Source organism: Littorina saxatilis, linkage group LG1, assembly GCF_037325665.1.
Source record: "Littorina saxatilis isolate snail1 linkage group LG1, US_GU_Lsax_2.0, whole genome shotgun sequence".
Classification (NCBI taxonomy): domain Eukaryota; kingdom Metazoa; phylum Mollusca; class Gastropoda; order Littorinimorpha; family Littorinidae; genus Littorina; species Littorina saxatilis.
In genome coordinates, this window is record NC_090245.1 from 46,299,094 (window position 1) to 46,360,411 (window position 61,318).

Sequence of the window (61,318 nt, forward strand, 5' to 3'; positions counted from 1 at the left end):
TCAAATGCGCGTAGCAAAATGTGCGTGTTGTATCTTCTTTTTTCTCTGGCGGTACCGACAATATCGTTATTGAAACAATCCCGGTGCACTAAGAGATTTATAGAGCAAATCTCGAAAATAATTATTGAACTCAGCATTCTCGATTTGCTCTACAAATCCCTTAGTGCACTGGGATGTCTCAATAACTTAAATTTTGGAACATTTATTATGCGTTATTTCTAATATGCTGACTGTTAGCAAATGATAACTGACATGTCGAGAAAAAAGATATCAAGCATGAGCCTTTTAGGCGAATGCTGATATCGTTTGTGAGACATGTCTGTTATTGTTTAAACAGTATTTTATTCGTAAACAGACACATGATAATATAACAACATCATTAAGAAGGAGCACAACAAGTTTAAAACTTATGATAAGTGCTCACATAAACATGCCTGAAATTTCATGGCGGAATATGATCAATGCGACACATTTTTTGAAAAAAGAGAAAAAAAGAAGAAAAAAAAAGGGAAAAAAAAGGGAGAAAAACAACAAGGAAAACTTAGTTTGAATTATCGAACACAATCTGTGTCAATACCGAAAACGAAAACAAATACGAGAACGAAAGACACAACAAAATATCAAAAAGTAGATGGGCCCCAAGTAATATATTTAAAAAACCCAAAAATAACACCACCAACAACATCGAACTAAGGTGTCCCAAAGCGGTTTGATTTCTCAATATAGCTTTGGACAACAACAAAAATAGCACTATTTTCAAATATGGAAATGTTTGAATCACCTGTCAGGAGTGTGTCAATATTAACAAATTCTGGAGCTAATGTACCGATTGTTGTGGTTCTTGCATCATTAAACATCAAGTCTGTTATCATTTGCTAACAGTTAGAATATTAGAAATAACGGTTTTATTACCGTTCAATTCGACCAAAAGAAATTTCGAAGCGACCCCGCGAATTAGTCTAGACAGAACAGCCGCAATGGGAACTCAAGAGCGCTCCTACCTGATTATGCCTGTCAGTGTCAGTCAAAGAATTCTCGTGACCTGGGTCAGCCAATCAGAGTAACACACCTGACGTGATGAATATTCACAGGTCAAATGCATTTTACACACAACAACCTCAAGATAAACCATGTTGAACATGCGTTTCGGTTGCTTCGCCTTTTCTTGTTGAACAGAGAGCAACAGATTTAGAACCGACTCCAGACGGATGGGAAATGACGCAAAGATACATTTGAGGTAAAGCGAGTGACGCAATTTCACTTGATTTTTCAGAACTTAGATCATTTAGATTTCAAGTGAGCGGGTCGGCATTGCACACTCAGAGGATTGGCGGTGCCTTGCTGTTCCGTAAAGCAACCACCAACAAAACTCGCTTTTCGGTGTGTGTTTTTTAGATAAAGAGAGAATTATCTGACAGCATTTGAAGTGTCATTCTTTATAATAAATCAGGCTGATATTGTTGATTTAAATTTTTATTTTGTCTTGTTAATTTTTAGCTTGATAAACAAAAAGGGTCCCTGCCTGAACGTTATAACATTTAGAGGGTCACCTAGAATCCGTCCTGATTGGTCAAAAAGCCATATGGGACACGGAATTGGTAATAAATAGCGCTTCCTCACAGCTCGAAGCGCTTTATAAGTTCAATCAAACAACAGCACGATATAATCATACAATTAATACAATTTTCATTAACAATGTCTCAAATAAAAAGAAAAATACTCATCAAAGAGCACACATGTATGCATGCATAGTAATACCAATAAACAAATAGTTTAACAGTAAATCAACTCTTCTCTTGAAACATGTCTTGATGAAATCACTAGATCTAAGTTGTGCACGTACCTCCAATGCGATAATTATTCATCCGATTAAAAGGTGTGGTGATTATTACAAGACAGAAACATAAGCTGTCCTTAACAAGTACAACTGTCAGCTGGCTCAACTCAGGTGCAAAGAGTTAATGAACCTAGATTATTGGGTGTTACTGTTATTCAGGATATAAAATGACAAACGCACGACGCACCCCCCCCCCCCCCCCTCAGTTTTGTCAAAAATAAGGTATTACGCAGATTTTGAAGCACTAAAGATTTGTTGTAATTCCTCATGTGAACTTTGCTTCAAAATAGCTACAACAATGTTCATTTTAAAAGACTCAACTCCCCAGCATCGCCGCGCTGCAAAACTTAGTCTGCATAAGTCGAACAGGTACCCAAATGATAAAATAAAGTTCCTTAAAGGCATATGTACGCGCTCCCGTGTTTACAAAGTGTAGTTTGCCCATAATCGATGTCAAACGCACCATAAGACCATGTAATGACGATATGTCGCCATGCGCGGACCATATACATGCATTACAGCTTGTTTTAGAGTCTCAAAAACTTTGGATGTAAACAAAGACGCGGAGTTATTTCCCTTGCGTCAACGCTACCTCTGTTGGCAAATCTATAAATAGGACGATCCAGATCAAAATGAAAATTAACATATCTCAACATTGAAGGGGTCCTAGACCACAATATTTTGCAGGGAACTTAATTTAGCATGTCTCCAGCTGTTGGTAAAGCAATTAGCGTGTATAGTCATCGAGTACATATGGCTTTAAAGGAATAATCGTGGACAAAAAAATTATGGGTTTCAATCGACCCATACGCTACACAGTTCAGGTTGGGGATTTTAATTACAATGTTTATCACCACACATCAGGAATACCTTAAAATAAATATCTAAGTGCTCGGTTATTCAAATTCAAAACGGCTCTGCTTATGACTGTGATCTTTGGAGAATGCGATTTCTCCAAGCACTGTTTTGGGGTTATTTTGGTTTTGTTGTTGATTTCTTTTTAGATAATAAAGTTAAAGTTAATGTGATTTGATTTGATTTGATTTGATTTGATTTGATTTGATTTGATTTGATTTGATTTAATTAATGTTGGATGTGCATTATTTTATTACATGTTTCTCTCTGTTCCTTTCACAGAGTTGGCGCCCAAGGGTGTGCGAGTTAACTCAGTGAAGTACGTCTCTCTCTCTCTCTCTCTCTCTCTCTCTCTCTCTCTCTCTCTCTCTGTCTCTGTCTCTCTCTGTCTCTCTCTGTCTCTCTCTCTGTCTCTCTATCTCTCTCTCTCTCTCTCTCTCTATCTCTCTCTCTCTCTCTCTCTGTCTCTCTCTCTCTGTCTGTATGTCACTTAAAGTCGTTTTGTGTCTTAATACCAAACAGAATATAAAAGTATGGTACTTGCAAGATATGACCTCATGTGCGTTTGAAGGGCTATCGTTGACAGTGTCTGTCACGGTTCGCTGTTATACTCAGCGTATTGCCAAATCATGTCCCAATATTGGCCAAGCGGTCACAAGAGGACGTTCAAATCCAATAGTCACAAAATGTCTAGTCATTTGTTAGTGTGTCAAGAGATACTGAGGGTTTTTGTCTGATACACTTAGAAGTGTTTTTATGTACGATTATGCTTTTGATTGTTGTCTTTGTGTTATGAGTAATGCGATGTCGTGCCAAAAGACAAATGTTCATGTTTTTGTACAATGAAAATGGACATTAAAGTATTCTTATCTTATGTTTTCTTATGTTATGTTGTTATGTTATGTTATGTTTTTATGTTATGTTATGTTATGTTTTGTTATGTTATGTTATCTATTCGGTCATGTACCTTTCAGCCCCGGGCTCTGTCGCACGGAGATCCTGCAGGGGTTCGGCTTTGACAACGACCAGATCAAAACGGTGAGCTGACGTTGGGACTTTTTCACGGGGGATAACCGGCTATACAGTGGTAAGCTGGTGTACGGTGAGTAACACTCGATTCGGCCTGCATTTTCCCGTTTTAGCACAAAGTTGTTGATTTCTCTCTGGATTAAAGGTGACCTACTGCATCTGCGATGACTAACTTTGTTTCGAAATGCATAATATGTTGAAGAAGGATTTGCGTTTTCCCATATTTAAATGTTAAAACGAGAAATCGTGGTGACGAAGCACCGGAAATGGCTGCTCGGTGGGTTTTAAATGTAGAAATACGCTTGTTTTTACAAAACCAGCTCGTATTCAGCTTCGGTACGGGAGTCTTAGTGACAAAGGAATCATACTCGATGCAAAGGAGTGCTATTGTCGGGTTGGAATCATTCGTTAGAGCGTGCAGGCGAGAGGCGGTCAAATATGCGAGATTATCGTACACCGGGTTGAAGACCGTCGCGAATGGGGCCGCAGACGCATAATCCGGTTTGATGCATAATTTTCTGTTAAACTAGACTTTTAGAACATTCTCAGTCTCTGTCTCTCTCTGTCTCTCTCTGTCTCTCTCTGTCTCTCTCTCTCTCTCTCTCTCTCTCTCTCTCTCTCTCTCTCTCTCTCTCTCTCAGCAGTCTCTCTCTGTACGTCACTAAATAGTCGTCGGTTGCTAAAATGCCCCCCCCCCCCCTACCCCCTCCTCCCCACCCCTCCCGACTAACCTTCAATACATGTATAATGTTGAATAGGAGTGGCTGTCATCTGTTAGCCAGTCAGCAATACTTTGAGGGGGAAAGGAGGCATATGGTTAGGCCTAAAAAAAAAATAGGTGTGGTTACGGTAACCCGACCTACCCTATTTTTAGGGGCCGATCCTATAACTTTTTATTACATTTGTCAAAAAAAAAAAAAAAAAAAAAAAAACGAGTACAAAAAACGCAATGAAAGCGAAAGCGCCCGTGTCGCACACTGTCAAGTACCGTACTTTCCGGGTCATAAGGCGCGACTTTTTTCCTCGAGTTCGACCCCTGCGTCTTGTATAACGAAGCGCCTAATCCGTGTTTGAAATACGAAAAAAATCAAAGAGACCGCTTGAGTACCAGTCAAACAACTTGTGATAATGCATGTTTCAGCTACTAGGTACTGCCCTGCCTTTTATCTGGCCGCACACACAGATTTCCACTCTGTTAAACTCGGTCACTGACCGGTCACTGACCCCGATGCAGGAAGTGTTTCCTCTCTCAGATATGACAGGGGAACCACCTCTTATGGCAAAAACTGGGTCATTGACCCCTGGGAAGAAGGTCTGTCTTTCAACAAGGCCACCCAGCTATCACAATGCCTTTGGTCACTGACCCCGATGCAGGAAGTGTTTCCTCTCTCAGACAGGGGAACCACCTCTCATGGCAAAAACTGGGTCATTTTGGTGCGCCCTATTGGCCCCCTGCGTCCAATGGGTGACTGGATTACAATTTTTTTTTAAAAAGAAGGGGGTGCGTCTTAGATAACAAAGTGCCTTGTCACCGGGAAAGTACGGTAGGTTTAATTTGTACACATTAGAAAAAAAAGTTTTAAAAAAAAAAGTGATTGCCTACCTACCTACCCTATTTTTTTTTGGCTATGTTACCGTAACCACACCTATTTTTTTTTTTTGGCCTTAGGAGGAAGTCGTCCTTAGCGGATTATGACTTTATTCAGTCAACGAAGTCATTCGGCGCTCAGTGTTTTCTGGGTAAAAAGAAGAATAAGTGTTTCCCAATAATGCCGCGGAAAAATATGTAAACATTTGCTTTCGAAAACCTTTGCTGCGGAAAAAAACTATGCTTCTGCGGATGATGACATTAATTCAAAAATGCTGCAGATAAACCGTTTTTTGGCTCACGTAAGTGTAGCCTATGCGATGCTAACTTTTGTCTGTCTGTGCGTGCGTGCGTATGTATGTATGTCTGTGGTAGAAAATTTAACATTAGAAGACGTCACAACATTTGAAGACGTCACATTATGACGTAAGAGGGTTAGACGTCACGCGAAGGAATTACTGAAAGTCTCGGTCATTTTATTTTGAGCGGGCCGAGACTAGTTGGCAGTCGTGTCCCTGTAAGTAGGTAGAGGTTACATGCCGAGTCTCAGTGATTATCAAAAATAATGGTCGAAGTTCGCGGATCATGAAAAATGCGAGCTTCAGCGAGCTTTTTCATGACCGCGAACTGAGACCATTATTTTTGATAATCACTGAGACGAGGTATGTAACCTCTTTATTCCTCCTTTCTTCAGTTATTGAAAGAAAAGAGGAGTTTTTGTGCGAAAGTTTGATCGAATCATATTCACCCAACCAGTCTACCTGCGCAGGCGATCGATTAATGCGCGGTTGTATAGTTCCGTGCAAATCATTCAATTTTGTTAACATTTCTTGTCAGTTTCCATGTTTTGAACTAAAATCAAGTACACAGTTATGTTGTCATTCTGCTGTGGCAGTAAAGGCAGATAGTGTGTGTTCTGTTCATGTTTTGGTATCGCTCAGGAAATGTTCTTTCCTCGAATGTGACTAGGAGACGAAGTTTTACACCCGTGCTCCAACGTTAAAAACTGTATGAAGTTCAGTTTTTAACGTTGGAGCACGGGTGTAAAACTTCGTATGAAGTTCAGTTTTCTGGGGCGAAATAGTGTATGAAACAGCTGTGATCTGTTTATAAAATGAAATATTGTTGAAAACTGACCGTCGGATTGCAGTCTTGTCGATGCAGCCGAAATCTGGAAGGGGAACTACTCGTGTCGCTAGACAAAGTATGAGAGTTACTTTTCCTTGGAATCTTGCTAGCGATAAACGATTGTGCACGGCAGATCTGAATTCAGAAAACAACCAAACTCATGGATTTTATATTGAGATTCATGTGTTCAAGCCTGTAGTTGCTGGTTTAAATGCGGTATGGTTGTATTGTTTGCTCCAGAAATGTATATTTTGTACATTAGATTTAGAGTGTTCTGAACTTTTGAGTCGCAAAAAGTAGATCTACAATGTGTACAGTCTCTACCCATGAGCTATCGAGGATTCAGGCCCGTTGTTGGGTAAGTGATTTTGGTTGTTGGGTAAGTTACCAAAAAATAACTAGCCCTACAAGTTTACAGAGAGAAAGAAGCAGAGGGGGGAATAAGCTAATGCAGACAGAAAGATCTAGATCTAGTGTCTCGCTTTCTTGCACAGTTTCACCTATGCTTACTGTGTGTGTGTGTGTGTGTGTGTGTGTGTGTGTGTGTGTGTGTGTGTGTGTGTGTGTGTGTGTGTGTGTGTGTGTGTGTGTGTGTGACGGAGTAATTGAGTTTGTGTTACTGTTTGTCGATTTCTTACGTGAGCCATGAAGGCTTCGCCTCTTGTTTTTGGCTCACGTAAGTGTAGCCTATGCGATGCTAACTTTTGTCTGTCTGTGCGTGCGTGCATATGTATGTATGTCTGTGGTAGAAACTTTAACATTTGAAGACGTCACAACATTTGAAGACGTCACATTATGACGTAAGAGGGTTAGACGTCACGCGAAGGAATTACTGAAAGTCTCGGTCATTTTATTTTGAGCGGGCCGAGACTAGTTTCTACATCATTTCTGTGGGGGTTTTCGCAGGAAAACTGAAAAAGTGATAATACCCGTACGCTAAGGAAAATTACATCCTAATGGTTTGCCTCGTTTCCATCTGAAAGTAGTTTTTCCGCAACATAATGTTTACATGTTTTTTCCGCGGATTTATTGGGAATACTAGTTTCTTTCGAATAACCTGTGACAGGTTTTTTTTTACCCAGAAAAACTAACGATCTTGTTAAGTAGCGTTTGTATCCGCCGCCGCCCCCCTCCCCCCCCCCCCCCCCCCCCTCAGGATATAATAGCTTGCTCCACAGTGCCCCAATCAGAAGCGAGAATAATTTTTGAAGCTAATCGAAAACGAAGTGGACTACTGCGTCCGTCTATGCAAACTTGATAATGCTGCTGACAGGTAAGTGTGTTACCAGCGTAATTTTGCAACTTTGAACTTCCGACAACGAACTCATTCGGCGCTCCGAAAATTCTCGGTAATTTAGGACGAGTCCATCTCTCAACAGAGAGACAACTCAAGTGATAATGTGCAAGTATAAAAGACCGCGGAAACAGAGACTACATATCCATCCTTTTCGGATTATGACTTCATTCAGCTATTCTGCGGAAAAACAGAAATACAGCAGAAAAACGGGTTTTCAGCAGCATTTCTGAATTATGTTATCATCCGCCGAAGCATCTTTTTCCGCAGCAAAACATTTTACTGCAGTAAAATTGAAATAAATAATGCTGCGGTAAAACGGTGCTGTCCTTTTATTGCAGAAAACCTTCTTACATTTTTTCCGCAGCATTTTGTACTAGCTCATGATAATATTGGATCACGTGAGTTCCCTCTATGTTGAGAGATGGACTCGTACAAAATTACCCGGAAAACACTAGGCGCCGAATGACTTCGTTGCCTGAAAAATGTCATGATCCAGGACAACTACCTCCTAATCGTGTGCCTCCTTTCCCCCAAAGTATTGTGTATTGTTCTATGCTGGCTGGCTAACGGATGACAGCCACACCAATTCAACATTATATTGAAGGTAAAAGTGGGGGGGGGGGGGGGGGGATTAGCAACCGACGACTATTCAGTGACGAAACAGTGAGAGACTGCTGAGAGAGAGAGACAGAAACAGAGACAGACAGACAGACAGACAGACAGGCAGAGACAGAAAGAGGAAGTGAGAGAGAGAGAGAGTGTTCGAATATCTAGTTTAACAGAAAATTATGCATCAAACCGGATTTTGCGTCATTCGCGACGGTCTTCAACCCGGTGTACGATCATCTCGCATATTTGACCGCCTCTCGCCTACACGCTCTAACGAATGATTCCAACCCGACAATAGCACTCCTTTGAATCAAGTATGATTCCTTTGTCACTAAGACTCCCGTACCGAAGCTGAATACGAGCTGGTTTTGTAAAAACAAGCGTATTTCTACATTTGAAACCCACCGAGCAGCCATTTCCGGTGCTTCGTCACCACGATTTCTCGTTTTAACATTTAAATACGGGAAAACGCAAATCCTTCTTCGACATATTATGCATTTCGAAACAAAGTTAGTCATCGCAGATGCAGTAGGTCACCTTTAATCCAGACAGAAATCAACAACTTTGTGCTAAAACGGGAAAATGCAGGCCGAATCGAGTGTTACTCACCGTACACCAGCTTTCCACTGTATAGCCGGTTATCCCCCGTTTTTTTGGACACCGGTGGGGATTTCACATCCACAACATCATCTAGGCTACACATGCACGTGTACTGAATCGTCCATTCCACTCAGTTTCATTGCAGCAATCGTCACGTGTGTCTATCACTTCCAGATTTCTTCTTTTATTTTGTTGGTAGGGCTGGGGCTGTGGGGGTGGGGGTCACTCAGTTAATCACAAACACCAACACCACCCATAAAGGAAAAATCAGAGTAACTTTCGCAACATCGTCCTTTGCAGTTTGTCTTTTAATTGTATGTGTCTATTGCCATTTCTCTCATTTTCTCGTTGAGATTTCCCCATTTTGCTTCATTTCAGTATTATGAAGATTATGCAAAAACCTGCCCTGTTGGGCGCGTTGGTGAACCGGAAGACATAGCCCGCGCAGTCGCATTCCTGGCTTCTGACAACAGCTCCTTCATCACAGGAGAGGTGCTGGTGGTAGATGGAGGGGGGAGATACGCTGCCAAGGACATAAAGAACTGATTCACCAAGCGCACAGTGTCGTCTTGTTTTTCACATTAGACATACGATTGTACTCATTGTCCATACAACACTTACTCTGCATGGAAATCCGTGGCCTGACTGCTGCTGATATATAAACTATCAAAACCTAGAAACTCTATATACTCTCATCCTCTCAGTTCGCCAAAACAAAAGAAATGCTATTTGAATTAGCCTTTCTCACTTGTAACATTGTGACATAGGTCACACACGTGTAAATGTTGTGCCCAGTCCTTGTTTTTGTTTCTGTTATTATTTTAGTTAGCAGGTCTAGTTGAGCACGTATTAAGTATCATGTACCCACTACTAGTCATTGTGCATTTTAGTTAATGGACTGATGATGTTATTTGTATGGAGTCGACGCACGTGCGAGGATATGTATGTGTGGGAGGGGGGGGGGGGGGGGCGGGAGATGGAAGCTTGCTGTATGTTATGTAATGTATATATTGTGTGTGATACGTGGAAATGTGATACTATTTATTTGCATGTATGATACAGGTACAAATGTGATAATTGTAGGCTTATACTAGTGATTACTGTGTGTGATACATGAAATGTGATATGAATGCTGTTTTTATATGTTATACTCTTACTTTCTCCCAAGCGCAAGACAAATTCTTCTATGAAAATTGAAGCCAATAAAATTTGAGTTGAGTTGAGTTGAGTTTAGCGCGATTCTGACGTGGTACCACCTCCTGGCCTCTGACTGGTTTGACATTTTGCAAAGAGCAGTAACATGATGGGTGGTTGTAGTCTTCACCAGTACAGGGCCGGGATTGGGGGCTACTTCGGTGTCGCAGTCAGATCACACCGTAGAAGGAAGCTAAGGCAAATTCAGTATACGTGCGGTCAGGTGGTACGATACGGGCCCTCGAGTCGAAGTGTTGGCGGGCTGGAAGGTAGGATTTTCACTTAGTATTCAATATATACCAGTCATTCATAACTACTATCAATCAGATTATGTTTCTTACGATGCTAACTTATCCCTCCTTCATTCCTACTATGCTCAGTTCTTTGGTTTAGCAAGAAACGTCTATGAAAAATTAGAATCGCATGCTAAGGTCAAAGTGCAATTCTTTCAGGCAGCTTATTGTGCATTCCCTCGATCTATTGTACACTCTGAAACATTTCGGGAGGTTACCAGCTACCCATCTTTGTATTGTGAACAAAAACAAGAATGTGGAGGTCCTTGATCGCATGAAAACAAAATCGTGTGTGGGGTCCCAGTTCTTGCTAAGATCAAAGTGCACATGTCTGTAAATTGCAGAAATGCTAAGGTCAAAGTGTTTTTTCAGATCATAGAGACTGCCCTCCATTTATAGTCTTTAAGGCTATTACATTGAAAATATTGTCATAGAGGCTTCCTTGTAGCCGCAAATTTGTTTGGAGTCCCATACAGTCAAGAGAATTATGTTACAAAATATTCACGGTATGCGAGGTTGTGCTTTTTACAGATGGACAGTCTTTCATTTGAGGTTCTCGACAGCATTCATGAAATCAGTCATGAAGTGGTGGTGGAAGCCGGTGGGGATCAGGAGGAAGTAGAAAAAGTCGACCCAGTGAAACCCATGGCGTCAACCTCTATGTCCCAGGAGGTCGGTGAGGAGGAGCAGCAAGAGGAGGTACTACCAGGACAACCATTGGCCACTTCCACCCCCACAAAAAAATCACATCTGTGCAACACTTGCGGCAAGATGTATGCCAGAAAGTGGGCCCTGGTAGAACATGAGCGTCATTATCACAAGATGGGCGGTGGCTCGAGGTACACATGCCAGTATTGTGACAAGGAGTTCATGGCCCAGTACTCCTTTAAATCGCATATCAATGGGCACGAAGGAAAGAAGCCTTTTTCTTGCTCTACCTGCAACAAGCATTTTCACACAGAGAAAGTACCTTATGCAACATAAGCAAACGCACAAGACATTGACATTGTTTTGCTCATTTTGTTTTAATGGGTTCCAGCACTCCTCATCATTGTCTCAACACAAGAAAGGATGTTGTGCCAGACCATCGCGTTAGATCGGAGTCTCTTTTTTCCATTCGGCCTTTCTTCAGAGATTGGAGATTTTAGCAGCGTTTGTGAAAATTACTTAATTATTCGAAACTCGATGTTGAAAAGTTTTTGAACGAGCTACGAAATATTGATTTGTCTGAGATCGTTAATCTAGAACTTCTGGATGCAGCAGTCGAATCACTAACGGATATACGTACTCATGTCTACTGCTAAGCACTGTATGCCCGTAAAAACAGTTAATAAACGAACGTGATGCCCTATGGATAACCGAGGGAATTAAAAAGTTGATAAAGAAAAAACAAGTAATACACAGCTTAGCAAAACGTTTAGATTCTGAGTGGTGTTGGGCGTTATTTAGACGCATTAGAAATGACGTATTCGAAAAAATTCGTGTAAGGAAAAAGAAATATAATGCTGAACTGGATAATAGAATTATTTCGAAGACAAATTTTGGCAATAAAGATTGGTGGAAACTAGTAAATAATTCTATGACCAAGAAAGGGTCAGACATTCCACCAATTGACAACAATGGAACGATTCACAACTCTGATGAAGAAAAAGTCGAAGTATTCAATGATTTTTTTGTAAGTCAGGCATGTGTTGACGATGAAGATGAACATATTCCTTATGTGACAGAATACCCAAGGTCTGCTCCATAACTTATGATTACTACCGAAATGGTTTCTGATATAAAAATCCCTTGAGCCAAACAAGGCAGTTGGTCCTGATCTTGTCCATAACAAGATTCTTAAAGCAGCCGTTGATGTTGTTTCCGATCCATTATCAAAGCTTTTTAACAGATCGTTAGCTGAAGGTAAGTTTCCAAAGTCTTGGAAAGTGGCACATGTTACCCCAGTTCACAAGAAAGGTGAGCGGTCATTGTGTACAAATTATCGTCCAGTGTCTTTACTTAGCTGCATTGGTAAAGTAATGGAAAAATGTATTCAAATGCATATGTTTACATATTTGACAGATAACAATTTACTGACAGTATCTCACTCAGGGTTTATTCCAGGTGACTCAACTGTTTTTCAACTTCTTGGTATATACGATGATTTGTGTCAATCCTTGGAGAAACAACGAACATTACAAGCAATATTTTTTTTATATTTCCAAAGCTTTCGATAGAGTATGGCACCGTGGTTTGATTTATAAATTGTACGCAATAGGTATAAGAGATAACTTATTAGAATGGTTTACAGATTATTTGTTTGATAGGATGCAAGCTGTAGTTATAAAAGGTTGTACATCAAAATACAGATGTCTTCGGTCTGGTGTCCCTCAAGGGTCAGTTTTGGGACCACTTCTTTTTCTTGTTTTTATTAATGATATTGTTATTGATATAGAATCGGTTATTAAATTGTTTTCCGACGATACGAGCATGTATTTGTCTCTTGACAATACACATGTGCGCACAGCTACTTTAAATTCTGATTTAGAAAAAGTAATGCAATGGGCAAAGAAATGGAAAGTAGATTTTAATCAGTCTAAAACTGAATTGTTGACTGTTTCTAATAAAAGACAACCGAAAACATTGCCCCTTATATTTGGTGAAGCGATATTAACTGAAACTATTGTTCACAAACATTTGGGCGTGTTCCTGCAAAATGATTGTAAATGGAACCATCATGTCCACTCCATTGTTGTTAAAGTGCGTAGTTTAGTTGCGTGTTTGCGTTCGTACAAATACCGACTCAGCCGCAAGGCCTTAGAAATTATGTATAAGTCATTTGTGCTTCTCCATGTGGATTATTCAGATGTTGCATGGGACAATTGCAATGTAATGCTGGCAGCTGAAATGGAGAAGCTGCACCTTGATGCCATAAGAACAATAATCGGGGCTGTCCGAGGCACGAGCCATCAAAAGCTGTATGTCGAATCAGGTTATCTAACATTACAAGAGCGGCGTAGAAGACATAAATTGATTTTATATTGTAAATTAGTAAATGGTATGGTGCCAGCTTATTTGCTTGGTTATCTTCCACCTCTCATTTTGGCAGTGAATCCCTATCACCGACGTAAACCATTTGATAGACAAATTTCACGCTGCAGAACTGAGTTGTATAAACATTCCTATTTCCCTTCTTCTTCAGTCTTATGGAATGAACTTCCTGACAGTGTAAAAATAACAAGTTCTGTTGGATCTTTTAAAAGATTTGTGTCTAGAGATGACCCTGTTACTCCCCCGTTCTATTACTCAAATGATCGAACAGCTGAAATTAATCATTGCAAATTAAGATTAGAGATTAGTGATTTAAATGGAGATTTGTTTAAGAGACATCTGACAAATGACACTTCATGCAGGTGCGGTTTTCATTTCGAAAATTGCAAACACTTTTTATTTGATTGTCCATTATATGAGAATGTCAGAGCGACCACTATCAAGACTTTGTCTGATTATAATGATATTTTTGTTTTCTGTGTTATGCACGGCAACAGCGACAAGTCACTCACTGAAAACAAAGCGATGTTTTATCAGATTCAGAGATTTATTTTAGACAGTAATCGTTTTGGTTAAGATTGAATGAATTGTTATAGTTTGGTTAGAAACTGCATTGTTATGTAGTGGATGCATTCTCTCTTTCTTTCTCTCTCTCTCTCTCTCTCTCTCTCTCTCTCTCTCTCTCTCTCTCTCTTTCTCTTTCTCTTTCTCTCTCTCTCTCTCTCTCTCTCTCTCTCTCTCTCTCTCTCTCTCTCTCTTTTTTTCTTTTCTTTCTTCTCTATTTACATAAGTAATACTCCATTTTGTGTGCTGTTGTTGTTGAAGTACTGCTTTTGTTCTCGTTATTCTTGTTATTGTTGTTTTGATTGGTTTGAATTAAGAATTCACAATATCGTCCGCCAATTCATTATTTTGTCTTTACGAACACATGTATAAGTTTATCTTGTTGTGCTCCTTGGTTAAAACACAATTTGTTCATCATTTCATGGCTTTGTAAATTTATATTTGAAAAATAAAACACTGTTTAAACCAAAACAAAAGAAACAAGAAAGCTGAAGCGTGATGTAAGTCACACTCCTGATCGTGAACTCAGTTTGCCTCACCATCTCCGATCTGGCCACACTTTTACATGGGATAAGACCATCCCTCCACTTAGTCACATACCAAAAATGAAAGCAAACCTGCTTGCTGTGGGGATTTGGGATTTGTTTGATGAATTAATTTCTTTTAAAGAAATCCATTAGCAGCATTTACGACTTTTAAAGAAGTAAATAAACCATCTAAATCACCGCAACCAAGCAGTCATGGTGTTGATTTTGGTTATGTGACCAAGTTGAGGGATTGATTTCTCCCATGTAAAAGCCTGGCAAGATCTTGGTCAACCGTGCCAGTTAGAAGCAATTTTATTTTATGTATGTCTTCAGATGACATATTAGAAAACGTCCAAATGGGATGTCACATTTCTATCTTTTTAGTATCCAAGATTGCGGCTTATTAAAAAATGGAGGCCGTTCCTGGCGTAAATGTTGCACATAACATGGTCAAGTTGCATCTTATTTTAAAGGTATTTTGAAGAGGAATTAGTATTTGACATCATGCGTAGCCTACTGTATTTTGACTACCGTTGATGCTAAAATCATTCAAGCGTGATTAATGCTTTAATCCGCCACTCATTTGTCATTAAAGGCACAGTAAGCCTCCCCGGCGTAAACCATCACAGAGCTCCCCGAGCGTCTACATACAGTACAAGCATACTTCCATTTGAACGCTCACCGAACGGGAACATCCTGGCTGCTTTTTGTCGAGCGTGAGAAATTTTCAAAGAATTTATTTTCGTGGACTTGGTGCTGTGCAACAACGGCGCCTCGTTTTGGTGCTGGACGGCTGTTGTGAATATTCAACTTACCGGAAATCACGCCCGGACAGTAAGCCTCCCGTAAACCATCACAGATACTTTCAGGCTTTTACACACAGTACAAACACCCTTCCATTTGAACGCTCACCAAACGGGAACATCCTAGGTGCCCTACGTAAAGAGCGAGCAATTTTTGACTCACATGCGAAGCAAAAGTGAGTCTATGTACTCACCCGAGTCGTCCGTCCGTCCGTCCGGACGTCCGTCCGTCCGTCCGTCCGTCCGTCCGTCCGGAAAACTTTAACGTTGGATATTTCTTGGACACTATTCAGTCTATCAGTACCAAATTTGGCAAGATGGTGTATGATGACAAGGCCCCAAAAAACATACATAGCATCTTGACCTTGCTTCAAGGTCAAGGTCGCAGGGGCCATAAATGTTGTCTAAAAAACAGCTATTTTTCACATTTTTCACATTTTCTCTGAAGTTTTTGAGATTGAATACCTCACCTATATATGATATATAGGGCAAAGTAAGCCCCATCTTTTGATACCAGTTTGGTTTACCTTGCTTCAAGGTCAAGGTCACAGGAGCTCTTCAAAGTTGGATTGTATACATATTTTGAAGTGACCTTGACCCTGAACTATGGAAGATAACTGTTTTAAACTTAAAAATTATGTGGGGCACATGTTATGCTTTCATCATGAGACACATTTGGTCACATATGATCAAGGTCAAGGTCACTTTGACCCTTATGAAATGTGACCAAAATAAGGTAGTGAACCACTAAAAGTGACCATATCTCATGGTAGAAAGAGCCAAAAAGCACCATTGTATTTCCTATGTCTTGAATTAACAGCTTTGTGTTGCATGACCTTGGATGACCTTGACCTTGGGAAAAATGTGTAAAGCAGTTCTTAGTGTATGATGTCATTGCTAGGTTTAGGTCAAGCATGTGAGTCGTATGGGCTTTGCCCTTCTTGTTAAAGAATTAATTTTGCAGATTGTCAAAAATGAGTTACTTCCCTTGGACCGTGGTGCGTTTTTGTGCTAGACCTAACTTTTAAAATCTAAATAATAAATTGACAGCTTGTTACACAAACATTCTTTAATCATAAAAGAATTCTTTTTTCATCAAGACAAGATCAGTACAATTCGAAGTTTTGAAAGTTTGAAAAAAGACTGAAAAGCCCGGAAGCAGGATCACGCAAGGGTCGTAGCAGACGACGGTTTATGCATATCGCCGTTCCTCTCAACAGTCAAAAGCCATCGCTAGAGTTCTTGTGAACCACAGCCGTTTGTTTCGTGCATAAAAACGTGCTATTGTAGATAAGCTCACATCGAGTCGCATTCAAATGACTGACTGGCGACTACATTGTGAAAAAGGGAAACTGGATCACACGGGTTCACGATGGCTCAGGGGTAAGATAAACCACGCAAAAATAAATTCTTTGAAAATTGTTCGCTCTTTACGGAGGGCACCTAGGATGTTCTCAATCGGTGAGTGTTTAAATGAAAGTGTGTTTGTACTGTGTGTAAAAGCCTGACCGTATCTGTGATGGTTTACGGGAGGCTTACTGTGCCTTTAAAGAGCAAGCAATGGTTACAACAAATGTATTGTTGATAAAGAACGTTTTCAAACACATTGCATATTAAGTATAAATAAGAGAAAGGAAATGAGCATGAGTGCATGATAATCGTTATCAAGATTTCACAAACTAGTAACATTTGTGGCGTGGTGGTAAGACGTCGGCCCCCTAATTGGGAGGTCGTGAGTTCGAATCCCGGTCGCTGCCTCCTGGTGGGTTAAGAGCCGTGAGATTTTTCCGATCTCCCAGGTCAACTTATGCGCAGACCTGCTAGTGACTTAACCCCCTTCGTGTGTACACGCAAACACAAGACCAAGTGCGCACGGAAAAGATCCTGTAATCCATGTCGGAGTTCGGTGGGTTATGGAAACACGAAAATACCCAGCATGCCTACTCAACGTGTTTTTCAAACTCTGCACTGTGCAGTGATGTGTGGACTGAAGAGGAAGGCAAACGATACAACCGCTGTCTGCATTGCCCCCACGTCTCTCATGAACACTTTACTTCAGTGGAAGTCCTTTTAAGACCTCCACAATTCTGATAAAATCAGGTCTTAAAAAGGAGGGAGTCTTAAAATGGAGGTAAACTTACAGAGGTTTTGAACAGAAAATCTGAAAATGCAAGGTCCTTAAAAAGAGGAAGTCTTAAACCGGGGGGTCTAAAACCACTGTATCCACTGTATCCGCAATGCTAAGCCATCGTTTAATTTTATCTTCCTGTACATATCCGACAAAGACTAGAGCACACTTGAACATGAATGTCCTGTCGGTGTGTTTTGTGTACCCGAGACAAATAATCGCATAATTGCAATACAAAAGCGGAATACAATAGAATACAGTACAGTGCAGTACAACACAACGCAACACGATGCAATGCAATAGGGCCTACAATACAATACAAAACTTTATTATCTCAAAGATCAGAAGCGATATCACGTGACAGATAAAGGCGCGTCAGAGATGCCGCGAGGCACGTCAGCAGCAACTGACATAGCAGCGAATCTTGACGTTATCACCTGAGAGTCGGTAAGCAGAAGAAAGCGGGGAAGAGAACTAAAGTGTGTAGATCTAGGTGAGTAATTTCTATTTCCAACACAACTGAGTTTTAACATAGACGGGGAATCGAGACGAGGGTGGTGGCGTATGTGTGTGTGTGTGTGTGTGTGTAGAGCGATTCAGAGAAAACTACTGGACTGACTCTTCATGAAATTTGACATGAGAGTTCCTGGGTATGATATCCCCGGACGTTTTTTTCATGGTTTCAATAAATGTCTTCAATGACGTCATTTCCGGGGTTTTGTGAAAGTTGAGGCAGCACTGTCACGCCCTCATTTTTCAATCAAATTGGTTAAAAGTTTGGTCAAGTAATCTTCGACGAAGCCCGGACTTTGGTATTGCATTTCGGCTTGGAGGCTTAAAAACTAGTTATTTGCTCATTAAAGGTGTCATTAAAATCAAATTTTCACTGACAGATTTAAAAATGATTGCATCGTATTCCTCAATTTCTCCTGAATTCAAAAATATATACATATGTCATGTTTACTCTAAAACTGTGCTCAGAATTACAGAAAATATGTTAACGGTAGGCTTAAGTACTGCGTTTGCACGCTACGCGGAGACGAGCGAGACCCGTCTTGATCTTTGACTGTGGGTAGTCGAGACTATCTTAAATATTATAGTCTCGGCGATGACTGTTTGTTGGAGTTAATCTGTTACTTGATTAACTGTTTTTATATCGCTTCACGCGACTTGTTATTGTCTCTTCCATCTCATCTAGAGCTATCTGGAGACTAGCGTTAAGAGTATATATATAACAAGTCACGTAAGGCGAACATAAAACATTTAGTCAAGCTGTCGAACTCACAGAATGAAACTGAACGCACTGCATTTTTTCAGCAAGACCGTATACTCGTAGCATCGTCAGTCCACCGCTCGTGGCAAAGGCTGTGAAATTGACAAGCCAGAATAGCGCGGTAGTGGTTTCGCTGAGCACGATAGCACGCTATTCTGTATCTCTATTGTTTTTAACTTTCTGAGCTTGTTTCTAATCCAAACATATCATATCTATATGTTTTTGGAATCAGGAACCGACAAGGAATAAGATGAAATTGTTTTCAAATCGATTTCGGAAATTAACATAATTTTCCTATTTTTAATTTTCAGAGCTTGTTTTTAATCCGAATATAACATATTTATATGTTTTTGGAATCAGAAAATGATGAAGAATAAGATGAAATTGTTTTTGGATCGTTTCATAAAATATGTATTTTAATTACAATTTTCAAATTGTTAATGACCAAAGTCATTGATTAATTTTTAAGCCTCCATGCTGTAATGCAATACCAAAGTCCGGCCTTCGTCGAAAATTGCTTGGCCACAATTTCATTCAATTTCATTGAAAAATGAGGGTGTGACAGTGCCGCCTCAACTTTTACAAAAAGCCGGATATGACGTCATCAAAGACATTTATCGAAAACATGAAAAATTGCTCTGGGGATATCATACCCAGGAACTCTCATGTAACATTTCATAAAGATCGGCCCAGTAGTTTTCTCTGAAGCGCTCTACACACACACAGACACACACAGACACAGACACAGACACACACACAGCCACACACACACACACACAGACACACATACACCACAACCCTCGTCTCGATTCCCCCTCCATGTTCGATTCCCCCTCCATGTTAAAACATTTAGTCTTGACTTGACTAAATGTAAAAAGCAACAATATTAGAATAGTAACCCAACCACCACCACCATCACCACCAACAACAACATAAACATAAACATAACCAGCACGCAAGAAAGCCAGAACAAAACTGAAGCCACCGTGGATACTTCACGCAGACAGTCATTTATGTTATGCTATGCTATGTCATGTATCTATTTCCTCGCGTATTAATACCCTGCGTGTTATACCTTGCCCCGAAGTTGAACGAGCGGGCGAGAGAACTGAGAACACCCTGCAACACACTGAGCGTGCGTGTTCCCTTTGCAGCATAACCCGCTTGCACTTCGGTTTGGCGAGTCGAGTTGTCAGCAGCTGGTTGGAAGCATGGATGATTTCAAGGGGAAAGTTATCTTGATCACAGGTATCGACATGTTGTATTTTTCCTGAACAATTCTGAATTTTGTAGCCAATGTACGGCTTATTATTTTGCATATCAGAATATCAGATAGAATTAAAGGTACTGAACTTGTCAAATTCAGGTACACGGAGCCCCTGGGGCTTTTAGTCATACCTCAGGCAGCTATCCGTTAGAAGAACTACCAAGTTTCATTGACTTGCACCCAAAGAGTCAAGAACTGCGATTATTTTTACGAATTAATTTCGTACTCGGACCCGGCTGGTCTTGACCTATTTTTGGATCTAAATTTAGATCAGGTAGATCACCACATCATGCACAAAAAGACACGTCACTACCAAACTATGTCAGACGTCATCATGAGTTTATGTAAAACAAAATGGAGGCCGGAATCACTCAGTTGAATCGAACTCCGACCAAACACCACGTAATAACTAGGTTAAGTTATGCACTCGTGTGAACAAGAAACTGTCGAGCTTCACAGATGTCGTCGTTGGGTAGTTTTGGGTTTGTTTTACTACCATAGGAGGATTTTTGAACTATAAATGCACTCAGCTGCAACAAAAACGCAAAACGAAGGCTGTGAGCTGCACTGTGCCTTTAATGCTTTTACTGAAAGAGGCGTGTTCTTCAGACTTTTTATTCCGCCAAGCATTTTCAAAGCTCAAGAATCTGATCATGCTTTTCCTGAGAGACGTGTTCTTCTTCATTTTCAAAGCTCAAGAAACTGATAATTCTGGAGAGCCCCTTATTTTACGATTTTGCACTTTTTTATTTTCAGCAATGTCCGAAGGAGGGTGGGAATGCTTTCAAGCTTCTATATAATTTCATGATCTCATAATGTGAATGTAGGGGGAGGCTATTATAAGTTTTGTTGCTTGTTTTTTTTTAAGGTTGTTCTTTTGTGAACGTTTATAAGACTTGATATGATCCTTACTTATGTTCGTGTTAATATATCGTACTAACCATAAAACAGAATCGCAAAAATAGATAAACGGACGTAGATAAAGACAAGTCGCGTAAGGCGAAATTACTACATTTAGTCAAGCTGTGGAACTCACAGAATGAAACTGAACGCACTGCATTTTTTCACAATGACCGTAGTCCGCCCCTAGTGCAAAAGGCAGTGAAAGTGACGAGCCTGTTTAACGCGGTAGCGGTTGCGCTGTGCTGCATAGTACGCTTTACTGTACCTCTCTTCGTTTTAACTTTCTGAGCGTGTTTTTAATCCAAACATATCATATCTATATGTTTTTGGAATCAGGAACCGACAAGGAATAAGATTAAATTGTTTTTAAAACAATTTCGGAAATTTAATTTTAATCATAATTTTTATATTTTTAATTTTCAGAGCTTTTTTTAATCCGAATATAACATATTTATATGTTTTTTGAATCAGAAAATGATGAAAAATAAAATAAAAGTAATTTTGGATCGTTTTATAAAAAAAATAATTTTAATTACAACTTTCAGATTTTTAATGACCAAAGTCATCAATTAATTTTTAAGCCTCGATGCTGAAATGCAATACTGAAGTCCGGCCTTCGTCGAAGATTGCTTGGCCACAATTTCAATCAATTTGATTGAAAAATGAAGGTGTGACAGTGCCGCCTCAGCTTTTACAAAAAGCCGGATATGACGTCATAAAAGACATTTATCGAAAAAATGAAAAATTGCTCTGGGGATATCATACCCAGGAACTCTAATGTAAAATTTCATAAAGATCGGTCCAGTAGTTTACTCTGAATCGCTCTACACACACACACACGCACACACACACACACACACACACACACACACACACACACACATACACACACACACACACACATACACACACACACACACACACACACACACACACACACACACACACACACACATACACCACGACCCTCGTCTCGATTCCCCCTCTATGTTAAAACATTTAGTAATGTACAAAGGATCACGTGAATTTTGGAGGAAAGATTGTAAGTGACACTTTGTTCGGTCGGGTACCTATGACCCATTTGTATGTAGTTTCAATATATGGGTCGTTTTGATTTGTTTCCGTTTTATGTGTGAGTGTTTGTATGTTTTTGTCCATTTATGTTTTATCTCTTTGTTGTTTTTGTTGTTGTTGTTGTTGTTGTTGTTGTTTTGTTGTTGTGTTGTTGTTGTTGTTGTTGGATGGAGATTTGTCCGATCTCCCAGGTCAACTTATGTGCAGACCTGCTAGTGCCTTATCCCCCTTTGTGTGTACACGCTAGCACAAGACCATGTGCGTACGGAAAAGATCCTGTAATGCATGTCAGAGTTCGGTGGGTTATAGAAACACGAAAATACCCAGCATCATTCCCCCGAAATCGGCGTATGCTGCCAGAATGGCGGGGTAAAAACGGTCATACACGTAAAAACCCACTCATGCAAAAACATGAGTGAACGTGTGAGTTTCAGCCCATGAACGAAGAAGAAGAAGTTTTGTTCTTTTTCTTGTACAATGTACCCCATATCTCTAAATTCTCTTCACTGCGGCCAGGGTCAAGCGCTGGACTGGGGGCGGGGACCGCTGTCCACTTCGCTGACCGGGGGGCGCGTCTGTCACTGACCGGCAGAGACGAGGCCAAACTGAAGGGTGTGGTCAGCAAATGTGTACAGGCGGGACTGAAGGAAAGCGATGTAAGTCAGAGACAATTCACTTTGTTATAAATAGCCATGTACATAATTATTTTTTGGAATATTCTTTTGTTTTAACTTACTTTTGAGTGCCGTGTCTCTGTTTGTGTTGTTGCCTTGTCATCTTCATGTAATTTATGCGTAAGTGTACGTGAGTGTGCATGAGTTGTTAATGCGAAAGAATGTGTATGGGTGCGCCTTGAGTCGCCGTGTGGTGAGATATGTGCGCGTTATAAATTCTCGTATTATTATTATTATTATTATTATTATTATTATTTTATATACATATATTACTCTTAGCCTATGTTTAAGAACTGTTGATTTGTGTTTGTATTTTTTTCCTATAATTGTAAGGCGCTTAGAACGAAAGTTGGATTTTCGCAAGATAAATATCCGTAATATCGTTCTACATTATGTGTAGTTTTCATTCAATTGAGGCCTCAAGTACGGAGCCAGCAAGGGTTCGCATACACAATTCCAAAACTTCTCTGTCGCCTATGCCTACTTCGTATACGAGGAAGAGCCGCATGTGCATACCAAAGTGACGCCGTTTCTTTTAAGTTGATAGTGTTTAAGCAGGTTTTGTAATTCTTCTATTCTTAAAGATATCGTATTGCCACCACTTTGAAAAAGATTTCTGGTGAATTTAAGCTCAAAACGCAAAGTGACATTCGTTGTGCTGTAATTAAGACACACCTACATTAATAAACTCGAAAATGCTCCGTAGCTATGCTAATCAAATAAAATCAATGTAAATAGGAAAACGATTTCATAATGCAAACTCGTCTGCATAAGAGTCAGTCCCAATTCTGTGAATCGATTTATTCTGTCGGTATTTTCGCCGTAACCAGCAGATGAAACCCGTACGAAGAGACGATGTTCGGAAATAACTCTGTCGGGTTTGTATGGGTTGTGAAAGAGGGAATACTCTAGCTTTCAGTGAGTCAAACTTTCCCACGTGATATCATAGGTCAGTCACGAGCGAGGGCTGTGTCTGAAATATAGATTATATCTCTGTGTCTGAAACTCGTGGACAAGGAGCACGTGTTGAAGGCTTGTCTCACTAAAAGCAAGAGTATTCACTCTTTCGCAACCCGTACAAACCCGACAGAGTTATTTCCAGAGTACGTCTATTCAGGTTCTCCGCAAAGCTTTAATCTATCATGTGGCAAATGTGTGAGATTGTCAGCATCGCTGTCAGGGAAAATATAAAACTAAACTAGGACGAAACAAAAACAAAATCGCTCTTTAGAGAATTTGCAGTTTGCATGTATTACCAAACACAGCGTTTACAATTTTAAATAAATAAACGTTCAAATGTTAATTGTAAGGTATTCCTGATACGACTGATGACATCAGTACAAACCGTCCTGAAACGAACTGTGTAGCTCTTTGAGACTGTTTATTGGCCGGGAGTAGGCTATCCCTAACGTACCAAACATGTGTAAATGTACACCCTTACGCGCCTCATTTAAAGGCACAGTGCAGCTCACAGCCTTCGTTTTGCGTTTTTGTTGCAACTGAGTGCATTTACAGTTCAAAAATCCTCCTATGGTAGTAAAACAAACCCAAAACTACCCAACGACGACATCTGTGAAGCTCGACAGTTTCTTGTTCACGCGAGTGCATATATTAACCTAGTTATTACGTTGGTGTTTGGTCGGAGTTCGATTCAACTGAGTGATTCCGGCCTCCATTTTGTTTTACACAAACTCATGATGACGTCTGACATAGTTTGCTTGTGACGTGTCTTTTTGTGCATGATGTGGTGATCTACCTGATCTAAATTTAGATCCAAAAATAGGCCAAGACCAGCCGGGTCCGAATACGAAATTAATTCGTAAAAAAAATCGCAGTTCTTGACTCTTTGCATTGGGTGCAAGTCAATGCCACTTGGTAGTTCTTCTAACGGATAGCTGCCTGAGGTATAACTAAAAGCCCCAGGGGCTCCGTGCACCTGGATTTGACAAGTTCAGTACCTTTAAGTTCATAGAAAAGTCAAGCTATTTCCGGCTTCATTCATACCTTTATGTGCATACACAAATCCGGAGAAAGAATTCGACCTGTGACGTCGAAGGGCTTGAGCGTGTATATACAGTTTATATAAAATGTAGTCTGCTTATCATAGGTCTCTGAACTTTGCAGCAGCTGGGTTTTTTCAACGAGTGTACTCTTCCACAAAGTATAAACGCAGACGCCTGCTATCAGTCTCATGTTAGGCAATTAGCTGTTAGCAGAGGGGGATGTTTTTGTTAGGGTCTCAGTCTATATCTTTGTGGTGTGAGGGCGTGGGGGGGGGGGGGGGGCAACATTTCGGTGCAAGCACACTTCCCTGACGAGGGTAACGAGAAAGACTGCTGGTGTAACACGAGAAAATTACTCCCACGAGATTTTTACTCCGGAGTAAACATTTCGTACGAAAAAGTTACTCCCTTTACGAAAAAAGCACTCCCCCATTGCACGAGAAAATTACTCCCCAAGACAGGTGAGTTCCGAGTAAACATTTCGTACAAAAATGTTACTCCCCTGACGAATGAATAACGAATAAATTACTTCCCCCCAACACGACCAATTTAACTTCCCATGCCAGGTGTACGACATTTTTACTCCCTTGTCCCCTGTTAGTCTTGGTGGTGGAAGGGGTGGAAGGAGGGTAGCGCAACATTCGTGTGCGCGAGATCACTTTTTGGCATTATCCCTTCGCCCGCATCCCATTATTGCGTACGAGATTTTTTACTGGAAGTGAAAAAAATGGGGAGTAAAAATTTCGTGGAGGGAGTAATTTTTTCGTGCCTTGGGGAGTTCTTTTCTCGTACGAAAAGTGTACTCGGAGTAAGAATTTCGTACGAAATATTTACTCCGGAGTAAATTTTTCGTGGAGTAAAAATTTCGTGTTACACCGGTTCAGTGCAAGCCGAGAGGCGTAATTAATCCCTCTATCTCTCTCTTGTCTCAGATACCCTTCCAGCGAACATTTAGCACAACATTCTGACTTGCGGTCTGTCTTCTACTGAGATTGAAATATTGTAAGCTTCAGTATGTCACAATGTACCCTTTTAACATAATTAATTACTCTTACGTTCAACAATCATTCCATTGTTTTTTAAACTTTTTATTTAATTGTAAGGACGAAGTGTGACATTTCCCCAGGCCCGGTCTGTTCATTCTTGTTTTCTTTTTCTTTTCTTAGTGGGCGGGTGGAGGGTTGGAGGGAGGGAGGGAGGGAAAGGAGAAGGATATTTTGAAATGGTGGCAATAGATTAGTAGGCCTACCCACTGCTCATCCCAACAAATTGCTGTTACAGTTTGTCTATAAATTATTGAGAATTTTGCCTCTGATTTCAACAAGGTGTATTATTTCATAGCATACAAAATTCACAGCATATTACATATCAGTGTGAAGTTTATTGAGTGCTCTATGTGAAAACCGGCACGGTTGGCCTAGTGGTAAGGCGTCCGCCCCGTGATCGGGAGGTCGTGGGTTCGAACCCCGACCGGGTCATACCTAAGACTTTAAAAAAATTGGCAATCTAGTGGCTGCTCCGCCTGGCGTCTGGCATTATGGGGTTAGTGCTAGGACTGGTTGGTCCGGTGTCAGAATAATGTGACTGGGTGAGACATGAAGCCTGTGCTGCGACTTCTGTCTTGTGTGTGGCGCACGTTATATGTCAAAGCAGCACCGCCCTGATATGGCCCTTCGTGGTCGACTGGGAAACAAACAGAAACAAACAAACAAACTCTATCTGAAAACCACGGTCGATGTGTGAATGATCTCCCTTTGACTCTACCAGACGACAGCTATTGCCCTTGGTTGCAAAATAAGGCTTTATTGACACAACTTGTGATTTTTGACAACTTCAAATAGATTAATTATAGAATAAAAGGTTGCAACTACAGCCTAAGACAGCCTTCTCGGTAGGGAAGCATACTTTGTGAGCCGATATTGTGAAAACACGCCGTGCATGATACAAAACAAGAGTCAGGTAATCAGGATTTTCGTCGAAAAATGAACACGGGTGACTGCACTGTGCGTTGCGCCCTGGCAAAACCAAGAAATTAAGTCAATTGCTTGTGGTTTGAGCATATTCAGAAAGTGTAGCAGTATGCAAAATGGTAATTTCAACTGAAATAAAACGGTCGACGCCGAAGCAATTCCGCTATTTCGTCACATTCACTGAGTGCGAATACAATGCCTTTTTGCTCATCCACTCTAATCATCAGAATCAGTATTTGTTCAAAACGTGGGTTTAAAAGAAAGCTCCCGGTGGGTTTATCGTAATGTTGTCAGCATTACCACCAAATAGACTGCCGTACCTGTCAGTTTGTATCTATGACCAAATTCAAAATATTGTCCGCAAGTAGGGTCGTCATCAGTAAGAAGCAAATTACATCCGAATCCCTGGCAAAATGTAAACATAAAACGTTACTTTTAAATCCCGATACACTGGGCTTTCTCATAGAAAAAAATTAGTACTAAAACGTCAGCATATTTCACGGGAAAAGCCCAATTAAAAAATGTTTTAATGTAATGGCACGAACAAAAGTACATTCTCTGCAATTTTTGGTTTTAACTCGACTACCGTACGTGGAACCAACAAAACATAATCATCAATCAGAAATTATTACGCGAAGCTGCCTTTACTTCAGTTGGTGTGACACTGAATTTCGCACATATTTTTGGAGCCCCGATGTCTTATGCGTTGATCGCAAACTGAGAAGAGAGAAGACAAGATACAGTTATATTATTTGATTGTGTGAGTAGAAAAAATAGTCTTCTTTCATTCCATACCAGAAACATCTCTGTGCTGTTATTATTACAGGTCATTACAGCTACTACGGTACAAGCGAAATACTAATTCTGAATAATTATTCGACAACCTGTACAGGTACTGACCACTGTTGGCGATCTGACGGACGAGACGTTCAGAAATCAGCTAGTGACCAGGACTGTGGACACCTTTGGACAACTCGATGTGCTGGTCAGTTTGACGGTTTGGTCGATTTTTATAATGTGATCAGATACACCGAAGCGTAATGGTTGGTATAATTATGGTCGGAACGTTTAAACACTGGTTGACAAAACGAAATAATCTCATAAAGTATACCATTCTTGCGTTTTTAGTCTGGATGTTTGGCACGTTCGCAGTCTCTCTGTTACGGATTTGTTTTCCATTTTGTGTTGTGCGTATGCGAGCGTGCACGCGTGTGTGCGTCCGTGCGTGCGTGCCGGGCCTATTTGTAAGTAAAGTCTACTAAACACAGCTGGAACTTTTTTTGCCAGATCTCTAGCTAAAAAATAGCGTGTTTTGGAGGGAGAAAAGCCATAACTTTAATAAGCAAAACGTTTAAACTTTGAAGGAATGCAGCAAGTATGCGCTGCTTGCTTCACCAGAAATGTAATCGTTCTACACTCAGGTCAACAACGCTGGGAGTCTGGTGCCCGGTCAACTGAGTGACCCCGGCATGGACAGCTACCACACACAGTTTGACCTCAACCTCACTGCCCAAGTGGCCCTCACCAAATTGGCCGTACCCCACCTGCTCAAGGTCAAAGGTCAGATAACGTCATCCGCGTTTTTGGACACTTTCTTGGATGCACCTCACATAGAAACAAAGAATAACAAACAAACATACATTCTTTCTTCCTCAAAAATAAGAAACAACAGAAAAAGAAGAAAAAAACCGAAATAGCAAACAAACTAACAAACAAGACACAAATATTTAGAGACGTTATTTCTTCTGCGAAGAACAGACTACGACTAAACAGATGTATGCGTTAGCTCTGAGGCAGTCGCCGTACTTGTTTAGCTAAATACAGTAATTTCGATTTCAATTTGAGGTCGAGAATTAGTTAGCAAATTAATTAATTTGGGTGTTTTTTTCTGAAGCTGAACTGCAATCCGATTGTCCGGACGTAATCCAACAATGTTTGGCCAAAAATGTCGATCAATTTGAGTTAAAGAATGCGGTCGCCACACTCAGTTCCACCTCAACTTTTTTTTAAACCGGAAATGATGTCATCAAGGTCAAGGACATTTATCCAAACCCCGAGAAAATATCTGGTAATGCCATCTGGAGAAGTCCACATTAAAAGTGTACCATCTCTCGACTAGTTTTCTAGGAATCGCTCAACAAACACAAACACACAAACAACATCACACTCGTTTCGATTCCCAGTAAGTCGGAATACATTTCGCCCAAAATTAACTTAAAGTGTAAAACTAAGGGAGAAAAAGCTTTTGTGTGCAAGATTGTTCTCTAACTGTTTCCTCTTCGATCTTTACACAGGAAACATCGTCAATGTGTCCAGCCACGTCAGCTTCGTACCGGTAAGAAGGCGTCTCTTTGTGTGTGTGTATGTGTGTGTGCGTGTGTGTGTGTGTGTGTGTGTGTGTGTATGTGTGTGTGTCTCTCTCTCTTTGTGTATGTGTGTGTTTGTGTGTGTGTGTGTGTGTGTGTGTGTTGGTGTGTGTGCGTGTGAGAGAGAGAGAGAGAGAGAGAGAGAGAGAGAGAGAGAGAGAGAGAGAGAGAGAGAGAGACGTTTACAACAATAACTTATTCTTTTGCTTCGCCTGTCTGTAAGCAACGTGTGCGTTGCCGAATTGACGCAAAATTATTTCGCGTAGAAATGTAAACGGAAATGCTGCACATTATGTCATTCGCTTTGTCTTGCTGTTCATCTCTAAACGTCTTACATTGACACTGGTCTATCTATTAGTGGACAGGTTGTGGCGCCTACTGTATGACTAAAGCGTACATTGACACTGGTCTATCTATTAGTATATAGGTTGTGTCGCCTACTGTATGACTAAAGCGTACATTGACACTGGTCTATCTATTAGCGGACAGGTTGTGGCGCCTACTGTATGACTAAAGCGGCGCTCGACATGTTTACCAAGGTCCTTGCTTTGGGTAAGTTTACATTTCTCTCGGTCTTGCTGTCTCTCCGTGTGTGTGTGTGTGTGTGTGTGTGTGTGTGTGTGTGTGTGTATGTGTGTGTGTGTGTGTCTGTCTGTCCGCCTGTCTGTCCGTCCGTCCGCCTGTGTGTCTGCCTGTTTTTCTGTCTGTCTGTCCGACTGTCTGCCTTATTGGTCGTTTTCCATCTCTCTCTCTCTCTCTATCTCTATCTCTCTCTATCTCTCTCTCTCTCTCTCTCTCTCTCTCTCTCTCTCTCTCTCTCTCTCTCTCTCTCTCTCTCTCTCTCTCTCTCTCTCTCTCTCTCTCTCTCTCTCTCTCTCTCTCTCTCTCTGGATAATCTTGATGGGAAAATTCTGAAGTTGTCTGCCCCTTTTATTGCAGAATCCCTTACATATGTTTATAATTTGTGCCTTGACAAATCCTACTTTCCCAACAAATTAAAGGAGGCGAAAGTAATCGCGCTATTTAAATCAGGTAGTTCTTCTGACCCCGCCAATTACAGACCAATCTCAATTCTTCCTGTTTTATGAAAACCACTTGAAAAACACATATTTGCACACTTGACCACTCATTTGAAGAAATACAATCTTATACATTCCAACCAGTCAGGTTTTAGAGAAAATCATTCGTGCCACACAGCATTAACAAACCTTCTTGAAAGTTGGCTTAGTAGCATTAATAATAATCAACTCTGTGGTGTCCTATTCGTCGATTTTGCTAAAGCTTTCGACGTTATTAATCATGAACTACTATTAAGAAAATTAGTTGAATATAGAATGTCACCCCAAACCTTATGCCTGCTCTCCTCTTTCTTAGCCGGGCGAGAGCAGTCTGTCTGCGTTAATTAATAATAATAATAATAATAATGGTGATTTCTATAGCGCTTTCGAACACACAAAGCGCTTTACAAAAGCAATAACAACATCATTACCAGAATGACGCCATTGACGGAATAGAACACAATCATAAACACTTTACAACAAAAACCAAAAACAAAACATAAATGTTACAAAAATCCAGAGGCTCTTACAGGAACGAACTCTCAGTATACACAACAATTATGATGCACACACACACACACACACACACACACCCACACATGTCCACACACACACACACACACACACACACACACACACACACACACACCCACACATGTCCACACAATTCAACCGTATCCAGCAAAAGACCTGTGTTATACGGGGTTCCCCAGGGTTCTGTCCTTGGACCACTACTCTTTTCCCTGTATATTAATGATCTTCCTCTTAGTATTAATGATGACTGCGAACTCTTTGCTGACGATACGACCCTACACACTACTGATAAAAAAAATTAGACAAAGTTTATTCATCGTTGCAGAACAGTGTAGATGATATTCATTGGACGGAGTATAGCCACATGAGTCTTCACCCTAAAAAGACCAAATACATGTTAATAACAACAAGACAAAAGAGGCAAAACATACGAAACAATCCTCATTCCATATTAATTGGTAACGACGCAATAGAGGAGGTTGGAGATCATAAAGTTTTGGGAGTAAATATCGATAATAATTTGTCTTGGGCCCATCATGTTCGGTCGTTATGTAAAACAATGTCGAGAAAAATATATCAGTTAAATAGAATTAAACACTTTCTAGATCAGCACTCAAGGTTATTATACTTTAACGCATATATACAAACCATCACAGATTATTGTTCGACCATCTGGGACTCTGCCAGTGCTAATATTTTAAAACTATTGTAGAGTTTACATAGGCGAGCGCTAAAACTTATTTTACTGAAACAATCCAGTCTTGTATTTGATGATTATAAAAAACTTAAGATTCTCCCATTAAAAGAAAGATTTAAATTAAATGAAGGCGTGCTCCTTCACAAAATACTTTCCGGTCGTGCACCACGAACTTTCGTTGCAAACTTTAAAGTCAAACCAAACCGAAAGTTTAACGTCCCAATTCCAAGGATAGATCTCTTCAAGTCAAGCTAAGCCTATTCTGGTAGCGTCCTGTGGAATTCTCTCCCGGAATTTGTGAGAGTCCCAATGAGTCTCAATACTTTCAAAAAACACCTTTCATTGTATTTAATGTTAAATTACGAAAAATCACAGTGATGGAAGACTTCGTTTAGTTATATTTTCATTTGTCCAAAGCATCAGTGTTCATTATATCCACACAAAAACACTCAAAGCTTTGATAACACATTTACTCATGCATGTGTATTCAGCATTGTTTTCACTACGTTACATATATTTGTGTATAATATGTAATATGTAAATATTCATATGTTGTTGTTTTTCTATACCTTTTTTTATACGTGAATATCCGTGTAAATATGTAGAGGTTACATGCCGAGTCTCAGTGATTATTAAAAATAATGGTCGAAGTTAGCGGATCATGAAAAATGCGAGCTTCAGCGAGCTTTTTCATGACCGCGAACTGAGACCATTATTTTTAATAATCACTGAGACGAGGTGTGTAACCTCTTTATTCCTCCTTTCTTCAGTTATTCCAAAAAAACAGGAGTTTTTGTGCGAAAGTTTGATCGAATCCGAATCACTCAACCAGTCAACCTGCGCAGGCGATCGATTAATGCGCGGTTGTATAGTTCCGTGCAAATCATTCCATTCTGTTAACACTTCTTTTCAGTTTCCCTGTTTTGGACTAAAATCAAGTACACAGATATGCTATTATTCTGCTGTGGCGGTAAAGGCAGATATTGTGTGTTCTGTTTATGTTTTAGTATCGCTTATTAAATGTTCTTTCGTCAAATGGGACTAGCAGACGAACTTTTGCACCCGTGTTCCAACGTTAATTACTGTATGAAGTTCAGTTTTCTGGAGAAAATAGTGTATGAAACCGCTTTATGTTGTTTAAATTGATGAGATGTGTGCATTTGGTTGCGTGTGATCTGTTTATAAAATGAAATATTGTTGAAAACTGACCATCGGATTGCAGTCAGTGTTGTCGAAGAAACTGCGTTAAAAGAAGGGGAACTACTCTTGTCGCCAGAGTATGAGTTACTTGCCTTGGGAATTTGCTTGTGATGAACGGTTTGTTCACGGCAGATCTAGATTCAGAAAACAACCGAACTCATGGATTTTATATGGAGATTCATGTGTTCAGGCCTGTAGTTGTTAATTTAAATGCGGTATGTTTGTATTGTTTGCTCCAGAGATGTATACTTCGTACGTATAGAGCGTTCGGAACTTTTCAGTCGCAAAAGTAGTACCGAAACAGAACAGCTTCTCAACCCATTGCACTATCGAGGATTCAGGCTGTTGCTGGCTCGTTATTTGTTTGGTTGCTGGGTCATTATCGAAAAATAACTAGCTCTACAAGTTTACAGAGGTAAAGAAGCAGAGGGGGGAATAAGTGATTAGATTAGTCCCCTCTCTGGGCGAGGGCTGGTTGAAAAAAAGCTCGTTGTATTGCTTATGCCACAACCCTCGAAAAATAAAATTTGATTTGATTTGATTTGATTTGATCTCTCTCTCTCTCTCTCTCTCTCTCTCTCTCTCTCTCTCTCTCTCTCTCTCTCTCTCTCGTTCTCGTTCTCGTTCTCGTTCTCGTTCTCTTTCTCTTTCTCTTTCTCTCTCTCTCTCTCTCTCTCTCTCTCTCTCTCTCTCTCTCTCTCTCTCTCTCCAGGTGGCCGTCTCTGGAACGCTCTTCCGAATGCCTTACGGGAAGCTACCAGCACAGATTCTTTCAAAAACAAATATATTGGATTGGATTGGATTGGATTGGATAAGATTTACAGTCCAGTGAGGTTACCCTCATGGAAATTCGGGCTGCTTTCTCCCCGGGGAAAGCGAGCTGCCATACATACGGCGCTACCCATATTTTTTTTTCCTGCATGCGTGTATTCATGTTTCCTGAGACTTAATGCCGTGTGAGATGGAATTTTTTTTATTTTATTCCAAGTCCCACGGGTATTTGATGGACATTTTTATCTATGCCCATACAATTTTGCCAGGAAAGACCCTTTTGTCAATCGTGGGATCTTTAACGTGCACACCCCAATGTAGTGTACACGAAGGGACCTCGGTTTTTTGTCTCATCCGAAAGACTAGCACTTGAACCCACCACCTAGGTTAGGAAAGGGGGGAGAAAATTGCGGCCTGACCCAGGCCTGAACACGCAACCTCTCGCTTCCGAGCGCAAGTGCGTTACCACTCGGCCACCCAGTACCACATATATCCCATTTAATGAAAATAGTATATTCTTGATTGTTATGTCCTTTGGGACACAGTCACTCACTTTTGATTTATTGTTTTGTTCACGAAATTATGATGCTCTGCATAATATCCGTTGTCTTGCAGAGTTGATGTACTATTGCATAGTATTCTGACTCTAATTGACTTGCAAATTTTTGCTTTACACCTTGTCATGAACATTTATAAACTACAATGTTTCATATAATGCACTTATGTACATAAACTTATACTGTTTTACTAATTATGTAAGTATGTAGTAGTAGTTATTATAGTAGATTTAGTCCCTCTTTAGGGCGAGGGCCAGATGCAAAAAAGTATACCAATGCTTATTCTGTTACCCTCGTAAAATAAAGAATTGTCATTGTCATCTCTCTCTCTCTCTTTATCTCTCTCTCTCTCTCTCTCTCTCTCTCTCTCTCTCTCTCTCTCTCTCTCTCTCTCTCTCTCTCTCTCTCTCTCTCTCTCTCTCTCTCTCTCTCCTATATCGTTTCTGTCTGTCCGCCTGATTATCTTAATGTCGGCCTTGTGCTGCATTTAACAGTACAATTACTCTTGTCGTCACTCAGGCTGCGAACGGGAAGAAAACGCTAGCCATAATTTATGTGTTTTGCGTTAGAAAGGTAAACTTTAAAAACCGCTCAGGTCTAACTGAAAACAAAGACAGTAGTGCCTTTTTCAAAGAAAGTAAGCACTCTCTTCCTTATTAACTTTTTTTTCTCACCGTAGTTTTAATGCATATATCCGGACTTTCAATTTCTATTATAGCTGCAAAAACGCACTATCTTTGTACTTTATCTCTCGTCTCTCTTTTTTCTTCACAGAGTTGGCGCCCGAAGGTGTGCGAGTTAACTCGGTGAAGTAAGTCACACAAACACACACATACACACACACACACACACACACACACATTCGCATTCACAGCAGTAAATGTACGTACGTTACAGTATTACCTGGCAAACCAGTACTATCTGGATAGCAGTGAACAAGTAAGGACTTCTCCCTGAACGAAACTTCTTTTGCCTTTGCGAGCAGTTTTAAAGCGTCCCGTACACAGGTCTAACATTGTAGCCGTCGCGAGATGCTCAAGCAATGATGCCATTAAACAAACAAAAAACCCAAAAAGTAAAAAAACCAGTTATGAGCGAAGCCAGTACGCTCACGGCAAAAACACACAGCCTCTAGCTGTACTGGCTGGTAGCGTGTAGTCTTTCACCCACACTGACACAGTTGTTAAGTCAATATCGCTATCCGGCTTTTCTTTTCGGGTTGACTCACTCTCTCTCCACCCCCCTCCATCTCTCTCTCTCTCTCTCTCTCTCTCTTTCTCTCTCTCTCTTTCTTTCTCTCTCTTTCTTTCTCTCTCTCTCTCTTCCTCCCTCTTTCTCTCTCTTTATCTCTCTCTCTCTCTTTATCTCTCTCTCTCTTCCTCCCTCTTTCTCTCTCTCTCGCTCGCCTCTGTCTCTCGCTCGCTCTGTCTCTCTCTGTCTCTGTCTCTGTCTCTCTCTCTGTCTCTCTCTCTCTCTCTCTCTCTCTCTCAACGGTCTGGAAAGTTGTATGTATGTTTCGTTGACTTTCGTAAAGCATTCGATTGCGTAAACAGAGCAATTCTTTGGAACACACTGCGAAAAGCTGGGGTTGGTGGGAAAATGTTGAGGATTTTACAAAGTATGTATAAATCAGTTCGCTCGTGTGTGCGCTGTCCGGACAGCATTACAGACTTTTTCGAGTGTCCCATTGGTGTAAGGCAGGGGTGTGTCCTTTCACCAACATTATTCTCATTTTTGATAAATGAACTAGCCGTAGAGGTCTCTGAAAAGGGAATACATGGTGTTCGGCTGACTCCGGATGTCATTCAGATTTTAATCCTTTTGTTCGCGGACGATGTCGCTTTAACGTCCTTTTCGGCCTGGGGTCTCCAAAAGCAGATTAACATTTTTAAAAACTTTGCAGACAACTTTGGAATGTCCGTCAATTTGTCTAAAACCAAAGTGATAGTTTTCCGCAAAAGCGGTTTTCTTGCTGAGCGAGAGCAGTGGAAATATGGTAATGAACGTATAGAAGTCGTTAATAGCTATAAGTATTTAGGTCTTCATTTTACAACTAAGTTATCACTCACGAAAGCTATTGGTGAGCTGGCCGTCAAGGCCAAGGTAAGAACTATGCAGATTTTAAGATGTCTCTTCAGACTTGGTGATGTCCCAAGTAGTATCTTCTTCAAGATTTTTGATGCCCTTCCTGTTCTAATGTATGGGGCAGAGGTTTGGGGCTTCCAGGCTTATGGGGACATTGAGAAAGTGCATTTATTTGCGTGTAAAAGACTTTTGCGTGTGGGGCAACAAACCCCAAACAGACTGGTGTATGGTGATCTGGGTAGACACCCGCTATTCATTAACTCAGCAATCAGGGTGGTGAAGTACTGGTTACGGTTGATTGCTATGCCACAGGACAGACTCCCTCGTAAAGCGTATCTTATGTCATGTGCTCTGTGTGACTCTGGTAAAAAATCTTGGTCTTTCTATTTAAAGAACATTCTATGCGAGAATGGCTGTAATGAAGCATGGCAGCAACAAAGCGTTGGTGACATTGGTAATTTTCTTAGAACACTAAGAGAAAGACTCATTAATCGCTTTAAAGCAGATTGGGATAATGATATCCAGACGAGAGAGAGATACGTGTTCTATGCCAAGTTTAAAAGATCGTTTAAGATTGAGAATTATGTGGATTGTAGCCAGTTACGTTGCTTTAAAATTGCTTATGTCCAATTCAGATTTGGTATATCACCTATAAACTGTCACAGGATGAGGTACAAACGCGGTGTAACCCCTCAACAGTTATTATGTCCAGTATGTAAGACTGAAAACGAAGACGAAGAACATGTTTTATTGAACTGTACTGCATATGACGAGTTCAGAAGTGAGCTTTCTGTTTTTGCAGCCAATGACGATGTGGCAGCAATTATGAGTGCGGATGATGATAAGAATGTCATGGATGTGTCGAACTTTCTGTATAAAGTGTTCAAGAAAAGATCTCAATACATTAGTTAAGATGATCACCATTCAATCCTAAAAACACGGTATTTCACGTGTGGCATGTTTGTCTGCCTGTTCTGTTGTTTTGTTTTTCACTGTTTTATTGTTGTCTTTATTCGGCTCCACTGTGGACACATGTACTACGCTGAATTTCCCTCCCCCCATTTCCCCATTGAAATGAGCCTTGTGTTTATTCAATAAATGTTCAGAGTTCAGTGTTCAGAGTTCTCTCTCTCTCTCTCCCTCTCTCTCTCTCTTATGTGAGCGCGCGTGTCAACTGCAGACATCATGTTTATTTGAAGAAAATGCCGCATGATTTCCTGCTGCTTCAAAGCTCAGACACTCAAGACAAAAGCACTAAAAGTCTCTCACTTTTAAACTGTCTGTTTAAAATCAGTTTTTCAACAGAAACAAAAAATCCACATTGATACAAGAATGGAAAATGGTGAAAAATCTGAGTCAAGCGGATAGGAAACCGGTGATAAATTATGTAAACTATGTAATACGACTGTAATGCAGTTTGATGTCAAGTACATCTAACACAAATTAAGTAAACATTTACTGCAAGAACATCTGATACCTGGCAAATGCTTGTCACTTGTGTCTGTAATACAATGGCCAGTAGAAGAAAAATCAACCGGACAGAATTAACAGAACGAAACTAACGAAACAAGTCGCGTAAGGCGAAATTACTACATTTAGTCAAGCTGTGGAACTCACAGAATGAAACTGAACGCACTGCATTTTTTCACAATGACCGTAGTCCGCCGCTTGTGCAAAACGGAGTGAAACTGACGAGCCTGTTCAGCGCGGTAGTGGTTTCGCTGTGCTGCATAGCACGCTTTTCTGTACCTCTCTTCGTTTTAACTTTCTGAGCGTGTTTTTAATCCAAACATATCATATCTATATGTTTTTGGAATCAGGAACCGACAAGGAATAAGATGAAATTTTTTTTAAATCGATTTCGAAAATTTAATTTTGATCATAATTTTTATATTTTTAATTTTCAGAGCTTGTTTTTAATCCAAATATAACATATTTATATGTTTTTTGGAATCAGGAAATGATGTAGAATAAGATGAACGTAAATTTGGATCGTTTTATATTAAAAAAAATTATTACAATTTTTAGATTTTTAATGACCAAAGTCATTAATTAATTTTTAAGCCAAGAAGCTGAAATGCAATACCGAAGTCCGGCCTTCGTCGAAGATTGCTTTACAAAAATGTCAATCAATTTGCCTGAAAAATGAGGGTGTGACAGTGCCGCCTCAACTTTTACAAAAAGCCGGATATGACGTCATTAAAGGTATTTATCGAAAAAGGAAAAAAACGTCCGGGGATATCATTCCCAGGAACTCTCATGTCAAATTTCATAAAGATCGGTCCAGTAGTTTACTCTGAATCGCTCTACACACACACACGCACAGACAGACAGACACACACACACACACACATACACCACGACCCTCGTCTCGATTCCCCCTCTATGTTAAAACATTTAGTCAAAACTTGACTAAATGTAAAAACGACTATGTAACACGGTCTTTAGTATTAAGCAGGATGCTATAAGTCGGCCAAGGTTATGAGTCAGAGCCACAGCTCTCTCTCTCTCTCTCTCTCTAGCTCTCTCTCTCTCTTTATCTGTACTGTGTGTGTGTGTGTGTGTGTGTGTGTGTGTGTGTGTGTGTGTGTGTGTGTGTGTGTGTGTGTGTGCGCGTGTGTTGGGGGTGGGGGCTGGTGGAGGGGGGGAAAAACTACAATGCAACACATTCAATGAATGATAGTTTGCCACAATTGCATATATGCAGGGCCGGACTAGGCTAAGAGGAGGGGGGGTTGCCAGTGGTGGTCCAGGGGGGCGGGGTCAAGGAGCAGAGCCCCTTGTGGGGGTCAGGGGGCAAAGCCCCCTGAAGCTGATGGGTAGGTCATATTCTGAGATAGGAAAATGGTCGCTCCTTGCATGAAACGGCATAAAATAAACAATAGTAAAAAATGTTTTAAATAAGTGAGGTACATGTTTAGGCTAGGGGGTGGGGGGGGGGTTGCGCAACTCCCATAACCCCCCCGGTACTGAGTCCGGCCCTGATATGTGTATACCGGCTTACATTCTTCTCGTCCTCTTTGTCTGCCGCAAGTCCTCTTTCGCCACAAAACGCTACAAGCAGGGCACAGATGAAAAATAGCGACCCGTGCATTTTGCAGCCGAGCTTCATGACGCGCGCGTAAAAGAGGAATCCCCGGGAGTTTCCATTGCTTGAGAAAATTATATAAAAATGAAAATGTGACGAAACGCGAAAATGTGGCAGTTTGTCGGTAGGCTTGATATTTATCACTCGTGTAACCGAGTGCCGTAACACGTGACTACGATCACTTCGGGAGGCGAAGTGCAATCAAACAGGATTGAAAATGTTAGGGCTAATTTCTTAGCCCTATAAAAACTGTTATGCAAACCCGAAGGTTTCCATGAACATACAGACAATCGGAAATCACCAGACCCCATCACAAACAGAATTCCACAATCCACCGGTGTTGACTTAAAGGCCAACAACTCGGGTGCAGAGTCTGCTGTGAAAGGAGCGGTAGCCTCCCCTGTCACAATCGCCCCCGTTTGAATAAACTTCGTCCCGAAGTTCCGAACCGGGGGACCACTGTCCATCCCAAGTTCGCAGAATGGGAACAGCACGAAAATGTTCAGTGATCATATTATGCCATTACCTGAACATATCATGCCGAGTCCCATCCCTGCTCGCAAGCGCCAGATGAAACCGAGTGCCGTAACACTACGATCACCTCGGGAGGCGAAGTGCAATCAAACAGGATTGAAAATGTTAGGGCTAATTTCTTAGCCCTATAAAAACTGTTATGCAAACCCGAAGGTTTCCATGAACATACAGACAATCAGAAATCACCAGACCCCATCACAAACAGAATTCCACAATCCACCGGTGTTGACTTAAAGGCCAACAACTCGGGTGCAGAGTCTGCTGTGAAAGGAGCGGTAGCCTCCCCTGTCGTACTCGTATCATAGGAGTATTTGAAGTGTCTTCCACAAGCAGCGAAAGTGCAGAAATGGCTATTGTGACCCATTTGACCAGACAGTACTGGCCAACCAGACAGTACTGTTATGTACGCACACAATCATGAACTCTCTCTCTCTCTCTCTCTCTCTCTCTCTCTCTCTCTCTCTCTCTCTCTCTCTCTCTCTCTCTCTCTCTCTCTCTCTCTTCTATATATATATACGACTTGTGTCTGTGTGTCTGTGTGTCTGTGTGTGAGTTCGCGATGCACGGCCAAAGTTCTCGATGGATCTGCTTCAAATTTGGTGGGCATATTCAGGTAGACCCGGGACAGGACACAACCTGGTCGATATTTCAACACGTGCTCTCACGATTTTGGTTCCACCTCAGCTATTTTGGTTCCACCTCAGCTACCCGGGCCCCCATACCGACACACCAAAGCCAAAGTTCTCGGTGGATCTTTTTCAAATTTGGACACCGTATTCAGCTACACCCCGGACACAATATCATCGATGAGATATTTCAACACGTGCTCTCAGCGCGCAGCGCTGACGCGATTTTGGTTTTTGTGTTCATTTCACCATTATAAGTAACTCTTCCTTATCTTCTCATCTTCTCCAGGTTTTCAGCGTTTACCTCCCTTCCTTCGTATGGTGCACTATAGTATGAGTGGGGTGTCTTCGGATATTCCCGGCGTTCTGTTACTATTTTTAGAAGGTCACCGCAGTGTCCAGAACGTAAATTGGACCCGTAAATTATCCTCACTGTAAAAGTGCAAAGGTCGAATCAATTTATAGCCACGCGAAAAATACACTGTCATCTATCTCTCTATAGATACGGCTTCTCTGTGTTTGTGTGTGTGTGTGTGTGTGTGTGTGTGTGTGTGTGTGTGTCTCTCTCTATGTGAGCAACACCTGGGGATTGTTCAGTTCTGTTTGTGATGTGGTCTGGCGGCTTTTGTGTATTTGTATGTTGAAAGCGGACAAACACTCAAGTCCTTAATGGCTCAAAACCGTAGGACTTTTAATATTAATTTTAACGTATTTGTATGTACTGGCCTTCCTTTGAAAAGCCATAACAGTTCAAAAGGGCTTACAGATAAGCTATAAATTGCTCAATCCTGTTTGAGTGGAGTTCGCCTCCAAAGGTGATTAACACGGTTACATTCGTCAACAAGGATGGGACTCGATATGGTCAGGAATGGCATTATGGCCACTGAATCATTTTCGTGCAGTTCCCATTCCACGAATCTGGGAGGGACCTAAGCTTGGCGGGTCCATTGTTCGGACCCGGCGAAGCCGGCGTACGGCTCTAAATACTTCTTCCCGGCGAAGCCGGCTACCCGGCGAAGTGGGTATTCATTCTAGTTCTCTATATGTCGCTCGCTCTCTCTCCCTCTCTCTCACTTTCTCTCAAAACAAACTATGACATAAGACACTATTATAGTACTTAATAAACCAATGGCATGACCTCTTGCTACCGACAAACTAAAAACATAACAAAACAAGTCGCGTAAGGCGAAAACACAACATTTAGTCAAGTAGCTGTCGAACTCACAGAATGAAACTGAACGCAATGCAACGCAGCAAGACCGTATACTCGCAGCATCGTCAGTCCACTGCTCACGGCAAAGGCAGTGAAATTGACAAGAAGAGCGGGGTAGTAGTTGCGCTGAGAATGATAGCACGCTTTTCTGTACCTCTCTTTGTTTTAACTTTCTGAGCGTGTTTTTAATCCAAACATATCATATCTATATGTTTTTGGAATCAGGAACCGACAAGGAATAAGATGAAAGTGTTTTTAAATTGATTTCGACAAATTAATTTTGATCATCATTTTTATATATTTAATTTTCAGAGCTTGTTTTTAATCCAAATATAACATATGTATATGTTTTTGGAATCAGCAAATGATGGAGAATAAGATGAACGTAAATTGGGAGCGTTTTATAAAAAAAACATTGTTTTTACAATTTTCAGATTTTTAATGACCAAAGTCATTAATTAATTTTTAAGCCACCAAGCTGAAATGCAATACCGAAGTCCGGGCTTTGTCGAACATTACTTGACCAAAATTTCAACCAATTTGGTTGAAAAATGAGGGCGTGACAGTGCCGCCTCAACTTTCACGAAAAGCCGGATATGACGTCATCAAAGACATTTATCAAAAAAATGAAAAACACGTCTGGGGATATCATACCCAGGAACTCTCATGTCAAATTTCATAAAGATCGGTCCAGTAGTTTAGTCTGAATCGCTCTACACACACACACAGACAGACAGACAGACACACACACACACACACACACATACACCACGACCCTCGTCTCGATTCCCCCCTCTACGTTAAAACATTTAGTCAAAACTTGACTAAATGTAAAAAGTGAAACTTCCTTCAAGGAATTCTACATGCTGTTTCTCTTGGAAACAAGTAAATAATTCTGTGATAATATTCATCATTGTTTGATTTTCATAATGCATTTTGAAATGTCTTTTTAATTTTTTGACATGTTAATTATATAAATTGTATTGTAATTAACTTAACTTCTATTTCTTCTTGTTATTAATCGAGTTACCCTCAATGGGCGAGGGCCGGATGAAAAAAAGCATGTAGGGGAAAGTCGCTAAACCTGGAAAAGTTAAGGAGAAACAGCCGTACCGGACAAACAAATGGATATTGCAAAGCGTTCTTTATATTGTCACATACTAGACTCTATCAGTAAATAAACGAACCACATAAAATAAAATAAAAGTCACGCAACTCATCAGACTGATCATAATAAAAAATGTCTGCATTTGTTCCAGGTTAGACGCATGGGTGTGTAAAGTGGAACATTGTGTTGTCAAACTCGGAACACATACAAACACACCCTGACTCTCTTTCTAGCTCTGTCTGTGTCTCACACACACACATATACACCCACACACTCTCATTCACACACAAACAAGCACACATTGCCACACACACAAGATAAATAAATACGTCATAACATTTTGATTAAGCCATTTTATGTAAATGTCTTTTTTTCAACATCATATTTTGATTTTTTCCAAGGAAATAACAAATCGGATAACAATATAAGCCTTAAATGTAAAAAAAAAAAAAAAAATAAAATAAGGGCTAGGTCTAAAAAGGACTGAAAAACAAAACCTTAAGAAAAAAGATAGGCAAAGAACCGATTTCGCAGAATGTCCTTTGTCTTCTACTGTCAGCGCAGTCATCGTGTGATTACTGTCTGCACTTCTGGCACTATAACATATCCTTAGGGGAGTTGGTGCCACACATGAAGCAGTACCACGAAATTTCGCAGCTTCATTTTTACCCCTCTTCTGTTGACAAATAGATATACAAGGGCTACCTGCCCAATTGACTAAATGTAAAAATCATTACGCATAAAGTCTCAAAGCAAATAACAAAGAACAGATTCAAGAACTGATTTTGCAGACACACAAAAATGGCTAAGGCCAAAAAAAAAATAGTCTGTTTACGGTAACCCGACCGACCCTATTTTTTTTCGCGCGACCCTAGACTTTTTTTGGCATTTGGGGAAGAAAAAAAAGAAGAAAAAAAATAGAAGCAAAATAACGTAAAAATATGGTTTTTGGAAGAAAAAAAAAATAAATAAATAAAAATCCCGACCTACCGATCCTATTTTTTTGGTCTATGTTACCGTAAACAGACTATATTTTTTTGGCCTAAGTACAGATTTCGAAGTCCTTTTGTCCGCTGCTGTCAGCGCAGTCCTCGTGTGACCACTGTGTGCACCTCTGGCACTGTATCATGTTCTCAGGGGAGTTGGTGCCACACATGAAGCAGTACCAAGTGCTTTCCCCCGGGATAGAACGCATCGTCGAGAATGTTCTCCTTTTTCCCCTCTGATCAGAAGATATTCCCCTCTTGTTTCTCTGAGCAGAAGATTTTGTAGCTTCATTCTTTCCTCTTTTCTGTTGACCTGCACGCCTTTTTGCAAGTGAAATCTCCAGCTTTTGCTTGTAAGGAGAAGATTGTTTTTTTCGTGATGATCTCTTCGACGAGCTTGTGGTTGTGCGTTGCAGGACATCAGCAGCAGGTAAGCTTACATTTGCTGCTGACACCAAGCAATCATAATAACCAGAATCTCCATGTCCAGTGTACAAAACAACGATGGGGGTGACGTTGGCAAATTTATTTCAGCTTCAAGAATGCTATTGATTAGTTCTTGTTCTATCTCTGGTGTTAATGTAGAAGGTCTTCCTGTGAACTTTACTTCTTCTTTTGCAAATTTGTTTGTTTCGTTCTAAATGACTTTTAAGAGTTGTGACAGTAACACCATATGCTCTTGATGCGCACCCCAAACCCATATCTCCGTTTTTCACTGCCGACAAAGCGCAGCCCATTTCTTCTGGTAACCACCGCCGTTCGGGTCTCATAATACTGTCAAACAAATCAATCAATCATTCAATAAAACTTATAGAAAGAAAAAACACAACAAAACCGAAAAGAGAATTGAATACGTGAATAAAACAGCAGTGTTCTTTTTATTGTTTGATGAGGGTAAGATGGAACAGAATGCGGCAAAGCTGGAACACTGTTCCATGTTTGCCTCTCTTATGTGTTCCATCATTGCCGCATGGCACCTGCATGGATTTCGCGTTTTTCTGTTGGATACACGTGACGTTTCAAATATTTTTTTCCGTTCAAGTTATTGCAAATCTATGAAGGTTTATCACAGCAATCAACACTTTACGTGAACGTATATAGATAAAGAGTAATAATACGAATTGTAGACGGTAGAAATAAGAAGAAGAAGGAAGAAAAGTTTAAAAAACGTACCATTTTTTGGGTTTTGCCGCGGTAGTCATTTTTTTTTGCTGGAATAATATCAAGGAATGTCACTAGACATTTCTGCAAAACAATTGTTCATGAATTGTTCCCCGTTGATCGCATATTGAGGTGTTCCAAGTTGGCCGACTGTTCCGGGATTGGCGACTTTCCCTTATACATTGCTTATTCTGTTACCCTCGATAAATAAATAAAGTTCAAAGTTCAAAAGTTCTCTCTCCGGCTGTATCTGTCTCTCTCTGTCTCTCTGTTTCTCTCTCTCTCTCTTTCTGTTTCTCTCTCTCTCTCTCTCTTATTTTCTTCCCTTTGTTCGTGAAACATTCAAAGCGCATTCGACGCAGTTTGTCGGTAGCAAGAGGTCATCATTGGTTTATTAAGTACTATAATAGTACCCAATATTGACGGACTGTGTTATGATATCTTCTGCTATGGTCTGTTGAGACAGTGATATCAAAATCTCGACCTACGGTGATAACGATCAGACAAACGTATGATATAGTTTTGATATCAAACACAACGATGCAATTATGTCATAATTTTGTCTGATTGTTATCATCACAGTTTCTACCGGCACGGTTGGCCTAGTGGTACGGCGTCCGCCCCGTGATCGGGAGGTCGTGGGTTCGAACCCCGGCCGGGTCATACCTAAGACTTTAAAATTGGCGTCTGGCATTATGGGGTTAGTGCTAGGACTGGTTGGTCCGGTGTCAGAATAATGTGACTGGGTGAGACATGAAGCCTGTGCTGCGACTTCTGTCTTGTGTGTGGCGCACGTTATAGGTCCAATTCATTCTTCTTACTCGGCGTGACGTTATCAAATGGATCGGCTAGCTTTAGCCCTAAGGGGCACAACTCCGCTCATACTCTCTTCGCGCCGCCATATTGGATGCCGTCTTTGTTAGTTTTCTTCATTGCACTCTTGTTCTTTTTGCGTATTTCACTGTGTATGCAGACAAAATGAAGAAAACTGTGCATGCATGAGTCCAAAGGGGATCTGCCTTTTTAACACAACAGCACAACATAAAAAGTAAAGCAACATTATTATATTCATTTATTTATTCTTTATCTCAAATTACCATGCAGACAGTGCACCAAAATTCACAAGATAAAGCTCTCAAGACAGGCAAATGAGGTACAATGCAGCTCAGGTAACTACTGCAAAGTATAATTTTCAAAGCATCCTATCACAGTGTTCACTCTAAAGGCACAACCGATGGACAATTGTTGATTAGCGCACTGCACACAGCAAAAAATAACCAGTTATAATCGTCTTCTCCGCTCAGTAACTTCCTTCCAGTTGTCACCCTGATGGTAAACAACTTTAGGGATCCTAAAGTGTGCCTGCTGACTGCAGTTTTTGGCCACACAACGTGTCATTTTCACTTTTGTCGAGTCGCCACCCAACGCTCAAGCACTGTCAGAGATCGTGCAAGGCATCCAACATGGCGGCGGATGACCAATTCCAGAGAGTTACGACCCGTGATTCTCATACCGCGCGCGCCGAGTAGAAATGCTGTTGATAACTTGAGTTTCTGCAATGGGCCTATACGTCAAAGCAGCACCGCCCTGATATGGCCCTTCGTGGTCGGCTGGGCGTTAAGCAAACAAACAAACAAACAAAAAATCACAGTTTCTTGTATCTTGGTATCTGAAATCATAATTATATCATAATTGCATCGTTGTGTTTGATATCAAAACTATATCATACGTTTGTCTGATCGTTATCACCGTAGTGTCTGATATTTCATTATAAACTAAGCAAAACAAATATTGCGAAAAATTTCGCACCCCAATTACAGCATTTTTTCCTGTGTCATTTCGAATTCATTCAAACTTTCTATGCCATTTTTTAAGGCCGTTCATTTGAATATCTGGCACCCCTTTCCGATCAAAGATGTTTTTAACAGGGACGTGACCGCCGCTCAAATTAGGGTACCCCCAAAATCGACGTGACAAAACGGAAGGGACTGGTCAATGAAAAATCGACAAAATATCATAATGGGGAAAAATTGGCACATTTTACACACGAGGAGAAAGTCGAATCAATTCTGTATCCAGAACATATTTTGTTTAGCTGGCTTGCGTATTTCTTGTGCTATGCAATTCCTACTGATGCAGGTGTCTATCGCATGAGGGATCAAAACTGAACGGGAGGTTTTGCGGCAATTGTAAGGGGCGCCATGACAAAAAGCACTGTATTTCAGCAACGACGGGGTAGACTGCTTGAAAAACTTGCTGTATATTATGTCAACATATTGGACGTACTTCGCGTAAAATGTTGGATTGTAGTAGGCATTTGTTCAGATGTTATGCTATGTTCTGGGGAAAGTTTTAAAAACCCGTCATAGGATTGTTCACTTGCGTCCAAAATATTCACGACTTCGCATTTCTACAGACAAATCATTGATACAAACACTGTCTGATTGTGAACATAATAGTGTCTTTTATCATAATTATGTCTGATTTGTATCATCATAGTGTCTGATATCATAATTGTGTGTGATTATTTTCATGATAGCGTCTGATATATCATAATTTTGTCTGACTGTGCCATGTCCTTTTCAGTCCCGGAGTCTGTCACTCAGAAATCTTCAGGGGGATCGGCATGGACAACCAACAGGCTGAAGTGGTGAGAAGATCTTGGCACTTTTTAAAATTATTCTTTTATTATTATACTCAGAAGCGGTTTTTTTTCACTCACATACACACACCCACACACCCACACACACACACACAACCACACACACACACACACACACACACACACACACACACACATACACATACACAAACACACGCAGACAAACACAAGATAAGCCTTCATACCCACATAAAAGCACTCGCTCCCTTCCCTCCCTTCACGCACTCACGCACAACTTCAAGCAAACATGAACACTGACGCGCATTACATAAAAGTGTCGAAACACGTGTCTGGTCTTGGTGGTAAAACAATGGTCCTCCTCTGGACTAGAATTGTGTCTACAATACGCCCCCTCCTGTGAATAATAATAATAATAATTTTAAATCACTTTTGTATAGCGCATGTCCCGATTCACAGCTCCAAGCGCTTTACAATTTCAATAAACAGCTCACACACACACACACACACACACACACACACACACACACACACACACACACACACACACACACACACACACACACTGTGAAGGGATATTTCACTCGTATCTCTCTTTTGCACTGCTAAGAATTTTTGTTTTATAATCTTGGAAGAAATTATCTGCTGTCTTTTAGTTGTTTCTTTCACCACTTTGATCTTTTATACATGTATATATTGATTTCTTTGTTGTTAAAATGTATGGAGAAGTCTGGTAACCAGTTACTCCAGTAAAGCCAAGTATGGTAATGTCCCAAGTTCAAGGAAGCAGCCAAATTGCAGCTTCCTAAACTTTGCAGACAAAGAGAACTGATGCAGTGTGTTGAAAATAAGACAAAACGTAATGAAAAGCAATAATTTTGACTTTGACATTCGATCGGAAAATCGCATTTGTACCTCATTGTAATATTCAAGGAACATAACTTACATTGCAGAATGTTGACGGAGAGATTTTGTTTGGGACAATGTTCTTGAATGTTACACTCCATTTAAGTTGCTGCTGTTGTGTTTTTGGCTCACGTAAGTGTAGCTTATGCGATCATAACTTTGTCTGTCTGTGCGTGCGTGCGTGCGTATGTGCGTGCGTGCGTGTGTATGTCTGTGGTAGAAACTCTAACATTTGAAGACGTCACATTACATTGACGTCACATTATGACGTAAGAGGGTTAGACGTCACGCGAAGGAAGTACTGAAAGTCTTGGTCATTATTATTTTGAGCGGGCCGAGACTAGTTGGCAGTCGTGTCCCTGTAAGTAGGCTACATGCAGACAGACAGATCTAGATCTAGTGTCTCGCTTTCTTGCACAGTTTCACCTATGCTCTTTCTGTGTGTGTGTGTGTGTGTGTGTGTGTGTGTGTGTGTGTGTGTGTGTGTGTGTGTGTGTGTGTGTGTGTGTGTGTGTGTGTGTGTGTGTATGTGTGACGGAGTGATTGAGTTTGTGTCACTGTTTGTCGATTTCTTACGTGAGCCTTGATGGCTTCGCCTCTTGTTTACCTTTAGATTGTTCATCATTTGATTCATTCCAGTTCCTCGAGAGTATTGCGAAGACCTATCCTGTTCCGCGAACGGGCGAACCGGAAGACGTCGCTCGCGCAATCGCATTCCTGGCTTCGGACAAAAGCTCCTTCATCACAGGAGAGCTGTTGGTGGTGGATGGAGGGGGAAGATACGCTAAGGGGGAAATCAAATTTTAACTATCTGTTATTAAGACACAGTCCTTCCCGTGGCTCACCATCTCAGATATGACCAGGCTTTTCCATACGTTAAGGCCATTCCTAAAATTGTAAGCTTACCAAAAATTAGCAGCCTGAGTTCTTTCTGTGAAGAGCTTTTTATTTTATTTATTAATTATTTCCTAATTAAAACACACACACACACACACACACACACACGCGCGCGCGCACGCACACACGCACGCACGCACGCACACAGACACACAGACACACACACACACACACACACACACACACACACACACATCCGCATGTTGACACTCGTGTCACTTACAAACCACACAATTTTCACTGCGCACAGAAAATAGCCAGGGCGCTGTATGTGTTCAAGTGGAAGGAGTTAAAGTAGAAGAATGTTCTTGTTCTAGCTGAAGGATGCTCTTGTTCTAATTGAAGGATGTTCTTGTTCTAATTGAAGAATGTTCTTGTTCTAGCTGAAGGATGCTCTTGTTCTAATTGAAGAATGTTCTTGTTCTAGTTGAAGGATGTTCTTGTTCTAGTTGAAGGATGTTCTTTCCAGGATGAAGGATGTTTTTGTCCAGGATGAAGGATGCTCTTGTCCTAGTTGAAGGATGCTCTTGTCCAGGATGAAGGATGCTCTTGTCCATGTTGAAGGATGCTCTTGTCCAGGATGAAGGATGCTTTGTTCCAGTTGAAGAATGCTCTTGTCCTAGTTGAAGGATGCCCTTGTTCTAGTTCAAGGATGCCCTTGTTTCAGTTGAAGGATATTCTAGATGAAGGATGTTCTTGTTCTAGTTGAAGGATGCCCTTGTTCTAGTTGAAGGATGTTCTAGATGAAGGATGTTCTTGTTCTAGTTGAAGGATGCCCTTGTTCTAGTTGAAGGATGTTCTAGATGAAGAATGTTCTTGTTCTAGTTGAAGGATGCCCTTGTTCTAGTTGAAGGATGTTCTAGTTGAAGGATGCCCTTGTTCTAGTTGAAGGATGCCCTTGTTCTAGTTGAAGGATGTTCTAGATGAAGGATGCCCTTGTTCCAGTTGAAGGATGTTCTTGTTCTAGTTGAAGGATGCCCTTGTTCTAGTTGAAGGATGCCCTTGTTCCAGTTGAAGGATGTTCTAGTTGAAGGATGTTCTTGTTCTAGTTGAAGGATGTTCTTGTTCTAGTTGAAGGATGCCCTTGTTCCTGTTGAAGGATGTTCTAGATGAAGGATCTTCTTGTTCTAGTTGAAGGATGCCCTTGTTCTAGTTGACGGATGTTCTAGTTGAAGGATGTTCTTGTTCTAGTTGAAGGATGTTCTTGTTCTAGTTGAAGGATGTTCTAGTTGAAGGATGTTCTTGTTCTAGTTGAAGGATGTTCTAGTTGAAGGATGTTCTAGTTGAAGGATGCCCTTGTTCCTGTTGAAGGATGTTCTAGATGAAGGATCTTCTTGTTCTAGTTGAAGGATGCCCTTGTTCTAGTTGAAGGATGTTCTAGTTGAAGGATGTTCTTGTTCTAGTTGAAGGATGTTCTTGTTGTAGTTGAAGGATGCCCTTGTTCTAGTTGAAGGATGTTCTAGTTGAAGGATGTTCTTGTTCTAGTTGAAGGATGCTCTTGTTCAAGCTGAAGAATGTCCTTTTTTTCTTGAAGGATGGTTTTGTTCAAGTTGAAGGATGTTCATTTCCCATGTAAAGGCATATTAAGATGTATGGTGGCTGACACGATGAGTGAGGCGAGAAAGAATGTACATGTATGTACCTTCAAGCTATGTGCCAGGCCCCTTTCTCTTGTTTCTTCAATTGTGTATGCCAAGTCGTATCAGTTGCACTATATCATTTTTGACTTTTCTTTCTTCTCAACGCCCGTTGTAACTCTCTCTCTCTCTCTCTCTCTCTCTCTCTCTCTCTCTCTCTCTCTCTCTCTCTCTCTCTCTCTCCCTCTCTCTCTCTCTCTCGCTCTCTCTCTATGTCTCTCTGTCTCTCTCTCTCTTTCTCTCTCTCCACCCTCTCTCTCTCTCTCTCTTGACTTTTCTTCCTTCTCAACGCCCTTTGTAACTGTCTCTCTCTTACTGTCTCTCTCTCTCTCTCTCTCTCTCTCTCTCTCTCTCTCTCTCTCTCTCTCTCTCTCTCTCTCTTCCTCTGAAGACAAGGCTAAGTTATAATAAAGGTACCCTTATGCATAAAATTATTCATGGATGTGTACCTCAAACCATATTTTCCAAATTCACGTTAAAAACTTCACGCCAATTGATGAGACTGAACATGCCTCTGCCTAGGATTGACCTATTCAAATCTAGTTTAGTCTATTCAGGTAGCAGTCTCTGGAACACTCTTCCGACAATCCTACGGCAAACTAGCAGCACAAACGTTTTTAAGACCAGATATAGGCCTATGTCTTATCTCATGAAGTATAAATAAACATCTGTTGTCGCTAGAATGGTTGTTAAAACCAACAACCGGTGCTTTTTAACAATGTATTATTATTTTTATATACAGTATAGACCGGATGTATAAAACACCGGATGTATGAAAGTCTGGATGTGTGAAAGGGGTAGGCAGGGTCCCGGCAGAAGCTACTCTTTGTTATTACTTAGAATTTTCCGGTTGTATGAAAATCGGATGTATAAAAGTCCGGTTGTATGAAAGCAAATCTCTGGTCCCGAGCAGCACAAATGCGTTGTTGCAAGACCGGTTGTAAGAAAACGAAAGTAGACCCAAGTCACCAAAGCGTTGTAAGAGTAATTTCCCTTCCATAGCGACTCGAACTTGCAAAATGGCGGACCGCAAAGCGAAAGCTACAGGCAAACGTAAAGTGTTGACATTGTCTGGGCGCCTTAAAATCAGTTGTTATCTTTTTATGTTTTTTTTTATGTTGTTGTATTTTATGTTGTTGTATTTTATTTTGTTGTATTTTATGTTGTTGTTTTTATGTTCTTGTTGTTGTTGTTGTTGTTGTTGATTTTATCCATTAAACTGATTTTATGTTTAACTCCATTAATAATCTGTTTTGTTTGTCTATTCAGTCATTTTAGCCTGTTATAAATGTGTCATGACTGAAGAGCCATAATAGCCCAGGAAGGCATTTTTTTGTACAATTAGAACCAGAGGCATTGGTCGTGGGTGTGACTCAGTTTTTACATTTAGTCAAGTTTTGACTAAATGTTTTAACGTAGAGGGGGGAATCGAGACGAGGGTCGTGGTGTATGTGCGTGTGTGTGTGTGTGTGTGTCTCTGTGTGTGTGTAGAGCGATTCAGACTAAACTACTGGACCGATCTTTATGAAATTTGACAGGAGAGTTTCTGGGTATGATATCCTCAGACGTTTTTTTCATTTTTTTGATAAATGTCTTTGATGACGTCATATCCGGCTTTTCGTGAAAGTTGAGGCGGCACTGTCACGCCCTCATTTTTCAACCAAATTGGTTGAAATTTTCGTCGGGTAATGTTCGACGAAGCCCGGACTTCGGTATTGCATTTCAGCTTGGTGGCTTAACAATTAATTAATGACTTTGGTCATTAAAAATCTGAAAATTGTAAAAAAAATATGTTTTTTATAAAACGATCCAAATTTACGTTTATCTTATTCTCCATAATTTGCTGATTCCAAAAACATACAAATATGTTATGTTCGGATTAAAAAGAAGCTCTGAAAATTAAATATATAAAAATTATTATCAAAATTAAATTTTCCAAATCAATTTAAAAACACTTTCATCTTATTCCTTGTCGGTTTCTGATTCCAAAAACATATAGATATGATATGTTTGCATTAAAAACACGCTCAGAAAGTTAAAACGAAGAGAGGTACAGAAAAGCGTGCTATCCTTCCCAGCGCAACTACTACCCCGCTCTTCTTGTCAATTTCACTGCCTATGCCGTGAGCGGTGAACTGACGATGCTACGAGTATACGGTCTTGCTGCGTTGCATTGCGTTCAGTTTCATTCTGTGAGTTCGACAGCTACTTGACTAAATGTTGTATTTTCGCCTTACGCGACTTGTTTTTTATGTTGTTGTTGTTGTTGTTTTAATCCATTAAACTGGTTTTAAGTTTAACTCACTTTTTTGTATTCAGTTCGCGCGCGTGTGTGTGTGTGTGTGTGTTATAAATGTGTGCGTTTTGGGGAGAGAGAGAGAGAGAGAGAGAGAGAGAGAGAGAGAGAGAGAGAGAGAGAGAGAGAGAGAGAGAGAGAGAGAGAGCTCAGAAAATGTTATTTGCTACGCCAACGGTCATTACAAAGCTTCCACGACCAAAAAAATTGTCAAAAGCGCAAAAGGGTTGTGGAGGGAACACACACAATACAGTTGAGCCACACACAAACACACACACACACACACACACACACACACACACGTGCGCGCGAGCGCACGTACGCGCACACACACACACAGACGGACGGGGGGGGGGGGGGGGGGGGGGCGGAGAGTGCACGGCCTTATGCAAAGCAGAACAGTTCCTTACACAAACAGTTGCTCTTTCTATCGGTTGTCCTGACTGTGTCAGTGTATGTAAGTACATGTACTTTTCCACTTGTTATTCACAAACCTTTTCTTCTAACAAGGATATGTATCAAAAAATTTAAACATAAAAAACAAATAAATACAAACATGATATGAAAAAAAACCTACTTTTATCAAGTAACAGACGCGTGGCCGGATGTATGAAAGTCAATCCACAATATTTTCATACATCCGGTTAACCGGATTTAGTAAAGACCGGATGTATGAAAGACAAAAAGTGGGTCCCGACGACTTTCTTACATCCGGTCTCGACTGTACACTGATTCTTTCGAATGCAGTGTATGTCAATGGGCATGGCACTTACAACGTTGTTGCGTCAGTGCAATCTACTCTATAATTCTTAACTCATGTCAAATGAACTTACATTTTTCATTTAAGCAATGTATTGTATGTAAATTGATGATATGTTCTTACTTTCATTTCTATTATAATCATGTAGCAGTAGTTTGTTTTCTTTACTTGCTTATTCTTTAGCAATTTTAGACTAGTTCCTCTTTAGGGCGAGGGCCAGATGTAAAAAAGCAGATCACTGCTTACTCTATTACCCTCGTAAAATAAAGAATTGTTCTTGTTCTTGTTCTTGTTCTCTCTCTCTCTCTCTCTCTCTCTCTCTCTCTCTCTCTCTCTCTCTCTCTCTCTCTCTCTCTCTCTCTCGGCACGCACGCACGGTTGAACTGTGCTCACTGCAGCGACACGCAGCAAAAATTTTACATGCGTGTCTGGTAGGAGGATTTTCAGGAATGACTGCTACAGAGTTCTCCAAAGTCTTTTAATTCAGGCACAGATCGCTAGAAGATTGACCGCTGGTCACGCCGGTATAAATATCAAGCCATTTTGCAGAAATGCCGGTGCACAATCTGTGTTTTCGTGCGGCGTGTGGTCAGTTCGTGACGACATTTCTCTGTTTCATGGAGAGGCGTGCAAAGTTCGCTGTGAAAATGCGTGTCAGTGTTGTGACAGTGAGAAACAAACTGGATGTGCTACTGTTTGTTTTTGTCGCTCATTACCTCTTGTGCTGTGGCGATGTGGAGAGTAACCCTGGGCCTCTCACAAGTGACACCTTGCAACAGGAGAAAAACGACGAACTTCATGGCAGTTCTACAGAAACAAACAACAGTGACAAAGACGGTCAGGCTGTAAGTACTCAAACACTTTCCCAAACTGTTGCGGATAGGCCTACTGACAGTAGCGTAACGCCAGAAATGTCAACTCAGATTCTGAAAAGGGGACAGATTCCAGTCACTTGAAGCCAGTATAAACCTGATGAGGAGTGATCTTGGTTCCATCAAAAAAGACATAGGACTGGTCAAAGGCAGATGCGAGGAGATTGACAGACGGTGTGACAGGATAGAGAATAACAGCCAAAAGCTAGCGTCTACGGTGCAAGCCAACAAAGACGACATCAAGGACCTCTTTACGGCCGAGCACAGACAAAGTGACGAAAGAGCGAACGTATTATCAGAGGTTCAAAGTGTGAAGGAGGATATTGAAACACTTTACATAGAAATGGACAGATTAGAGGAGTTTTCCAGACGAGACAACTTACGGATGTATGGCATACCGCACAGGGGAGATCGAGAGTGGGAGAGTTATGACACATGTGCTAATGCTGTGGTTGAAGTACTGAATAGCGTTGAAGGACAAAAGAGATGGAGAGAGGAGGACATTGCTCGAGCCCACAGAGTCGGAGAAAGCAGGAATGGAGCACCCAAGCCAATGATCATTAAGTTTAGTCGCTGGAGGGACAAGATGTCGGTCATTACGGACCGCAGTTTCAGAGATGCTCTTGAGAGGAGAGGGGTGCGCGTCGCAAATGACCTGACGAAGAACCAGGCAAGGATTGTTGCCGAGGCAAAGAAGGAGGGGAAGGCAGCGTTCTTCAAGAAGGGCAAGCTGACAGTTGGACCGAGACGGCCTGACAGCAGGAGTTACTCGGAGGTCGCCGCAGCAGACGACACAAGGGACACAACTTCTCCTGATCGCACAGCTGACCATGCAAACAACGGGGTCAACGCGGGTCGAGGGCAACGAGCAGAGTGGAGAGATAGACGGCAGGGGGATTCCCCTACTCGGCATGTCAACAACAACAGGGGCAGTCACAACTCTCAACGCACGGGCAACTCACAACACTCGGCACGTGCGGAGCCTGACAGTGGTGGCAGTGGCCCTAAACAGACGGGTATACGGGACTTTTGGAGCAAACCAGCGCAGCCACGGCAGGCTGATCGTCACCGACACACTGACACTGACAGTAATAGCAACTTCCAACCACGCAGGTCAGAAAGAATTCGTAGATAGGATACGAACGACCACCCAGGTGAAACAACCTTTCTCGTTTACAATGTAGAAAACCTTTTAAAAAAACTGACTGACGTTTCTTTTATACAGTACGTCGAATCTTTCGACATTGCTTGTTTGACAGAAACTTTTATTGGTGAATCGTTTGATTTTAATGGAGTGTTCCCAGATTATTCCAAATTCATTGCTCCAGCATACAAACTGTCGCGACAGGGTAGACATTCTGGTGGCGTACTGCTTCTGATTCGCAAAGCTCTGTCGAAATTTGTGAAAGAGGTGAAAATGGATTGCCGTAATACTGTGTGGGTTAGGATTGATAAGTCTGTGTTTAATGTTGACAAAGATGTCATGCTGATCGCGTGTTACGTTGCACCAGAAAATAGCCCTGTCTATGACTCAATTGAACTAAAGGACGGTGTAGTGATTTTAGAAGAAAATATGATGCAGGCTCTAAGAGAAGAAGACGTGTATGTTATGATATGCGGTGACCTGAACGCAAGGACAGGGCGTGTGCAGCCGGCGAAGTTTGAAGAAACGTTTATTTACACCCCAGGTTTTGACGATGATGACGAATGCATTGAGAGAGGATCGAAAGACACTATAAAGAACAATTTTGGGAATTCTCTTCTAAACTTATGTTTTATGTTTGATTGTGTTATTATGAATGGGTTTTGCAAAAGTGATGCTGACGGCGAATTCACGTTCGTCTCGCCACACGGGAGCAGTGTGATAGACTATGTTCTTATGTCAGAAGATTTGTCTTTCACAGAGTGCGATTTGAAGGTTGGTGATCGCATTGATTCATGGCATTTACCTGTGGAATTTGTGTGGCAAAATACCAAAGTCTCAGCACAGAAGAAGGGGCAAACAGAGAATGGTGAAGAACGAATAATTTGGTCTGAAAATTATGCAGGAAGGTACAGAGACGAGTTACATTCGGATGATTTCCAGCAGTGTGTGCACAAAGCCCAAACTGCATTGAATTCAGATGTGGATACGTCCATTGATATTTTCCAAAAGGGGTTATACAGTGCAGCAGCTTGTATGTTTAGAACTGTTGGGAAGAAAAGGGAGCATGTAAATGAATGGTTCGATGAAGAATGCAGACAAAAAAAGGTTATTGTAAAGAGGTTTTTAAATAGACTAAAGAGAGTAAATAAGCAGGAATATGAAGCTTGCCGTGAACTATATGTTCAAGAACGAAAAGTTTATAAAGAACTCCTGGAAAAGAAAAAAGCAGAGTTTGATGAAAAGAGAGTGTTAAAGTTGAAACAAGCAGCAAATGACCCAAAGACTTTTTGGCAAACCATCCGGTCCCTAAATAGAAAGTCTGTGATATATAATGAAATATCAAAGGAGCAATGGTTTGAACATTTCTCGGGTCTTTTTAAAACACACGATGCTACAGACAGTGATAACGCCCCACAACAAAATGGGACAGATGAAGGAGAACCAGTGGCCCCTTTTAACGATGAAATCAGTTTAGATGAGGTGCAAGCAGCTATAAAGAACCTTAAAGCTGGAAAAAGTGCTGGCCCGGACATGATTCTCAGTGAAATGCTTAAAAATGCAAATGAAGTGGTGTTCAGTTATTTGGTACAGTTGTTTAACACACTGTTTGATTCTGGAACTTTCCCTAGAGAGTGGTCAAAATCCATTATTGTACCGATTCATAAGAAGGGTGACGTGAACCAACCAGATAATTACCGTGGGGTGTCCTTAACAAGTGTTCTGAGCAAAGTCTATACACACATCCTAAATAAACGTCTTACACACTGGTCAGAAGATGAAAACAAAATGATCGAGGAGCAAGCTGGTTTTCGAGCACAGTTGATCATATTTTTACGTTGTATGCTGTAGTCCAGAAGCACTTGGCCCGAAACATGAAGCTGTACGTAGCCTTCGTAGATTTTAAAAAAGCGTTTGACTCCGTGAACAGAAATGCATTATGGACTGTTTTGAGAAAAAATGGCATTAATGGAAAAATGTTTAAGGCTTTGCAAGGTGTGTATAAGTCAGTACAGGCATGCGTGCGTGAGAAATGTGCGTATTCCGGTTATTTTGATTGCCCGAAAGGAGTGAAACAAGGGTGCTTACTGAGCCCCTTGATGTTTTCATTCTTCATAAATGAATTAGCAGTCCAATTGTCCAAAAAGGGGAAACACGGTATACAGCTGGTACCTGGTGCCATTGAACTGTTTTTAATGCTTTTTGCGGATGATGTTGTGTTGTTGTCAAACACAGTGACAGGCCTGCAGAACCAGTTGACTAATCTGAAAAAAGAAGCGGACAGGTTGTCACTCACTGTGAATTTGGATAAAACAAATATCATGGTTTTTCGTAAAGGAGGGCACTTATCTGCAAATGAAAAATGGATTTACGGGAAAGAAGAACTCAAAGTAACAAATTCATATACATATTTGGGTATGATGTTTACGACAAAATTGAGTATCAGTGGTGTTTTAAATGAGTTGAGCACAAAAGGTTAAAGAGGTGTCATGGCGATACAGAAGACCATGCGGAAGTTGAACACAGCAGACCCATGTCTATTTTGGAAAATGTTCGACACTCAGATCGAGCCTATATTGACATATGCAGCAGAAGTGTGGGGTTTAGATGAAGCTCAGTCAATAGAAAAGGTGTACACCTTTGCAATAAAACGCTTTTTAAATGTGCCATTACATTCTTTGAACAAAATGGTTTATGGAGAAACTGGTCGCTACCCGCTGTTTATTAGAACAACAGTGAAGTGTATAAAGTACTGGATTAAGTTGACCAGGTTGCCCATGACACGCCTTAGCAGGCAGGCTTACAAAATGCTATTGGCACAGTCTGAGGCAGGTAGAGAGAATTGGACAACAAAGGTGAAGAAAGTATTGGTTGAGAATGGATTTGGCTTCGTATGGTTAAGTCAAGGAGTCGGAATGGAGAGGCATTTTTTGAGACAATTTAAGGACAGGCTTATTTGTTGTTATAAACAGAATTGGCATTCTGAAATAGAAGAAAATGTGAAGTATAAGTGGTTTTATTCCTTCAAATGTGCATTTCAAGCAGAGAAATATTTGTGCATTACGGATAGATGGAGAAGGGATAATTTTGCAAGATTCAGACTGAGGACATGTGGGTTGTATAGCAATAAACAGTGGTTTGTAATTGATGAACAAGTACAAAATTGCTTATGTCCATTGTGTACTGAGGAACCAGAAGTCTAAGAAGATCAAGTCCACTTCCTCTTCAAGTGTAAATGTTATGCGAGTTTGAGACAAAAGTTTGCAATTTTAGAATGTGCGTCCTCTCAGCCCGACATGAACACGGTGTTTCGACTGCTGGCATCGAGTGATTTGAGAGTGATGAGACCACTTGCATGTTTTATTGCCATGGCTTTGGATATAAGGAAGAAAAAAATGGAAGAAAGAGAATGTACATTGTAGAGTATTAAGTAAACAACAGATGGGTGGTCTGTTCCCATAACATTCTTAATGATTTAAGTTTTAATGATGTGTTTGATGCTTTTAGACTTTTTAACGAATTTTAATGCATTATTGTATGATGATTATGCAACCGGGAGGAAGAATCCGTGTGTGAGCGCGAGCGTACGTTTGTGTGTGTGGCAGAGGGAGAGAGAGAGAGAGAGAGAGAGAGAGAGAGAGAGAGAGAGAGAGAGAAAAAGAGAAAGAGAGAGAGAGAGAGAGGAGTGTGTGTGTGGATGTGTTTGCAGAGATGGTTATGTTTATTTCTTCTGTAAATTATATCCCCTTGTCTAAAGGGCTTTTAAAGCTGAGGACAATAAACTCCCAAAGCGTCAAGCGTCTCTCTCTCTCTCTCTCTCTCTCTCTCTCTCTCTCTCTCTCTCTCTCTCTCTCTCTCTCTCTCGAGAATAAAAAGTCCATGGGTCCTGATAAGACTCCTCCTTACTTGGCCAAATTAGCTCTACCATATATTGTGGAGCCACTCACCTATGTGTATAATCTCTGCATAAAGCAAAATACTGTACCTAGTTTGTTAAAGAGAGCAAAATTAATTCCACTCCATAAAGGCGGAAATTTATCCGTCCCAAATAATTTTAGACCCATTTCTTTATTACCCATTTTATTCAAACCATTGGAAAAACATATTCACAAACGTTTGCTCGTGTACATAGAAAGCAGAAACCTTTTCCATCAATTTCAGTCTGGTTTTCGAACAAATCACTCTTGTCACAGCGCCCTTACCACGCTATGTGACACCTGGTTGTCTGCAACAAACTGATCTGAAATCAGTGGTGCTGTGTTTCTCGACTTTAAAAAAGCGTTTGATCTTGTTGATCATTCAATTCTATTGAAGAAATTACAGTTGTATGTCAGAAACAGTTCAGTGTGTAACTTCTTTGCTTCCTATTTACATGACAGATCTCAATATACTGCCCTAAACTGTAAAATATCTACTGAGGAGACTGTGAAATGCGGGGTGCCTCAAGGTTCAGTGCTTGGGCCGATCTTGTTCTGTCTGTATATCAATGATCTGCCACTGCACATTTCTGATAGTAATGTAAGGAGGGATTTTTTTGCTGACGATTCTTCTCTTCATGCAAGTAGAAAGTCTGTTCCAGTAATAGAGTCCTCCCTTCAAACAGCTTTAAACGATGTAAATAACTGGTGTAGTGCTAATGCTATGCTTGTCCATCCAATAAAAACTAAAAGTATGGTAATTGCAACCAGACAAAAACACCAGATTTCTCCACTTAAACTAAATCTTACTATTGGTACGCAATCTATTGAACAAGTTCAACAGCATCGCGTTTTAGGGGTAATTATTGATTGTGAATTCAAGTGGCAGGCACAATTACAGCATATTTGCAAGAAAGTAGCCAAGAACGTTTTCCTCCTATCCAGGTTAAAGCAATTTACGGACAGAAGGACTCTGGATATGTTCCACCATGCTCATGTAATGCCTCACATTAATTATGTTTCGACGCTCTGGGATGGCAGCAGTGATGTCCACTTGAAAAAGTTAGACTCTCTCTATCGTCGCTCGGCCAAACTCATCGTAAAGGATAATGCCTCAACAGATATGAAATTAAAAATGCTTAACTTTCTTCCACTGGAAAAGCATCTCAAGTTAAAGGCACAGCCCAATAAACATGCCAGAACTGGGCCATTGATGGCTTTTTGATGGCAATGCCAGTTGCCAGAACTACTGCGATCAAAGGCCCATTGATGGCCCAATGCTGGCATATTACCCGTATGCACATTGGCAAATTGATGGGCCATCACTGGCATGCCAGCATTTTGCCAGCAAAAACCCATCATTTATTTGCTGGCTTTTTGATGGCTTGCCATCATTTTGCCAGAATTTTGCCAGCAATTTGCCAGCAAAACCCCATCATTTATTTGATGGCTTTTTGATGGCTTGCCATCATTTTGCCAGAATGTTGCCAGCAAAAACCCATCATTTATTTGATGGCTTATTGATGGCTTGCCATCAAAAACCCAGCATTTTGCCAGCATTTCGCCAGCATTTTGCCAGCATTTTGCAGGTTTTTAGTTCCATATAAAAAAAACTTTTTTACATATATTTTCCGTT

The 61,318-nt window shown here is 40.8% G+C and overlaps 3 protein-coding genes across 4 annotated transcripts in view; all 3 read left to right on the top strand.

Annotated features, from left to right (window-relative positions):
• Window positions 1–9,497, top strand: part of LOC138971431 (2,5-dichloro-2,5-cyclohexadiene-1,4-diol dehydrogenase LinX-like) — a 38,901-nt gene extending 29,404 nt beyond the window's left edge. Inside the window, exons 7-9 of the mRNA XM_070344165.1 lie at window positions 2,975–3,011; window positions 3,667–3,730; window positions 9,322–9,497. Of these exons, the coding sequence (XP_070200266.1) occupies window positions 2,975–3,011; window positions 3,667–3,730; window positions 9,322–9,489 (269 nt within the window). The 3' untranslated portion in view covers window positions 9,490–9,497. The remainder of the gene's footprint in view (window positions 1–2,974; window positions 3,012–3,666; window positions 3,731–9,321) is intronic.
• A 1,464-nt stretch (window positions 9,498–10,961) lies between these two features.
• LOC138976197 (oocyte zinc finger protein XlCOF28-like) lies at window positions 10,962–11,414 on the top strand. The gene has a single exon (XM_070349067.1). The coding sequence runs from the start codon at window positions 10,962–10,964 to the stop codon at window positions 11,412–11,414; it is 453 nt and encodes a 150-aa protein (XP_070205168.1).
• Window positions 11,415–19,846: 8,432 nt separating this feature from the next.
• Window positions 19,847–52,993, top strand: LOC138971417 (2,5-dichloro-2,5-cyclohexadiene-1,4-diol dehydrogenase LinX-like). 2 transcript variants are annotated; one of them, XM_070344153.1, is made up of 9 exons: window positions 19,847–20,006; window positions 22,519–22,658; window positions 27,542–27,634; window positions 28,071–28,209; window positions 28,944–28,984; window positions 29,498–29,567; window positions 34,607–34,643; window positions 47,220–47,283; window positions 48,799–52,993. In XM_070344153.1, the coding sequence occupies exons 1-9, from the start codon at window positions 19,970–19,972 to the stop codon at window positions 48,964–48,966; spliced, it is 789 nt and encodes a 262-aa protein (XP_070200254.1). In that variant the 5' UTR covers window positions 19,847–19,969; the 3' UTR covers window positions 48,967–52,993. The 2 variants fall into 2 exon arrangements, with proteins under 2 accessions (XP_070200254.1, XP_070200249.1); XM_070344148.1 differs by lacking the exon at window positions 34,607–34,643.
• The last annotated feature ends 8,325 nt before the right edge of the window (window positions 52,994–61,318 follow it).

Coding starts and splice junctions, on each gene's coding strand:
- LOC138971417 (XM_070344148.1), top strand. CDS start 19,970: ATGGATGATTTCAAGGGGAAAGTTATCTTGATCACAG. Junction 28,210..28,943: donor CCACCTGCTCAAGGTCAAAG/GTCAGATAACGT, acceptor ATCTTTACACAG/GAAACATCGTCAATGTGTCC. Junction 29,568..47,219: donor TACCAAGGTCCTTGCTTTGG/GTAAGTTTACAT, acceptor TGTCCTTTTCAG/TCCCGGAGTCTGTCACTCAG.
- LOC138976197 (XM_070349067.1), top strand. CDS start 10,962: ATGGACAGTCTTTCATTTGAGGTTCTCGACAGCATTCATGAAATCAGT.